Raw genomic sequence first — 72,089 nt, forward strand, 5'->3', positions numbered from 1 at the left:
ATTTTTGTTCTTAAGAACATCCTGTGTAAGTTATACGTAACAAAAAATAGATGAAAGAATAGAATTTCAGTTTTCTTTTTCATAGAAAGTATATACTATCTGAGCACACTGAACTGAGTGTGGTGTGCGTTTGCACGCCACACTCAGTACTCTGGAGCAGTGCCACTCAGTGTGTTCTCTATATCAGCAGCAAGGGCATCACCTGGGAGCTTGTCCGAAATGCAGAATCTCAGGCCCCACCCCAGACCCACCGCATCAGCAGGAGGAATTAGTTAGCTCTCCACATGATTTGGACATCCACTTCAAGACAGTGATTGGGAGGGGAGGGGAAGTGTGTGCATCAGAATCACCTGGGGACCTACTGAAAATACACCTGCCACAGCCCTGCTCCAGGTGGTCCAGGGGGCCTTAAAGGAGGGGGCAGAGGCATCTGCATTTTAAAGCTTCACAGTGACTTGGTGGCAACTTCCTGGTTAAGAATCCATCCCTTAAAGTTTTAACCAAAATCTTTAACACTTTTCCCATTATAGTCAATAAACCTTACCCTCATTAGTTATCCAATTTATTTCACAGTACAGGTGGGGGTCTCAGATTAGAAAAATATGTATTCTCACTTTTCCCACTAAATAATTTGACAGACTAATCTACAGAATTTCTTCTTTTTTCAAAAGAATACAAATGACTGTCCATTGCTATTTTTCAAATCAATTACCTTTTCGCTAGGTAAAAGTTTCCATAGAAGGTCCATTTCTTTTCCAACTTGCTGTCATTATGCCACCTCCCTTCCCACCATGCTGATAGTTAGTTCCTGCCTGTATTCTTAGCTTATATACCAAAACATTTAAATTTATATCCAAAAAATTGTTACTTCTTCCAATACTGGTTGGTAAATAACACATAAGTAGCTTCTAAAGTATACATATGATTTCTGTCTTATTTAAGTAAGCAGGCTGTATGCCATTTGGCCTTGTTTTTTCCTTAAAATATTTTAAATTTCCATGTATACTGTGTTAGGCATATTTAATAAGCAAACATCTTAGTAAAATTATTTTAATTCTACATTTTCCTGTCTTCAATAAGCATTAGGTGTAAAACAGGTCTGTAATTATTTTACTTGTAATGTTAAACTAAAATCAAGATTTCACAGAAAATATTTTTGTGGATGATTTTGTTTTGACAAAGGTAATGTGAAAAACATAAACCTTTCATCCTTAATTGAAAAAACCAAATTGTGACCTGACTGCTTTTTTTTACAAAACAGATTGATGATATAACATACCTCTAACTTTACTCATCTGTTAAATGGATTTAACCAACTGCATTCTCCCATACTCCAAATGGCAATGCTATTTCGAGCATTCTTAAAAACACTGAATTATATTCAAAATTATTGTGAATCAATCTCTACCTATAGGTAAAAGGAGACAGGAACATAAAAATGAAGCCTTTTTATCTCCCTACAGAATATCACATCTAACATATCAAGGACTGTGGAGGGAAATATCAAATAATGTGCACACTGATATGTAGCTATGAATAATTTTTTATAGTTAACATTCTAGAATGGGCATTTAAGTTTTGTTTGTCCCCCCAAAGCAAACTATGTTAGGCTCATATATAGCAATACTACTTCTCAAAATGTTTGGGATTGTTCTTTAGGAACTCTCCAATGTGTAAGCCACATAAGAAAACTGGTCTCACTAGCCAGTTATTACCCATTTTACTGGGATTAAAAATGACATTTACTGGTCTGAACACCTACTTTATTCATACCCAATTAGCCCTAAATTAATTTTGGTGGTTTCAAACAATTAAATCCATCTTCAATGGAAAGAGAGTTGTCACTACTAATGATAAAGGAATGTATCATATGAACATTCCAAAATTATCTCAAGTAATAAAGAGCATCACTACCGGAATAAGGGTATAGACTCATAGATGAGTCTAAATATGACTCATTTAGATGTGAAACATATGGCTAATCTGTTAGGTCACACGCTGTCAAAAATCATAATCTATGCATCAGGTACCCTATACCCCTTTCTTTAGAATATCTAGAAGAAAATGAAAATATATGTTTTTCATAATAAGCAAACCTAAATTTCTCGTTGGACAATAAAACAGCGAAATTGAAGCAAGTAAATTTAAGATATTTATTTTAAAAAGTTACACTGAGATTTTTATACACTGTTGAAAACAATGACTAGTTTATTTGTCTAAAGGCAGCAGTACTTCCTATTTCTCCCACGTTATAGTTAAGCCTCAGTTTAGTCCCAGAAAATACATAATAGGGTAGATTTTTCCTGATCTATCTACTAAAAAGGAATTTCAGAGCATGAAGGTAAAATGAAGCAGAAATAAAAGGACATTTTTAGATACTGACAATTTGTCCTTAGAATTTGGTTAAATTTGGCTTCTTCCCAAAATTCTGTACTCATATCCACAGAAGTAAATTTCTATTTTAGTAGCCCTAAAAGAACTGGGTAAGAGAAGATGATTAGCTATAATAGTAAATAGCAAATACTTTGGCAAGAGTGAACAGGAGCACAAGTGAAGACATTCACAAGTACATTTTTAATATCTCTGATGTGGTATGAGCTACAAATCAGAATGAAAGCATTATGGTCATCTGATTTCAGGGCGCAGGTGGGCATTAACAATGTAGTCAACAGGTCCATCCTGTACAGAAGTGGAGATTCATGGGAAAAAATAAGCAAAGTGGTAGGGGAGAATAAAACAGAAAATCCCATAAATTTAAGAACGTCCTCTCTTTTTGTCTGAAGAAAGGAGTCCCTGAAGCATGGAAAGTGTTTATCAGTGGTGTGCTTCTATTCCGTTGTTGGCAGAGTGTGTGACGCAGGCTCTGGCCAATCGTACACATCCGGCAACAGGGAATCGTATTCACTTCGCCATATTCTTTCTCGAATGTATCTGGCCTTGTCCTCAGGTTCCGGGTATCGGAAAGCCATTTTATTAGCATACAGATATTCTGTAACCTGAAAAATACAAAAGATTACTGTGTAGACTCTGAGTATTAACCCATTTAAGAGAAAAAGTATTATTAAAACAAAGTAATGAATTTGGAAGAATGGCATTTTTTTCATAATAAAAAATAACATTACTTTGACTCACTTCAAGACATTCACAAACTATTAAAAGATAAAAACATCTGCAGTCTCACCATAAGTTCAATATGTTTTAAAGTGACTTTAAAGTCCCCCCCCCGAACTATTATCGGCATTTCCTTAATACTTCAATAATTTTAAGCTCTACCGTGTGCTGGTCCAGCAGCCCTACTTGGTAGCCTGCCCCACCTGTGTCCCTCCCCACCACCCTGCTGAGACCATGTGTAGGAGACTCTACTTCCTAGTCATAGCTGACTGGACTAGGGTGAAAATCTAACCCAAAGTGAGCCAGATGTTTTTCCTCTAGAATTTGAATTAAAAGACATAGAAATTATTATAAATCAGGTGTTGGACACTAGAACTATAAGGTCAAGTAAAGTTAGGGCTAGAACCTATACATGGCAACTCACCACCACCATCACTGAGTGCCAGGCATGTTCTATGTGCTTTATGTGGGTATCTCATTTAATCCTCCCAAGAACCCTAGGAGACAAGTACTATTATTATTCTCATTTTATACATGAGAACACCAAAGTTTGAGGAGCTTAAGTAACTTGCCCAAGCTATTTAAAGTGAGAACTGTTGTTTCAAACCCGAAGCATTCTGATTCTAGAATCAGAATGATTCTAAACAGTTAAGACCCTGAACAGTGAAGCTAGGTTACTTCCCACCTAAACTGGCTTGAATGAATTTCTGGTCTTTGTGGCAAGCCACACACAATGACTGGTGGTGAAGATAAAGCCTCTGACTCTCTGTTTTGATTTAAGATGGGTTAGTATGAAGAGCTTCCTCACAGGGTAGCATGGTGCCTGTCACCTAGTTAAGTTCTCAAGTTATGGTTTAATTTTAACTTTAAAACAATGCAGTGATACATGGTAAACAACAACAACAAATCAAACAAGTATGTCTTTCTCCTCTAATTCCCATTCCAAAAGGTGACTACTATTAGAGTTCTTTTCAGTTTTCTAAGAGAAAAATTTAAAGAAAAATGATGGTTATTAATGGTAGTCCTTGGTCTTAGGAGTTCAACCTCACTATATTTTGAGACAATTCCCTTGAACAACACAGGTTTGAACTGTGCAGGTCTACTTATATGTGAATTTCTTTCATTAAATATGTACTATGTGATCCCCAGTTGGTTGAATCTGTGGATGCGGAACCTCGGAAAACTGAGGGCCAACAGTAAAGCTATATGTAGAGTTTCGACTGCGCAGAGGGTCGGCCATTAACTTCCACATTGTTCAAGGGTCAACTGTATTGTCCAGTCTATTGTAGGAAACATATTTGTACCCACAGGGAAGACTGGGGGCAAGGCCTGAGATCGGAGGGAGTCCTCCCTGATCACGTAGGCATGCAGCAGGTGACCGGTGACTGTATGGGGCTGCCCAGTGGCTGTGGGTAGTGCTGGGGGACAGGTACACAGCACTGTCTGCTCACCTGATCCCTTGGCTCCTAAAGAGGAAAGCCTTAGGACACCAGAGGAGGGGGAAGAGAGGTGATCCTGTGGGCTCTGCTCCTATACCAACCCCAGCACAGATCTCCTTCTATTTCCCCATGTACTACCTTTCATGCGGACACACCAGTAATCTAACCAACTGATACCTCCCCAAATCTGTCCCACCTGTAATATTCTGTAATTCTCAAGTTGAACTCTATTCATCCTAATTCTGGGCTCTAAATTCTTCAGTTGTTTTACAATAGTAAGGTATTCTGGTTCCTTAGTCTGGCATTTGTGTATCTGTACAAGCTGGTCTTAAAATAACTTCAAATCTTATCTAATGCCATTTTCCTATCTATACCTTAGATTCCACGATCAACTGAATTGGTTATTTCCTAAACATATCATCTTTTACCAATTCCCAATCTTTGCTTAGTTTATGAGTATTAATATAATGTAACAATAACAGTATTAGTCAAAGGGGTAAAATCTTATGATCATCAGTATACAAGTTGAAAGTGTGGTTGATAAATTCCACATCTAATCCTGATATTTAAGAAAATCTTAGTAAATAGTACAAATAGAAGCCTACTTCTTCAAAAATATTTAAAAAATACTTATTTCAATCCTTATTAAAATACAAGGATGCCCTTATCAACCCAACTGTTTAAAACTGATTTTAAGTAGCAACTAATTTAGTAAGATAGGGAAAAATGAACTATACATAAAAAAACCACAAAACTTATTTGCAGATGATTCACAACTCAACAATTCCAAAAGAATTAACTGAGAAACTATGAAAAGAATTAGGATTGTTCAACAAAGAAACCTGTTATCAAATGAATTCATAAATATTAATACCTTCCCTATATATTAGAAATGACCAGTGAGGACATATACATGGAAAGAAAAAACGTTATTTTAAAGGATAACAAAATTTCTGAATATCTAGGAGGATAACAGGAGACATGCCACATTTAGATGAAAACAACAAAATTATACTGAAAAACTTAAAAAAGAAGGAAAAAAACCTTAATAAGTGGAGAGATTGAATAAGGAAGAGTCAATACAGAAAGACTCAATTTCACCAACTTAATTTATAAATATGACATAGTTTCATACACAGTTTGCAGGGTTTTCTTTAAATTCAAAAAACTGATACAAAAATTCATCCAAAAGAATAAACAGTTCAGAACAGACAAGAAAATACTGAAAAACCGTAAGGATCGTTTTAGCATGTATAATGTGCAGTATCAAATAGTACACATTATTAAATTAAAACAGTGCCTAATAATAGGCAAATATGGTGAGGAACAGACTCTTAGCAAAGAAATCAAGGTTTTTATGTTAACAAAAGGAACATTCCCAATCAGTTGGTGCTGGGGCAACTGGTTAACTATTCAGGAAAAAATGTTTCTCTGTCTCACATCACACACTAAAATCTCAGAGGGATTAAAAGTTTTAAGTTATTAGAAAATGCAGGTAGATATTTATGATTTTGGAGTGGGAGAAAGCACTGACATTCATAGGAGGTGAGGAAACAATCCAAAAATAGATCATTCCATTAAAAAACCTTGTGAAAATGGCATGTCAAACAAGTTAAAATAAATGACAAATGGGAAAATACCTGCACCACACAAAACAGAAGGAACATTACCCTTAATATTTTAAGAGCACAGTGTTATAAAGTAGAAGACAAATATGGAAGTACTATTGTTCAATAAAAACAAAAAAAATTATTCAATTTAATAAAATAAGTTTTAAATAAAAATTATATGCAAAATTTAAAAAAATAATATTGGCAGAGGTATGGGAAAACAGATACACTCATATCTAACAGGGGCAATGTAAATCAATACTTTTTTCTCAAGAATCATTTGGCAATGTGTATCAGAGGCCTTAGCATGTTAATCCTTTTGTTCTTAGGATTAGAAATTTATCTTAAGAAAAAACGATCACAAATGCACATAAAGACTTATCTAAGGATGTTCACTACAATATTATTTCTAACAAAACGAAAGATGCTTAAACGTCCCCCAAAATAGAGAAATGGTTAAGCAAACTATGATACGACAAAGAGAATTCCATGAAACATTAGTGATCTTGAGAATTATTATTGATTTACCTGGGGAAAGGCTTATAATATATTAAGTGGAAAAAACTGCAGTGAGAAACCAATTTTAAAAAGGGGCACAGGTGACTGCATGTGTGTGCATTTTTATTATGTGTTTGGGAAGAAAAAACAATAGAAGGCAACAAATGCGAGTTATATTCTGTAGTAAGAATATGAGCAACCTAAAATTTCTTCTTTGTGCCCTCCAAATGTTTCTGATTTTTTTCTCTAATGAACTTGTGTTACTTGCATGAAGAAAACACCATTAAAATTTATGTGAAGAGGTATAAATTATTACTTACTTTAATAGCAATGTTAATAGAAACTTCCTGAATATTAGCGAGTGGCGGGTAAAGTCTCCCCTGAGCTAGCTCTTTATCCGTCAATTGACTTGTCAGAGCCTGAAGAGAAAAAAAACCAATTTCACTTTTGTTTGCTTAAATAACAGAATAATAAGGACTAATAAAATGCGGAAAGGGTTGGGGGAGCAGAGAGTAACACAGGTAACATGTTTTCCTTATTTCTAGCAGGAATACACTTAAACCACTGCAGAAATTAAAACCGTTTACCGCTAAACGGTAAATAAATAACCGGATTTAAAGACTTTTTAAAAAATCAGATTTAAAGACATTTTATCTATGCTGTCACAATTATGTTACTTTCAGATATGTATAATACAGGTACAGTATTTATGAAAATATTCATAGCTTACAATCCAACACTGGAAAAATGATAAATTAATTTTATGCAAAAGTAGAAGGTAAATCAAAAAAGCAACGGATGAGTAACTTCCTTTCCACTCATACGGCAGATTTAACCCATTCTCTCTCTGTTTTTAAGATCCATTCAGCTTTATAATTCATCTTTTATAAAATAACCAAACAATATTTAAAACATTTACCTTTGCAGCTTCTAGGAAAACATGGTCACTAATATGCCGGGTGTTACAGAGAATAACAGCTAAAGCCACACCTGGAATACATTTTAAATAGTTTACTTAGTAAGGTCACTTCCAATTATGAAAGTAGCCAAATAAATTCCTAGATTTAAAGCAAATTAATGCTAACCCACCCTTACCCCAAACAGCCCCTTCAAAAAATGAAGCAGTCAAGAGAAAACAGAAATCTGAGCACTAAAATTAAGTGATCTTTAACTGTTATAATTCTTACTTATTAGAAGAAATAATTTTAGAAATATCAAATGGCTTTTCTCAATTTAGTTTTCACATTTATCAAAATTACAAATGCATACAACTCATCAACAGTTGTTAACAAAATCATAAATTCCCAGGACTTCACTGGTGGTCCAGTGGTTAAGAATCCACCTTCCAATGCAGGGGAGGGGGGCTCGATCCCTGGTTGGGGAACTAAGATCCCACATTCTGCGGGGCAACTAGGCCCACGCACTGCAACTACTGAGCCCACACGCCACAACTAGAGAGAAAGCCATGCGCCACAAGAGCCCGTGTGCTGCACCTAAGACCCGACGCAACGAAGACCCAACGCAGCCAAAAATACATAAATATTTTTTTTAAATGTTGATACTGACTTAAAAAAATCAATTCCCAGTCCATCTCTAATCCTCCATTTCTTGCTCTACAGAAGTAACTACTTTTAATTCTCTTAGCTGATTATTTTAGTATTTCTCTCTCTCTCACAGCTTGCTTCTATTTCTTCTGATTGACTTTTAGTTTTGGAGATCACCGAATCCTTCCTGTTGGAAATAAGTGTTTAGCTTTCTTGCACATTTCCAGCCCTCTTACCAATATAGTTAGAGCATAATTTTGGTTGAATCAGTGTTCAGTGTTTATATTATAATGACTTCATAAGTGCTCTTCACAGCTGAGCCGTGTATTAACATTATATCCTAACTTTTTCTCTTCTGCCTTTTTGTTTTCCCTAAGGTTACTATCCTGCTTTTTCCTTTGATTTTTTGGTACTTAAAATTATTTCATGCTGAGACACTTATTCATTTAGTTGTCTAAATCATCTAGTAATTTCAGCTATTTCACATTTCTCTAATTTCATCCTCGAGGATAAATCTCTGCTGAAACTCCAATCTGGCTTGGTTGCTCTCCATTCCAGATATGAAGCTATCATCCTGGAAACTCTCTTCATCTTCATGCGGATTCCCTTTGCTTCTAAGTTGAGTCCATTTCCTAAATCTCACTTCTTCCTAGTATTTTTGTTACTCCCCTTTTTGGGTAGGTTATATCCTCCAGTAGTTTTCTGAAAAACAGTGCATAGGAGATACATTTCTGGAAATCTTGCATTTTTGAAGAGCCCCTGCCAGCACCCCAACACACACACACACACACCACGTTTTTACTACCTTCCACTTTATTTGATAGTTTGTCTGGGTTTAAAATTCTAGTTTGGAAATAATTTTCCTTCAGAATTGTAAGGCATTATTTCAATACCTCACAGCTTCCAGCATTGTTGGTGAGAAGTCTGGTGCCAATTTGACTCCAGATCCTTTTTCAACAATTATCTTTTTGTTGCATCTCTGGAAGTATGTAGGATCTTTTTTTGTACCTCATGTTCTGTAATTTCACAATGTGTGCCTTGAGGTGCATTACTTTCGCCCACCATATTTGGCACTTGGTAGGTGGGCCCTTCCTATCTGGAAATTTGGGGAAATGTTCATGAAGTCTTTGATAATTTCCTTCCCTCCACTTTTCTGTTCTCTCTCCCTGAAATTTCTACTTTCTGATATTGTACCTCCTGGACTAGCCCTCTAATTTTCTTTCTTTATTTTCCATCCTCTGATCTTTGCTCTATTTCCAGATGACTTCTTCAGCTTTTTCTTATAATCCTTCTACCAAACTTTTCATTGTCCAGAGCTCATTTTTGTTTTCTAGTTTTTTAAAAATAAAATTCTGTCTTGTGTCTGGAATATTTGTCTCCATGAGGATATTGAGAGTTTTTTTTTTAACATTCCATTTCCCCCACATAATCTGTTTTCTCCTAAACTGCTTTTTTCTGTTTGTCTATTTAGTTTCTTTTATGAAATAAACTGTTCATATAAGGGATTTTCCTTAAAATCCCTTTCTTTGAGTGTTTCTCATATTTAAGAGTTAGGAACTTAAAAAATTGATTGCTATGAGCATGAATATGGCAAACCCTATTCAGGGTTTCACACTATTCAAAGAGTATCCCAGCAGTCTTTGGCCAGAGTGGGTAAGTATGGTAACACAGTTACTCAGGGATAGGAAGAGGATCACAGTGGTTAATAGCTTCATTATTTTAATCCGGCCTCTAGATAATTTTTTTAAAATTGAGTATTCGTTCCATCTATGTTTAATTAAATGTAGTTAATTAAATGTTAGGGGCAAAATCTATTGTCTTCTTACATTTGTCTATTCCATATTCCCTTTCCTATTCTTTCTTGCCTTTTGGATTTAAAAAAAATCATTTCATTTCCTCCCCTAATATTCTCTTATAGTTTGGAAGTTCTTCTAGTCTTCTAGTGGTTATCTTAAAATTTATAACATGCATTCTGATCAAAGTTTCATATTAATTTTTAGTTTGCCCTCCTGCCAGACAATGGAAGTTTCTCCTAATGGTTTAACTCTATGTAACCGATAAAGTATTATTATTGCCTTTTAATTTTGTCTCTATATCTTTCAAAATCCCACGTCATTATTGTTTTGCCCTACACATAAAACGTTCCTTTTGTTTAACTCAAATATTCACAACTTTCTTTGCTCTTCATTCTTTCCTACTCTCTGAGTTTCTAGCTGGGATTACTTGTGTTTTGCCTAAGGAATACTCTTTAGAATTTACTTTCCTTTCTTACATGTCCACAGATGGTGAATCCTCTTTTTTTCCTCTTCTGAGAATATCTTCATTTTGTTCTAATCCTTGAAGGGCCTTTTCACTGTGTAATGAGCTCTAGCTTCGCAAGTATTTTGTAGAAGCCACTCACACAGGTCACTCCACTGTCTTTTGGCATCTTGTTGCTGTTGAGAAGTCAGCTGGCCTGACAATTATTCCTTTGAAGAAAATCTTTTTGCTCTGGCTGAATTCACAGTTTTCTCTTTGTTGTTGTTTTCTGAAGCCTCACAAGGATGTTACTGGATGTAGATTTCTTTTTACTTGTCCCACGTAGATTTCACTGAGCTTCCTGAATATTGTGTAGTGATGTCATCTGTCAGTTCTCAGCCATGAGGCCTGTAAACATTGCCTCTGCTTCACTTACTCTCATCTTCTTCTGGGACCTCAATTAAATGTATATCAATTAACGGTATATATCTGTTTTTCTATATTTTCCCCTTTTTTTGGTCTCTGGATCGTTTCTTCTGGCCTATCTTCCAGTTTATTAATTTCCTTTGGTCTAATCTGTTATAAGCCTCATTCACTGAGTTCTTAATTTATTGTATTTTTCAATTGTAGAATTTAGTGTTACTTGGCTGAATTTTTCAAGCTTGGCTTTTATCCCATAAACATAATAAGCGTATTTGTTTCATAGCACTTGTCCGATATTTAGAGTTCCAGGATGTTCTTTTTGTTGTATCTGCTACTTTTGGCTTGTGTTGGCTTGTCTCTTTATGTGCTTCATTATCTTTTTATTTCTTAACTACGGTTGTATTTGAAAATTTATTTGTAAAAGTAACTTGAGGAATAGGATAGTGTTATCTTGTACCAGAGAAGACTTCCGCTCGCTTCTGCCAGGTACTTGTGGACACTGGTAGGCCAAAACAAAGGCTTGAGGTTTTCTAGATCACCTCAAGTGCAAACTATACCCACACTCCAAGGTACATACAGTCCTTTAAGGTTTCAGCCCAAAGTGGGAGGTGGCTCACTAGCACCCCATCCTTTACAGGTGCCAGACTCCAACTCTTGACCTCTCTCCATGAAAAGCACAGCTTTACCTCTCAGTCACTTCTTCCTGATTAGGAAGGCTCTGGCCCTTTTAGGTTTTAATTGTGTTGTTCATCCAGGTATAATTGCTGGAGTAGGTAATTCAAACATTTCCAAAGCCTTGAGTTTTTAACTGCTTTTTGATCATTCTTTTGGCCAATCCTGTTTTTAAGCCCATTTTAACCTCTGCTACCAAGTCATTCTTTTGTCTATATTTATAGTCCTAATAACTGTTATTAATAAAGTTAGAACACTGAAATGTTATATAAAAGTAATCAACTGCCAAATTCTCTGTTAGTCAAATATGATATTAAAAATGGCTTTGTTAAAATCGCAGAGAAGTATTCTCTTCATGGTCTTTATGCCAGAGAAATATTGTTGGATGGAACAGACTGATTTTGAACATTATCAAGTTCTACAAGGGGATCATCAGTGATGGCAGAGTTTCTGTTACAGATGCTGGATCTCAAGAGACAAGCAGAGCGGAACTCTACACAACCACTCTGCTGGGGGGAAAACAAGGAATGTGCACTAGGAAAAGGAGGAAAGTGCACTAGGATATTCACAGGCCCAAAATCTTTATTTTAACAGCAGTTATAATAACGTGCTTCCTTGATGCCACCCTATGTGTGCTATAAATCTGTCCTAAAATCTTAGAGCCTGCTGTCAGTTATTCAGGGAGAGGCCCACAAGGAGAAAGACACAAGTACAAAGGAAATTCATGCCAAATCATTATTTTACTCAACATAATTATTTCATTAAAATGAATAAATTAAGGATTACCAGAAACTTCTGGAAAATAAACAGCACAAAGGAAGAAGTATTTAAAAGAATCTTAATAACTCTCAGGAGAGATCTGAAAGAATGCTGCAAGCTTAAAAAAAGTGGCTATTAAAAAGTTATTCTATGACAAGAAAAGGTATTGAGAGTAAAAAATAATATTTGAACCTACTGAGTTGATGATATGATATTAAGCAATTATTGTTTATTTCCTTTGGTGTGATACCACTATTATGGTTATGTTTAATTTTTTAAAAATTATTTTTTTAGTGACATATACTGAAGTATTTATTAATGAAATTATATGATGTCTCTGATTTGCTTTAAAATAACCCAGTGAAGGCAGAGTGGGTGGGAGTATAGATTAAATAACACTGGTTACAAATTGATAACTGCCCAAAAGTGGGAGAATGGAACATGGGATTTCATTCTTCCCTCTACTTTTGTATATGTTTGAAATTTTCCATAATAAAAAGAAAAAAGATTGTTGAAACAAAACATCCACTAGAAGTGCTAAAAAAAAGGAAAAAAGAAACCAAAACAGATACAGATAAATGAACAAACACCACAGAAATCCCCCATATTATAGAACAAAAAAGGTAAGAGGCAAAAATACGAATAAAAGTTACAAGTCAGGGCAACAGAGGGATCTGACCATGGTCTAACACAAGTTCCATAAGGGAAAAACAGAAATAATGAAAGGAAAGAAATGACGGGGGGAAAAAAACAGAACAAAAAATCCTTTGGAAAGGAAAATATAGTGAATTGGCCCACCTGCAGACATGCATGATAGTTGGAAATAAAGCCCAAACCTGGAGGCATCCCACAAATATTTCAGAAATCTAAAGATAAAGAAAACACTGAAACATTTTTAGGGAGACAAAGCTAGTAGGTATAAAGGAATGAGAATCTCACTGGCACCGGATTTCTCATCAGCAGCCCTGGCCACTGAAAGTGAATGGAGAAATGTTTCCAAAGGTCTGACAAAAATGACTTTGAATATACAAATCTCTACCCAACCAAACCATCAAGCGAGAGAACAAAATAAAGACATTTTCAGATACATAAAAACTCAGTTTTCATCCATGCTTCATAAAAAAAACTTATTCAAAGATGTATTCCAGAAAAATGAGACCAACACAAAGAGGAATAGTGTACATGGGCAAGAGAGAAGCACCAGAGAAATGATGTGCTGTGGAGCAGGAGCAGGATGAAATGAAAGCTGGCAAGAAATCAGAGGAGGATTCATTATACATGACACTTAGAAGACTTTGAGTGTCAAAATTTTTGTTGATATAGAATTGCAGGTTCTACTGTATGTATCAAACCACACTCTTGTTTAGACATGAATAACATATAATCATGTAATTTCAGAATCAATCCAGAGACAAAGCATTGAAAACAAAAGAACACAATGTAAGTTTCAAAAATTTCTCTGCAATGTAGAAATATCACCAACCATAGTTGAGAGATAAAATAAGAAGAGATAAGAAAGCTAAATACCAGATTTTTTTGTTTCATTTTTCACTGTGGCAAGCTAATAAAAACTGTCTTAAGTTGCTTACAAAAGCTCTTTAAGTTTATTATATAGAGATAAAGGTAACTACTAGGAAAGCTAAAAGCAGTAATAGAAATTGAGAGGTAGAGAGAGAAAGCAAGGTATTAGGAAGTATTAGGTATTACGTGTGGACTATTATTTAGATTTCACAGTTGGAAGTTCACACATACAGTCTAGAGTTGGAAGAATCAAGATAAGGGAGATAAGTGTGCCAGTCATGATGGTAACCATCAGAAAAACTCAAAGGAAGTCACAGTGGTTATAGCTGATAAGTATGATAAGGAGGTACCAAGGGGAGATAAAAAGGTTAAATAATTTTTTTTTTTTTTTTTTTTTTTTTTGTGGTACACGGGCCTCTCACTGCTGTGGCCTCTCCCGCTGCGGAGCACAGGTTCTGGACGCACAGGCTCAGCGGCCATGGCTCACGGGCCCAGCCGCTCCACGGCATGTGGGATCTTCCCGGACCGGGGCACGAACCCGTGTCCCCTGCATCGGCAGGCGGATTCTCAACCACTGCGCCACCAGGGAAGCCCGGTTAAATAATTTTTTAACATTCTGTTCCTTTTGCATTTTTATGAACCATGTACTACTTTATTTCTATAATAAAAACAAATTTAATGAATGGTATGAATAAAAAAATTTTCAGGGGAGATAGAGCAAGTTGGATTTGCTGAATTCCTTGAGTTTTCCTGTACATTCATAGCAAAATCCTGTAAATATCATTGTTTTTTAAATCTTAAATTCTAAAGAATTTCATAAGGAATTTTAATGTAATTATTAATGATTACTCTATAACATAAATAATGGTGGCATTTACCTGGAAAAATATATACATTGTTTCCTTGACCTGGTGTAAAGACTTGCCCATCACTGAGTTTCACTGGCTCAAATGGACTGCCACTGGCAAACAGACACCTTCCCTGTTGAGAAATGAAATAACCTCAATTTTGTTACTTTATGTGGACTAGAAAATTGAGGAGAATTAAAACAAAATTAAACCCTGCAATAGACCAATATACTACTTGCAAAACAGGCATAATTTACTATAACATAATCCTCTCATTCAAATCCTTATTAGAATAAGGTTTGTTTTATGCATAGCAAGCATTCAAAGTTGAAAAAGTCCATTAATAAATTCTTTAAAACCTGACACTTCCATTTCCATTAAAACTTAAAAAATGTAGACAGCAAAAAAATATCATCCCTAATAATAAAGACTGCTATAAACACCTGTGAATGAGGGGAAAACATCAAAAATTAAACTACTACCATTTACTGTACATCTGCTGTTTCTGGCTCTGTACCAGGTGCTTTACATGTGTTAACTCAGTTAATTTAGCCCACATAGAAGGCTTATGAGATTATCATCTCCATTTCACTAATATATATTTTTAAAAAAAATCTCAGAAAGCAAAGGCTTAAATATTTCCAAGTACTTTGTAAAAAGTCACACATCACAACTGTAGCAGTTAAATTTAAATCCAGAATTTTATAACTCTAAAACTCATGGTTTTCTATTATGGTACAATGCCCCCCAGATAGGCAGTTTATAAAACAGGCATATGGTATAACTACAGTCACCCCAGAAAAACATGGCATGTTGTCTTGTTAAAGAAAAGGAAGTCTTCAAATTTATTGTATCCATCAATTTTAGTACTGTGCTCTATAGTAGCATATAATACATTTTACTAGCACCTTCAGTATTTCTAAGAGAATTTGGTGCCCATGGAATTGAAAAGTACCTGAAGGTTAATTTATAAATCCTTTATATATAATTTTCCCCCACAAATTCCATCCGTCGCACCCCTACCTGACCAAAAAAAAAAAAAGGCAAGAAAACAATAGTTTTCAAACAGGGTAACTTATCTTGGAATACTTGAGTATAACTAAAGGAAGTCATGTTTAAACAGCTACTTAGATGAAGTTAAAAGGTGATTAACAGAAAGCTGAACTATCTCCACACAGTAGGATGCACAAAATGACATGACACCTAAATATCTGAGAGTTATTTTAAGTGTTTAGATAATGCTTTGTCTTTCCCCTACATCTACAGATGTGTATTATAGCAAGAGTGATTATTCTTTGAAATATAGTAGACCCTTGGCATTAGTGGATTTAGCACTCAAGAATTTGACCCTTTGGACAAACTGAAGATCTACCATGTGTAGTAATTATTACTTTTACAAGACATACTTTCAATTTCAAAATGATCTCAGGTTTATGTGTAGAAGCAAGTCAACTGTGCCAGTGGGGGGCCCAGATGAGTGTCTTGGACCTACAACTCCAGAAAGCTATAGAATTTTCCACATAGTTATTACCATTCTCTACCTGTTCTAAGCCTACCTTTGTTTGTGACAAAAATTTTCTTTGAAGATCACGGTTAATGCCATACGAGTTACCACAATGTATATAATAATATAGATTATTTTTGTGCCACCATTAATTTTAATAGATTTATAAAGTGGATTATACAATATAGCTCTTTATGGGGAAAATGTTATGTCCTCATGATATCAGTAAATTTGGATATTTAGAAAGATCTTGGGCACCTTCTCTAGAATGGCAAGATTCAACAGCAGTTCATCTTCTCCAGGCCATTTTTTTTAACATCTTTATTGGAGTATAATTGCTTTACAATGTTGTATTAGTTTCTGCTGTATAACAAAGTGAATCAGCTATATGTATGTATACATATATCCCCATATCCTCCCCCTCTTGTGTCTCCCTCCCTAATCCACCCCTCTAGGTGGTCACAACAGGCCATCTTTTTTTAAAAAAAGTTCTTCTTCTTTCATAATCAACCTATAGCTTAAATGTGGCAAGACCCTAACGATAACAGTATTCTCATTCTGAAGTCCAGGTTAGCCTATTCTTTGTTCTTTGAGCAACTGGCCATTAAAATATGAAAACACTTTTTTTAAACGTATTTTTCTCCCTAAGCAGCAGAGGGTGTTAGATTAGCACTGAGACATCCCTCCACCGAAAACAAAAGGACACTTAAAATTTAAGCAGTAACTACAAATACATACATTTATGCCATTATTTTATGTAACACTAAGAAAAAAATTATGTAAAATTAAACTATGACACAATGCTTTTTTACCATTTTTAAGAGATAATACAATTTCAAAGTTATAAAAATTGTGAGAAAATTTGCATCTTAGAACTGATACAGTATATCAAACTGGTTTCCTTGAGGAATTTTTATTCATTCAAACAGTGTACATCTATTACAATAACATTTATTCAAAAAATAAAATTCTTAAATGTTTGAACAGTCTTCTACTGATGTACTACTACTGCCCAAAACATTTAAATTTTTTATATTTTGGAAATGCCAAGACCCACAATACATGGAGTATATTTATCAACTAGTCTTTGTGTAAGACTAAGATTTAATTTGGAGGGCAATAACCATTAGTTTTAAGTAGTAAAGACAGGTGAAGAGGATGAGCAATCAAGCTAATAGTAATACCATTCTTTGGCATAGAAGTAAGACAGTATACTAAAGAGACTGATTTTTTTTTAAATATATCTGTAGGCTGACTTTGTGGATGAGTTCAAAATAAAAGATTTCAGTAATTATTAGAAGCTTCAGTAATTATTATAAATGTTGGAAGCCACTAGTCAAGCAAATTTATTTTGACTAACACAAAGTGGCAATATAGGATCAAAAGGAATTTTGAGAGAATATATGTGTCAAAATAAAATTTATTAACAATGAGAAAAAAACAATGCTAAATATATCAAGAGCATGAATATTAAGTTCAGAAAGTTCTGGGGGCTTCCCTGGTGGCGCAGTGGTTGAGAGTCCAGCTGCCGATGCAGGGGACACGGGTTCGTGCCCCGGTCCGGGAAGATCCCACATGCTGCGGAGCGGCTGGGCCCGTGAGCCATGGCCGCTGAGCCTGCGCGTCCAGAGCCTGTGCTCCGCAACACGGGAGAGGCCGCAGCAGTGAGAGGCCCGTGTACCGCAAAAAAACAAAACAAAACAAAAAACTCTTAGACGAAAACATAGGAGTAAATCTTCATGACCTTGGATTAGGCAGTGATTTCTTAGATATGACACTAGTAGCAGAAGTGACAAAAGAAAAAAACCCAGATAAATAGCACTTCATCAAAATTGAAAAAAAAAACCAAAACTTTGGGGCTTCCCTGGTGGCACAGTGGTTGAGAGTCCGCCTGCCGATGCAGGGGACACGGGTTCATGCCCCGGTCCGGGAAGATCCCATGTGCCGCGGAGCGGCTGGGTCCGTGAGCTATGGCCGCTGAGCCTGCGCGTCCGGAGCCTGTGCTCTGCAACGGAAGAGGCCACAACTGTGAGAGGCCCACATACTGAAAAAAAACAAAAAAACAAAAAAACTTTGGGGCTTCCCTGGTGGCGCAGTGGTTGACAGTCCTCCTGCCGATGCAGGGGACACGGGTTCGTGCCCCGGTCCGGGAAGATCCCACATGCCGCGGAGCGGCTGGGCCCGTGAGCTATGGCCGCTGAGCCTGTGCGTCCGGAGCCTGTGCTCCGCAACGGGAGAGGCCACAACTATGAGAGGCCCACGTACTGCAAAAAAAAAAAAAAAAAAAAAGTTCTGAGAGTTCTACTTTGGCTATAGTCTTCTAGGTTGTTTCACACCAATTCTCCCCCCTCTGGTAACAATGAGAAAAACTGGATAAAATTTATTAAACATATGTTTTAAGGAAGTGGGAGTGCTACCAAGATAGGGGGAGCTTAGAGGTGGAGACAGTCAAGATCCAGAAAAAGAGGAAAGCAAGGTATTCGGGCCCAGCACTTGAAGCTTTCCTCCAGGTGAGTGATTTCAAAAGGAAAATCTGTGGCTGAGTGCCTGAGCACTGAAGTTATCAGGAGTCTCATGATGACAGAGAGAGAAAAAGTATACTTCAGAGACCACTAGGGGTGAGGGGTGCTGATAAATGCCCCAGGGTTTTTGATTTTTACCCAAGAGAAAACGTAAACTGTGGAAACAGAGGAGGCCTCCCATGGACTATATCCTGCTGAATTATATGGAGCTGCCCCAGACTAACAGCCTCCAAAAGGAAAGGCAAAGCTCCTATGGAGGAAGGTAACTTCATTCTGAGCCTCAAATTATTGCTACGATTCTTCATCCACACTACCTAGCACTCAATAAGGAAGCGGAAGACAGAAGTAAAACTAGGTTTACAAGAAGACAGGAACTGGATAACCAAGAAGAAAGACAGATAATAGAAATGGACTCACAGAGAGTGAGATATTTGTTACTATCAGACATTAACCTTAATTATGATTCATATATTCAAGAAATTAAATGACAAGACAAAATTTTAGCAGAGAACTGAAAGCTATACAAAAGAATCAAATAAGTATTTAAAAAGTATTGTTAAAATTGTGAGGTGTGATAATACTGTGATTATATTTTCAAAAGAATTCTTAACTTTTGAGAGATATACTATAATATTTATAATAAAATGATATGTCTGAGACTGGCTTCAAAATCTAAGGTGAGTAGGATGTAGAAAAAACAAGATTGGCAATAAGTTGATCACTTTTGAAGCAGGGTATTGGTACATGGGAGTTAATTATACTGTTCTTTCTACTTTTGTATATGCTTGAAATTTTCCATAATAAAATACTTTTAATAGAGACAAAAACATTTATAAGATTTATTAATTTTTCTCAAGGGTATGACCTAACAATTACTACTCCTATATATCATTGTAAACAAGGCTTTAAAAATCACTTCCTAAACAACAAAGATTTACTGTATAGCACAGGGAACTATATTTAACATCTTGTAATAACCTATAATAGAAACAAATACAAAAAAATGAAAAAGTATATAACCGAATCACTTTGCTATATACCTGAAACCAACACAACATTGTAATCAACTTAAAAGAAAAAAATCACTTCCTAGAGTCACTTAAAGATCACTTGCAAGGACAATACAGAAAGTGATTACATTGTGGAGATTACAAATATATCTCTACAGAACAGTAGGGGAAAAATAACTGTCCTAATGGTATATAAGCATATACTTTTAACTGGGATATAACCCAGTGGCAGTGTCAAAGAATTCAAAAGAGCTAAATTTTAAACAAGTTAGATGAAAGTAAAAATTTGTTCCAGAGAGCTGTCAAATGACTCAAAAGAATGGCCCTATGATGGTGAAGATACATGTGAAGAGGGTAAAAACAATTATTTCATGACATGCAAGGGTAAGAAAGTAGTATTTATAAATTGATTATTTCTATAATACGTGATTTTAAGTCTGTGATGCTAAATTAATGAATTATGGAAAGAATGAAATAAAATTCCACAAGTGAAAAATACAATAAAATTAAGAACCTAACAACAGATTTAGCACAGCTGAAAAGAGAATATGCAAACTGGAAGATAAGTCCAAAGAAAATCACAGGATTGAAACACAGAGAACAAACAGGATGGTATACATAGAAAATAGTGTAAGAGACATATTAGATATGGTGAAAAAGTCTTGACATTCACATAACTGGAGTCCTACAAGAGAAGAGACAGAATGTGTCCAAAAAGACATTAAGCCACAGATTCAGGAGCTCTACAGTCCTCAGGTGGAATAAATACAAAGAAAACCACACCTAAGTCCACAGTAGAAAAACTACTTAAAATGGAAGATAAAATGGTCTATCAAAAAGAAAAGAGAAGTCAGAAAACAAAAGAATGATACATTCAAAGTTCTGAAATAAAGTATCTACCAACTCTGACTTCTATGCAGAGTGAAACTATATGCTTCAAAATGAAGGCAAAATAAATTATCAAGAGAATTCATCAGACCCACACTTAAAGTAAGTTCTTCTGGTAGAAGAAATAATCCTAGATAGAAGCACAGGTGTGCATGAAGGACACAATGGCAATAGAAAATATTAAAATGTAGGTAAAGCTAAATGAATAATTTTTGTTTAAAACAAAATGAATGTCTTTGGAGATATAAAATATAGAGAGAATTAAAATGCACAACAATAGCACAAAAGGCCTGAGGGTGTTAAAATGGATATATAAAGTAAATGCTTTCCAGAATTGATACATGCAATAATTTACATCAGAATTTGATGATCCATGGATACATGCTGTAATCTCTAGAGCAACCATAAAAAGAATTATTCAAGAATGTATAACTAACGAGCTAATAGAGGGAAAATAATAGACATAACCAATTCATACTATTATTAATACCTCTGTAAGTGTATACGCTTCTTCAGCTGTGCACTCAGCTTGTGCTGTAGGATTACTTAATGCAAATATTATAGGCCTTTCATTGATATCAGCCATGGCTTTGATTACACCAGGAGTGAAAAGTCGGCCAGCTCCAGCAACTCCTGTAATAAAATAAGGGGGGGGAAAAAAAGGAACTTCATTACAGGTAAAACATAGCCTTCTCATCAATAGCATTTCTATAATAGGTTTAACACAACAAAAGCACAGGTAAAGATAAGACCTGTGCTTATCCCATTACAAAGATAAGATTTTGCATTGCTGAGATAATTCCAATCTTAAATCTGAAAAGAGAAACAATAAAATGTTAAAAATTTTCACTTAAATATTTATTGTCTACCCCAGATATAGTAAATTGTGGGCAATAAAAAAAGAGTATAAGACTACCTCCATCATGTAGTTGTTGTCTAACACAGAGGTCCCCAACCCCGGGGCCACGGACTGGTACCAGTCTGTGGCCTGTTAGGAACCGGGCCGCACATCAGGAGGTGAGCGGAGCGAAGCTTCATCTGCATTTACAGCTGTTCCCCACTGCTCGCATTACCGCCTGAGCTTTGCCTCCTGTCAGCATCATGGTGAGCTGTATAATTATTTCATTATATATTACAATGTAATATAATAGAAATAAAGTGCACAAGAAATGTAATACGGTTGAATCATCCCCAAACCATCCCCCCTCCCTGGTCTGTAGAAAAATTATCTTCCATGAAACCGGTTCCTAGTGCTAAAAAGGTTGGGGACCACTGTTCTAACAGGCATAGAGCTTCAGCTTTTTTTATTCCCTTTAACTTTTTATTTTATATTGGAGTATAGCTGATTAACAATGTTGTGATAGTTTCAGGTGCACAGAGCTTCAGTTTTACAAGGTAAAAAGAGTTCTGGAGATTGGCTGCACAGCAATGTGAATGCACTTAACACTACCTCACTGTACACTTACAAATGGTTATGGCAAATTTTATGTTATGTGTATTTTACCACAATTAAAAAATTGTTTTAATTAAAAACTTGCAGGGCTTCCCTGGTGGCGCAGTGGTTGAGAATCCGCCTGCCGATGCAGGAGACACGGGTTCGTGCCCCGGTCCGGGAAGATCCCACGTGCCGCGGAGCGGCTGAGCACGTGAGCCATGGCCGCTGAGCCTGCGCGTCCGGAGCCTGTGCTCCGCAACGGGAGAGGCCACAACAGTGAGAGGCCCGCATACCGCAAAAAAAAAAAAAAAAAAAAAAAAAAAACTTGCACCTCAAATGTTAACCTGTTAAACTCTGTGCTGTTCATTATAAAATAACAGGAGTTCAGAAGTGATCAAAGATCTTCTTGACTAAAGCAATCCACTTTCTTGATAGAGTTCAGTCTAATGACCTGTTAGTAAGCCCCTACAATGTCTCAGACACTGTATTAGGCCATTAGGATATAAAAATGAGCATAATGCAGGCAGCTTACAGTTGAGAGAAAAAACAACAGAGTAAACAGACAATCAGAAAACCTGTAACAGGTGCTAAGCCTGCAGTGCATAGGAGCACAGCATGAAGCAAGAATACTTAGCCCATGGTGGGAATCTGGGGATGACCAAGCAATGCCTCGGCTGAGTGCTTACACAGTTCATCCAATAAGACTTACATTCAATAGCCAAAGAAATTTTAAATTCCATTTTATAAACCGATATGTATTAGAGAAAAATACTGATCTGGAGACCAAAGTTTTAGTGCTTGCTTGGTCACTACTGGCTATATGAAATATTCACAAATCTTGGGCAAGTTGCTTAACATCTCTGTGCTTGTTTTTTTCATGTAAAAAAGGAACTTCTACTCAGTGCTTCCCCATGTGGAGGTATGTGGACATAGTCTTAGGAATCCATGAGTTCTAAAAGAATTAAACATTTTTTTCTTTTTGTTTCCTTGACCCTCCAGGGACTGAGTCAATGGACAGATTCTTAGGTTTCCATACTGAGTTTTGAGAGAGATACACTTGCAATCTTTAAGATAACTTCTCACTTTAAAAAATTATGAGTTCTAATCAGTAAAGAAGCTAATACAGACATCCTTTTCCTAACCATAAAGACTGTTTGAGACTTAAAACAGTAAGTTCACTATTTAACATTCCACAGGGCTCCTCCAAGAAATTGGCAAAATTACAAGAAAAATGATAGATTCAAATCTTATGGCTATATAGGAAATGAAATAGTCCCTCTTTTAAAGACTTTTACATTTTCTGCTCTGAACTTAATGCCATGTTGCATAGTCTGATGTCAGCTATGCAACGCCTGACTCTTAAAACATACCAAAGGCTCACAGCTTTGTTGCCAATGAAAATCTTTGACTCTGCATACGATTTTCTTGGTCTGTCAAATAACCTTGGTCTTTTTCAGGTTTTGAGCCCACCAGTCATACCAACTCTAAAAGCAAAGCATGATCAATCACACAGCTTCTAGAAGTTAAAAGTACAAGCAACATCCATTAACAAAACTTGACACACTGTACCTAAAGGCTACCACATACAACACAGGGAACTTAGCCAATATTTTATAATAACCATAAATAGAGTATAACCTTTAAAAATTGTGAATCACTACATTTACACCTGTCATTTATATGACATTGCACATCAGATATACTTCAATTTTAAAAAAGCTATCACGGAAAACATTATATATGCTGAAAGCTAGGTAAAATCTGTCATTTCATTTTGAGTAAACCTGCATGGAAGTTATGACTGGCATTACACAGGTAAGTAACAGAATGACTTGACAACAACTTTACTTACCAATTATAGCTGAAGGCTTAAGTATATTTACTGCATCTTCAAAAGTATCAGGTACGCTCTCTGGGGCGAAGTGAGCAAATGGTTCCTGATGACTGTCTATTGTAGCTTTCCGCCCCTGAATTTTTAGATAAAATACATAAAATACAGTTTTTTAGTAATGGCTTATTAAGGATTAATTGAAAAGACATCATTATAAGTCACATAGTGTTTCTACAATAAGAATATCTTTTCATTTTCATGTACCTTTCTTTTTAACCCATATCTTCCAATTCTATCTTCATATTGCTCATAAACCCAAATATAAAACACAAATCAAATTCCATTATAACCAGAAACTTACTAATCCCTCTCAGAAACTCATTTACTCTGTGAAGCCCTCCTAAATCCAGTAGGGCACAAAGGCCCACAATCCCTTATCTGGGCTAGCTGTGTTTTAAAATTCAGAATTTCATATTATAGAACTGTCTTATGATAATATATCACAAATACCCTTGCAATGGGCACTCCACAACTGAACAGAACTTATGAACAGTCACACCAAGTACAACAGGTGAAGATTAGAAATACCCTCTTTGGTCTTGCTACCAAAGTTAGTAGGTAAATTCAGGTCTGTCAGATTTATTACCAAATGAATTTCAAGAAAAACTCAGGGATTTCAGAGTTTTTAGGATTTCAGAATTTCAGATAGACATCATGGACTTACACTACCAAAAGTTCAGAAACAAGAGGAAAGGGGAATTTTGGTTCAAGATAGCTGAATGAAAGAACATGTTTCCTCACCAAATCCCAGGGCAAAAACTATAAAAATTAACTCCTTAGTAATGTCACAAGGGCAGGAGATATACCACTGACACACTAGAACAATGAAGAATTTCTCAACAATGTAAAGCAGACAAAAACATGTGGAATGCAAAAACCAACCAGGCTGAGAAATCCTTATTTTGTTAAAAGAGAAGACCTCCCATGCAAAGGTGACTTTTTCCATCAGAACTCCAGAATAACCCCAGGTAAAGACCAGCAGGGGCTGGGAAAAGTAGCACACCGTCATTACTTGGTTGGGAAGTAATTAAATGAGTGAAATACAGCCTCAACAGATCCAAGTTCTCAGAACAGTGGTTTCACATGCCTGCTCCCAGGAAGACCACAGCTCTTCCATGAGGGCTTCAACAGGAAATTCTCAAAGTCTCAAAAAGGAGGGCAGTGTTTTGGGTCCTCAGGAGAGATACGAAGACTAAAACTCATCTTAAAAGAAAAATATACCCTGAACTTGCAGATGCACAGGGTTTCTCACTTGTATTCATTCTAAACTTGACTCACAACAAATATGACAAAGAATCACAAAACATTTATGAAAATGAACATCACAAAAAGAAACACCAACATAATTGTGTACTAGTAAAAACAGATACACCCCCCAATAGCCTTCCAAGTGCTATGTCTTGTAATCCTTGCATCTTACATACAAGCAAATATGGAAGTTACAGCTTTGGGAGGTGGCACAGTTGAATGATTAAGAGCATAAGATTCACAGTCAGGTTACCTGGGTGTGAATCCTACCTCCATCACTTATAAGGTGATGATCTTGGAAAAGTGAGCTGACCTTTTTAAACCTCTTTCCCTCATTTTGTAAAATTTCACTGAATTTTTGTGATAAGATCAAATGAGTTTTTTTTTAAAAAGAGTAAATGAGATAATACCTGTAAAGTCTTATCACAATGTCTGGTACATTTTAAAATACTTAAAAATTATTTATAATTTAAGCATTCAAGATTTTTCATTCACATACTTTAATTTTTCATTTCATTTTTTGTACTAATAGAATACTGGTACTAATTAGGAAAAGATTTCAGAACTGGAGCAAAGTACACTGACATAGCTTGCCCAAAGGTGTAGATGACAAGTAACCTCTATATCAATATATATGGCAAAAATACAAAAGCAGTGTGTACTGGATAAGTTCAACTATGAGTTTACCTACATTTCAATGTGTTACACAGTATAAGATATAAGGCATTTCTTAAGCTACTAAAAATGGCAATCAATGATAGGAAGGCAGGTAGGTCCAAAGGATACCAAGTTGATCTGGGATAAAACTCTTTATTATCCATCATTTGACCTTAGGAATATGTGCCTTTTTCTGGGGAAAAGGTCCTTAGATTTCCATGAGATTGCTATAGGAGATTATGATCTCCAAAGGGTTAAAGAATTTCTGCTCAAATATCAGATGTCCTGCTAATGATTTAATTAGAAACTTCTGAGTTCCTATGAAAAACCACTAGGTTTTAGATGGGTCGAGAGTCAGAGAATAAAGCAAGAAAGAATAAGTCTGGTGCCGACACAGAGATTATGATTTGAATATGAAAAAAAAACCTAAACATATCACTATAACAACATTCTTTTGCTTCTTCAAATTTTAAATACCTTACCTTAAATAATAAACCAAATTTGTCAACCATCCAAATTTTCTTTTGTGCCTCTTCTTCTGAGAGGCCATTTTCCACCATAGCCATAACTATAAGATTTGCAATTCCAAGAGCAGCCTGTGCAACAAAACATAAATTTTAAAAAACAAGGACTAGAGTATGATGCAATACTAAATTACTTTATTTATGAGAATTATGTTATGAGGAATACTGGGTCTATTTTTCCCTTACAAAGCACACAAAGCTTGATTCTTTGTGATATTCTTTCCAAACATTTTGAATTACCTATTCACAACACTGATCTTGAGTTTATACCCTCTATCTCAACAAAATTACAAGTTCATTATACCCCATTTTCCAATTCTAAAGGAGAGTGTTGGTTTTCAATCCTAAAAGCTTACAGGAACTTTACCTCTCCTGCTCCAAGAAATAAGATTCTGTGTTCTGAGATCGGTTTACCAATGACTTTTTGGGCTGCAAGCAGACCGGCTAGAGCAACTGCAGCCGTCCCTGTAAGACAAGTAAAACATTGTAAAGTAAAAAGTAGGCATATTAAACAAAATTTTAAGTAGGAATCAAAAACCTAAGGTTTTCTTTTGCTTTACCTTGAATATCATCATTGAAGGTACAGTATTTTTCTCGATATTTTCTCAAGAACCTGAATGCATTATGATTTCCAAAGTCTTCAAACTGAATAAGTGTGTTCTGTCCATATCTAAAAACAGCAAAGCCCATAATAGTTATGTTGAAGATACCACTTTTAAACAGCTGTCCTGTCTAATAGTCCTTATGATCACATTTTAAAATAATGTACAAAGTTAGTTCGTTTAAGGCCATCTGGCAATTTTCAGAGTCTGTGAAAGACTAGAACTCAAAATGTAGAAAAATCTGTTACTCATTCAGAAACATGTATGGGGTTCTTAAAATGAATGTAGCACTATGATGGACCTATGGGAAATTAATCTGCATAAACTATTTCCAAGTGCCTAGGAGGGTGTCCAGCACATGTAAGCACAAGTAAATTCCTAAAAAGAAAGAGATTTTGTCTCTGAGTCTCAAAAAGTATATATTTGATATGTGAATTTTCATTACATTCACAATTAAACAGCAACACAGGAAAGTATATATTAAATAAGAGGTTAAAGAATAATTGCTGTATGAGTTGACTGGCATTCAGAAAAAGATATCAATCATCTTGGTGGGGTGGAGTAAGGGAAGGCTTGAAAAGGAGGTGGGACTTTATTTGGGTTCTGAAAGAACAACAAAAAGTAAAGCGGTAGAAAGAAAAACAAGGTGTATTTTGCTAATCCTGAATTTTCAACAGTCTGGCTATATATTTCAGGGTTTATATGAAAGTATAAGGGACAAGTTGGTTAAGGTAGGTTGGAGCCAGATAACGGAGAACGTTGAATGCAAAATTAGGGAATGGGGACTTTATTCCGTATCTGATCTAGAATCACTGAAGGCTAGAGAAGGGAAGAATTCATGTGAGACTCCCTTTAGGAAGGATAAACCTGCCAGTGATACACAGCATGTATCAACCTGGGGAGAGATGAGCAAGAAGGAAAAATGGCTAGGCAGCTATTATGAGAGGAGGACAAGAAGATCTGAAGCAGAAGCCACAGGAAGTGAAAGGGACAATTATGAGACATCAGAATGAACAAAAAGAAGCTGACGATGAGGACCACCTGGGAAGTGAGAGAAAAGCTGTTAAAATGCCAAGGCAGCCTGGATGACTAAGAGATACTATCTGATTGTCCAAGGTAGGGAAGTGAGGGGAAGGGGAGGAGACAGCAATTTGGGGGAAGATAAAAAGTTTAGTTTTAGATATGTCAACTTTAATTCGGAAAGGGAGTTAATTTTTTACTATCTTCCATGTACCAGTAATCTACAAGGTAGGGCAGGGCTAGATCATAAAGACTTTGGACTTTACCCTATGGCAACAGGAAACCACTGATAGATTTCAAACAAAAGAATGATATAACTGAAGTGCATGTTTTTAAAAGACTAATCTGGTGGTAAGGTGGAGAGGAAATGGAGAGAAGTTGGAGGAAGGTTTTAAAGAAGCCAAAAGAGATGAGGATCTGCAGAAAGGCTGTGGCAATGGAAAAGAGGAGATATATTTCTGAGGCATTTAAGGGATAGTACCAACTGGATGTGAGGATTGAGTGAGACTATACGGGGTTGATGGAGGAGGAGAAAGAGTCAAAGATTAGACCAAGATCAAAGGTCTGGCAACAGGGTGCATGTTAATGTCTAGATGGAGGATTGTAACTGTTGGAAATGCAAGCCTCAGAGGGAGGTGGGACTATGAGATGGGTATTCATGGACTTGGGAGTCACGTGCATAAAGGTCATAGCTTACAAGACTATGAGAAGAGAAGAGAACTATGTATTCACCCACATTTAATAAGAGAGGAAGAAAAACCAGTGGAGATGACAAATGAAAGAAAAAAGGTGGGAGAAAGACCAAGTTAGGAAAGTCTTCTAGTGGTCAAGAGAAAACAATTTCAAGGATGTAGGAGTGGAAAACCTGGTCAGATGCTGCCAAGAGGAGGAGAGAGAAGAAGACCAAATGGTCAGCGAATTTAAAACACAAAAGCTGCACAAGAGTTTCACTGGAATGGTGGAGTTAGCCTGAATGCCAAGGGCTGAAAGAACTATACAGTGAGGGTATGTTAGGAGCAGTGAGTGCAGACTTCAAGATTTCAGTGTGCTCAAGATGTCAGATAACTCAGGAAGGCAACGCAGAGGGTATGACCACACATCAGCACATCAAATCAGGCAGGAAAGGACCTAAGTTCTCCAAAATATAATCTCCTTCTACCTATCTTCACAAAAGATAAAGGAAAACAAAACTGTGGCTCCTTTTTTTTTTTTTTTAAGAGATGCTTTCATATACTCAAACTTTTAAAAAGTACCTGTCAGTAATGGCCTTCATAAACTCATCAATCAGATCATCATAACGTTGTGATCGATCTCTTTTCTGATATAAACCCATGTAAAATGGATCTTTTAAGAGTGCCTATAAAACAGAACAAACGTAAAAATAAAAGCATTCTGTTATATAACCAGTTTAAACATATTCTATAAAACAAAAATTATAAAATAAAGAAGTTAATAATTTTTAAAACTTTATTGCCCTTCTTCAAAAAACTTAATAGTATTAATTTACTATTATTTGCATAAATATTAAAAGGTGTTTAAGACAAAGGCTAATATCTAATCACAGAATTTTCTCTTCTTATATTTCTTCAAAAGAGGAATGTAGCACTTCCCTTGTGGTGCAGTGGTTAAGAATCCGCCTGCCAATGCAGGAGACACGGGTTCAAGCCCTGGGCCGGGAAGATCCCACATGCCACGGAGCAACTAAGCCCGTGTGCCACAACTACTGAGCCTGTGCTCTAGAGCCTGCGAGACACAACTACTGAGCCCGCGTGCCACAACTACTGAAGCCCACGTGCCTAGAGCCCGTGCTCCACAACAAGAGAAGCCACCGCAATGAGAAGCCCGTGCACCACAACGAAGAGTAGCCCCTGCTTGCCGCAACTAGAGAAAGCCTGCGCGCAGCAACGAAGACCCAAGGCAGTCATAAATAAATAAATTTTTTTTTAAAAAAGAGGAATGTAATAAAGCAGTTTTTTTTTTTTTAATATGGGAGAAGGGTCAAAGGGGGAAAATGAGTTTACTCACTGGATTATCAGTTCCTACATCAATACACACAGGCAGGCATCTATCAGGCCGTATTCCAGCACAAGCTGTATACAAACAAAGTTTTCCTACTGGAATTGCCATTCCATAGACACCCAGATCTCCAAGACCCAGAATTCTCTCTCCATCAGTCACCACAACAGCCTTAATTACAAATAAAAGAAAGTAAAATAAATTATAAGTTGTCCAAAATGGAGCACTTAAGAAATACATTCATAAAAAGATTCTCTTCATCACAAAATAGCACGTATTAGATTACTCCATTCACATGAACATGTAAATCTACAGAGAGAGAAGTGCATCAGTGGTTGTCTAGGGCTGAGGGGGGAGTAACACTAATGGGTACAGGGCTGTTCCGGCAGGGTGGGGATGAGGGGGCTGTGATGAAAATGTTCTCAATGACGATGGCTGCACAACTCCGTGAATATACTACAAATTACTGAATTTACATTTTAAGCCAGTGAATTGCATTGCATGTAAATTTTATCTCAGAAAAGCTACTTTTAAAACAAAAAACCTCAAAAAAAGATTCTCTTCACATATTTTCACTCTCACTTTTAAAAATAAAATTGTTTCTTAACTAACTTTCAAAGTTAACCAGCCAAGAATACTTAAAATTCTAGGGTTTCTAGAATCTAGATGTAAAGAGGAGAATTTACTAGATTTGATTTCCCTGTGTCTTTGGTTTAGGAGTAGAATGCTTCTGACTAGAGGATCAACTTGAATATGTTCACAATGACTAAAAAGGGGAGAGGGGAACTTCTGATAAAGATTAACCCTAAGAGAAAAAAAGAGTTTAGAAATAACATGTAACTCCAAATAATAACTGAAGCCAAACAAGAAAAACCTTAGCAATGGAGAAAAAAATCTAGAATAAAAAATACACCTACAACTTTTTAAGAGGATACTATGAATTTAATTATCTGACCAAATTATTTTTAGGTTATTAGAACAAATGATAATTCGTCAAAGACTATTTTGGTGAGGAAGACGCACAATAAAGGCAAGTAAGATTACTGCCTGTAATAAACACTAACGCCTACCAAAAGATCTTAGTCATTAGTTTTTGTTTTATGAAAGACAGCCAGATTGACAGCTGTTTATATTTGCTAAATTTGAAATGCTAAGAGTTTTTTATATTTGCTTAAGGATCTAAATCTATCTTAGATTTAGAAGAAAAAAGACATAATGAATCCTCCCCATTGTCCACCAGAATAAAACTTTTTATGGCATTTTAATGTATTTTCTTTACCTAGAATAATATTAACTGAAAAAGTAAAGGAATATAGAGAAGGCAGGAGATACCAGTGGTACTGAAGTGAACAGGCTCTCCTTACTAGGTCCAGCTGCTTTCCCAGGGCAAACTCTATACCAGTAACCCATTTTATAATTACTATCATGATTTCCTCAGAGCACTAAATCTACATGTATGCAAGTACAAAATAAATCAGAGCAACAATGAAAAAAAAAACTGTTCTTGAAAATTTTACCTTGTAAGAGGTAACTTACATAGAAAGAAAAAACATTGTGAAAGGAAGGTTGTGCTATTAGTACCTTAACATGATTTTCTGGCCAGTTATCCACAATTGATCTAACATGACCTCTGTCTGAGATTGAAATAAATAATCCCCTGCAACAGAACAAAAACACTTTTGCATTTCACAACAGTTTTTGTTTTTTTCTAAGTTTTTGTTCATAATTGGAATATTTAGATATTTTAATAAAACATCAAGACACTGTCATTTCCAAGCGGATTTACCTAAGTCACACAGGTTTATTTTCAAATATTTTCAACCACTTCAAACTGTAATTGCATTGTTCACATAGTAGCTGCAACAAAGATTATTATTAAATGATGTGATCATTTTTACCCAAGAAGGAATGTATCCACATCTCCAATTCAAATAAACTCAATATACCTCCAGTAAAAAGCAATATGAAGACAACCCACCAATGCAGGAAAGCACGATAAGGCTAAGTAAACTATTGTTAAAAGTCACTGAAACTGAAAATTTGAAATCTGAAGGAGCAGGAAGGGAGAGAAGAAAACTATAGTAATTTCATGTAAAAAATACATCCTTGAAGCATTAGGAAAGAGTGAAAAGTTATTTTAAACACTGTATATTGTTATCAAATTGAGATAATCCAGATTTCAAAAAAGGAAGAGAGGAAGGCAGGAAGAGAGACAGAAAAAAGAAATATAGGTTCTAGAAAACAGGCCAAGTAAAGGCAAGGGCCAATGGGCTCCCAGTACCTTCAAACTGATTCTTAACGTTCTCACTGATATCTTTTTAAAAAAATTTATTTTATTGAAGTATAGTTGATTTACAATGTTGTGTTAATTTCTACTGTACAGCACAGTGATTCAGTTATACACACACATGTACATTCTCTTTCACATTCTTTCCTTTATGATTTATCACAGGCTATTGAATATAGTGCCCTGTGCTATACAGTAGGACCTTGTTGCTTATCCATTCTTCTCATCGACATCTTAACTTTGGCATTACTATCCCAGCTTAAATCAGTTTAAACAGTTTCTCAACCAGAGCTTCATAGTAGAATCATCTGATGAGCTTTTTAAAATGCCAGGGTTCTACCCCCAGAGATTCTGATTTAACTAGCCTGGACTTAAACAACCAAGACCTACTGACCATCTTCTATGTAAAAAACAAAACAAACAAAAAACCACTGCCACTGCACAAATGATACACAGTATCTGCCCTCACCCAAAAGCTCTTTATGTTTCATGTGAGTTCTCAACTCTGGGTGCACATCAAAATCACACCAGGAGATCTTATGAAACAGCAACACCTGGGCCCAACTCTAGCCTAACTGAATCAGAATCTCTGTGGTTGGGGCCCAAGCATCAATACCTTTTTGTTTTCCTTTGTCCTTTAATCTGGATTGGGAAATACTATTATAAGTGAAAATGAAACTATAAAAGAGCTGAACAGCTGGGTTATACCACAGAAGTGCTTAGACACATTAATTGATGGCAGCACATAAGACAGAACAGACAGTGTTCTCAAAGTGTCTTCCGGGGAATACCTGCAACACCATCACCGACGGTGTTCATTACAATCCGGACCTCCAGACCTTTCTCTTTTTCATCAGAATCTTGGGAATAGGAAGGAGAGGAAAGTTGGCAAGGATCAACATTTTAAGTAAGCCTCACAGATGTTTCATACGCACATTAAAGTTTGAAAGCCACTTGACTAGATGAGAGGAGACTGAAGATAAATGCTATCACACAGTGTTTGAATTTCTACATTTGTATCAATATGTAAGCAGGACATGAGAAATACATAAGGATTGTGGAAAATGATTACAGGTTAGAGGAACAGACAAGAAAACTCAAATTAAGTAAAAATAGCATTGATACAATGCTTATAAGTTTACAAAAAACTGTCACATCAGTTTCCTCATCTGACCTTCTCAGCAGCTCTTTGAAAGATACTGGTATTCCTACCTTATGATAAACAGATTTGGAGGAATAAAGTAACTTATGCAAAGACTTGAGCCAATGCTCATTCCAGTACCCTTTCCACTTAAAATATTTGGAGGTGCTTGAACTATCTGAAAGTAAAATTTGTGTAAATTCATAAAAAAGGACAAACAATAGAAATAAAGCTGATAAAAAAATGAGAATCTATCTCTTAATTGGCCAGATTGTCAAAAACTTTTATGATTATTCTGCAGAATATGCCACCAAAATTAAGAATACTGTGGGTTTTTTTTTTTTTTTTGGTACAAAAATGCACATTTCCTCTAACAGTCATAAATACTTAAAGAAGGTTAGGAATAAATGATGGTATTTCCACAAAATAAAAGAAATGACATGTTATATTTTTATTAATCCCTTTTGGTCCAAATTAAGCTTTTGTGAGGTGGGAAATGTGGTTGGATAAGACTGCAACACATAAAATAGAAATGTAATAGGGGCTATGAAGTGATGTTTTTTTCTACGCAATAGTCATTTGCAAATATATTTTTAAAAATAAGCCTTACCTAGGTCTTCTAAAGATGTGTCCATACTGGGAGCAGGCGAGACCGACTGTTGGTGTATATACAATTGGCATTAGACTTTCGATATCATCTTGCAGTATTCTGTAAAACAACTTCTCATTTCTTTCTTGTATTCCCATTATATAGATGTATCTGAAATTAAGCACAGCATATAATGTCTACATCAGCCAGCATTAGACTAAAGACTTTGGCATTTGAAGTCAAATCTAAACATCTAAAATTGAGGACTCCCTCCCCCTGGAAAACAAAACCTTACATTATCATTACATAATACCCAGGACTAAAAATCAACAAAAATAAAAATGTGCTTAAATGGTAGATGGTGATGATGAAAAGAATAACAACAGAAGCAACAGGTAACATTTATTGAGCTCTTACCATGACTCAGGCTCTGTATCAGGCACTGGAAATGAGAAAATTACCATGAGGCCCCACCCTGAAGGACTTACTCTTCAAGGTGACTGACACGTAAATAAGGAAATAAAATAAAGTGGCATTCATTCAAATATTTACAAAATACTATGTGCCAGGTACTATTCTGAACTCCAGGGATGTAAGAAGTGCCCCTGTCCTCATGGAGTGAGTTTGTTTGTTTGTTTATTTATTTACCCATCCATCCATCCATCCATCCATCTATCCACAGCACATAGCATGCAGGATCTTAGTTCCCTGACCAGGGATCAAACCCATGCCCCCGTGCAGTGGAAGTGAGGAATCCTAACCACTGGACCACCAGGGAATTTCCCTCATGGAGTTTAGAATCCAGGAGGCTTATAGGCATTTTAAGTTCTATACAGGGCACAAAGGTAGCACAAAAGGAGGCAATGGTCAATTCAATAAATATACAAATAACAGCTTTTAAAGAATAAAGTTTAGAAAACAGGGAGATGTTGGCCTGAAAAACCAGTAATCACACTGAATTAAATATGTCTAAAACAGACTCATTGTCTTTCCCCCACATTTGTTTCTCCTCTGTTATCATCTGATCTAATGGGAATCCATCCAGAGTCCATTCTTGATTTCTTCCTTTCCCACCCTCCCCCACCCCAACCTAATAAATCAATATGTCCCACAGAGACTATCTGTGAAATATCTTTCAAATATTTATTTCCTCCCTCCATCCCCACCCAGCCCAAGCCACCGTCACTTCTCACCTGGGCTACCTCAAGAACCTTTTTTTTTTCAAACCTTATTAACACTACAGGCATCAAAGCAACAGCCTTTATTTTATTTTATTTTTTTATTTTAGGATTAAAGCTTCTATGTTTATTTGTTTAGTAAACAAACCATTAAGCTAAAAACTAGAGAATATCCAAAGATTAAAAGAGCACAGAGGTGTTGTTGAAAAAAATTAAAAATAAAGATAGTAAAGTTCGTTTTTTTTTAAATTGGAGTACAGATGTTTTACAATGTTGTAGTCTCCATTCTCACTAATTTGTTCCCCTGCTCCAATCCTATTCTTCTCTTAAAAACATACCTCTGATCATTTCTATTCTCCCTGAATGGCTTCCAAATGCCAGTTTAATAGGCTTAAGCTCCTAAATTAGTTAATAGACCTCAATGACTACTTTCCAGCCTCATCTTCATACTGAATTACTTCACTTCCTAAATGCACAACCCTGACCCTGGAGTTGCAGCATACGATGACACACCCTTTGCCTGGAACACCCTCTGCCCAGGCACGGTCCTCTACTCAGGCTCTCCAAATGCAGCCCAGCTGGCACACTCTCTGGGGTCCTTTTCTGTCATTCCCTGCCCCCCACCACACATATATACACTTTAGATTTTCCTGTCTTCAGGTCCCATTAACACTCTCCTCCCTCTTCTGTAACTCTCACGCCACTACTTGACTTTGTCTTCCCTCCATGGTAACATGAGTTCGAGACTATATATCTATGCCCCATAATGTAAAGAAACCACTCTCACTAGTCATCAATATTCAATAATCCCCTATATTTCATAAACCCAATAAATATTTTTAGTTCTACAGTCAGACTGATCCCTCTACCAGAATACCCTGCCCTCCTTTCTCATTTTGCCTGCTCCTTGTAACATACTGTTTCAAATTCAGCTCAGGCAACCACTTCCTCCAGGAAGTGATTCCCCAAGCCCCAGCGGTGCTCCTCTTCATGTTTTCAGAATGTACTCTACAGGTCCCTTTTTCTCACTGTGCTATACAATGACAGTCATAGTATAGCTATCTATTGATGAGCTCACAGAAGGCAGGCTGTGAGTTACTGTGGTAGTCATACATTCTAATTTGCCCGGGACAGTTTCAGTTACTTCTTTTTTACTCCCCAAAGTGTCTGAGATTGGATGATATATTACATGGCCACCCTATCTATCACCCATTTTATATCCTCAGTGGCTAGCAATGGCACACACAAAGTAGGTGATCAATAAAAGTTATTGAATAGAATGGGTGCAAATTAGGTGATAGCCTCTGCTTCTAACATTCCATTCAAACCTGAAATGCTCTGTGATTTTAACCATAAAATACTGATTTCTGCTAAATTTTACAATAGTGAAAATAAGTGAAGGAAACAATCATTATAAACCAACTGACTAAAACAAAAGTTTCATTATGAGACTGTATATTTCTCATGCCATAATAATCAAAATACTCCCAATTTTTCTGATCAGAACACCAATAAAAAAACTAAACATCTAATCAACTCTTACTTTTCCAAAGGGCCATTCAACTTTTTCACATTTCTGTGGAACCGTAAGGCTTGAATATCTTGTGTCTCTATTTTGGGAGGTAGAAGTCCTTGAAGACCAAGCATTTGTCGTTCCTGTAATGTAAATGCCATCCCCTAAAAAGGAAAAAATAAAAGGATTAAAAATGATTACTTACAGGGGTAGCAATGGTGCGTCCTACCAAACATAATTTAAACATAAACTTAACAAGATCAACAAGATATCATTTTTGCCCAGACTTTCATAAATTTATAAGATTGATCATATCTAGTACGGGGGAGGGTATGGTAAAAGAATTACTCTCACGTACCATTGCTGGAATATAAACTGGTTTAGGCTTTTTGAAAGCCAATTTCAAAGTACTGTTAGATTTTCTTTTTAATGCACACACTTTATTATTTTTTTAACTGAAGTATAGTTGACTTACAATATTAGTTTCAGGTGTACAACATAGTGTTTCAATGTTTTTATAGATTAAACTCCATTTAAAATTATTATAAAATAATGACTATATTTCCCTGTGCCGTACAATATATCCTTGTAGCTTATTTATTTTATACAAAGTAGTTTGTACCTCTTAATCCTCTACCCCTATCTTGCCCCTCTCCCTTTGCCTCTCCTCTCCTCCTAACCACTAGTTTGTTCTCTATATCTGTGAATCTGTTTCTGTTTTGTTATATCCATTCACTTGTTTTGTTTTTAAGATTCCACATATAAGTGACATCACACAGTATTGTCTTTGTCTGACTTATTTCACTAAGCATAGTACTCCAGGTCCATCCATATTGTTGCAAATGGCAGAATTTCATTCTTCTTTATGGCTGAATGATATTCCATTGTGTGTACATATAACTTCTTTATCCATTCATCTTTTGATGGACACTTAGGTCGCTTTCATATCTTGAATGCACATAAAGCAATTCTACTTCTAATTAGTTATCCTAGAGGTATATTCATAAATAAAGACGCATATATGAAGAAATTAGTTGTAGCATTGATTCCAGTTCTCTTGCCTATTACAAACTAACTAAAAGTCCATCAATTATGGAAGAGTTATCAACCTACGGTATTTCCATACAAACACTTAAACATGTATCTCTAAGTGTGTAGTAGAAAGATCTCCCAGATACACAGTTAGGAAAAAAAGTCAAGTTGAAAATCAAAACAAATTCACTGTTAACTATTATGTTTAGAAAACCCCCATAAAGTACATATTATATACAGATGTATGCATGCATTAAAAATGAAATCAACAAAAAAAAAAAAAAAAAAAAAAAAAAAAAATGAAATCAACAGAATACAGTTTGAAAGAACACAAGCCAAATTAAGAGGCTACCGTGACTAGAAAGGAGTGAGGCTGAACAGAGGGAGGGGGAAGAAAGAATGATACTTAAGAAAAATTAACCTATGTAATAAATTATTTTTCAGTTTCTGGTATTCAGCTATGGGTTAAATTTTTTTTTTTTTTTTCGGTACACGGGCCTCTCACTGTTGTGGCCTCTCCCGTTGCAGAGCACAGGCTCCGGACATGCAGGCTCAGCGGCCATGGCTCACAGGCCTAGCCGCTCCGCGGCATGTGGGATCTTCCTGGACCGGGGCACGAACCTGTGTCCCCTGCATCGGCAGGCGGACTCTTAACCACTGCGCCACCAGGGAAGCCTGGGTTAAATTTTTTTTTAATCAAAGTGATGTCAGTAAAAATGCCAGAGAAAGGACTTCTAAAAATCTTTTCCTCCATAAAAGCAACAAGAACCCTGGCCAAATGATCAGAATTCTGGAAATTAACCAAAGCTTTCAGCAATTGGAGAGCATTTATTCAAGAAAAACTGCTGAATTTCAGTAAGAACCGCAAGCTTCATGGCATTTTAACTTGCCTTGTTCCTATTCTCCCCTCCCCAGCTCCACAGTAACCTTGAAAACACAATCACTGTGAAACAATCACTGTGAAAATCAGAGCCTGGCAGTCACTGGAGAAGGCAGGAGGGTTTGGAGATTCTTCTAAAGCCCCATATCCAGGAAACTGTTATTATTTGACCTGGAAGACCCTATCTGCAAGGCTGAGTTGATTTGACGTGACTTGGAGCTCGGGCAGTGTGAACAGCCCTTCCCGCCAGAGGAGTCTGTTGAAAACAATCAGAGGCAATTATTTAACATAGCAGCTCCCCAAGGCAGTAGATAACAGCTGGGGCAAGCAACAGCTAACCAAAAAGCTGAAAAGGAGAAGCTGAGAAAGGAGATGTCCATGGCGATCTTTGAAATGCTGAGACATAGTCCTGAGAAGCTAGAAGGTCATGTGCACAGCTGTACGCATGTCCAGGAAAGACTTGAGAAAGCCCTAAGCTCCCACCTCTGGCTAAACTTGAGGCTCTGTGTAAGCAGGAAGTGAAGGCTGATGCTAGCTGTAAACTGCCTAGCTGAGTCCTGAAGGCACACCCCAGCAGGTACACAAAGCCCCCTGGCAAAGAATGGGAGATTTAATGGTTCTAGGTATTTAAGTTTCTGTTTCATTGGCTGATCACTAAGTTAACAAAGCAGAGACTTCAGTAGGCATATATAACAAGAAGAAAGAATTAGTTCAGAAACGACTGGCAGGAATGAATATCTGGTTTCCAGGGCAGCCACATTATTTTAAAAGCCCAGTTTTCAACCAAAAATCATAAGGAAAGCAAAAAACAAACAAACAAACAACAACAGCAACAAAACACATAAAATCTGACTCATATACAGGAAAAAAGGGCAGTTAATTGAAATTGCCCCTGGGGAAGCCCGAACACTGTACTTACTAGACAAAGACTTTAAATTAGTTATTATAGGGGATGGATAAATTGGGAATTTGGGATTAACACACTACTATATATAAAATAGATAAACAACAAGGACCTACTGTACAGCACAGGGAACTATATTCAATATCTTGTAATAATCTATAATGGAAAAGAATCTGAAAAAGAATATACTTTTCTGTATACCTGAAACATTGTAAATCAACTATGCTTCAATTAAAAAAAAAAGAAGAAAATTAGTTATTTTAAATATATCAAAAAAACTAAAAAAACACCATTGTCTAATGAACTAAAAGAGAAGTATGAGAATGACATCCTACTAAATAGAGAATATCGATAAACAGATGCTAAAAAAGGAACTAAACAGAAATTCTGGAATTGAAACTACAACAACTGAAATAAAAAATTCACTAAAGGGGCTCAACAAGCAGACTTGAGCAGTGGAAGAAAAAAACCATCAGATTTAAAGATGGGTCAACTGAGATAATCCAGTCTGAGAAATAGAAAGGAAAAATAAGGAATAAAAGTGAACAGACCTGACAGATCAGCAAGAGTACCAACACATACATAACAGGAGGCCCAGAGGTGAGGAGAGAAAAGGCTAAAGAATATTTGAAAAAAATAATGGCTAAAAACCTCCCAAATTTGATGAGAAGCATTAATCCACACATCTAAGAAGCTCAATAGCTCCAATCAAGAAAAACTCAAAGAACTCTACCCCTAAACACATCATATTCAAGCTGACAAAAGCCAAAGACAAGAGAAATCTGAAAGCAAAGAGAAGTGACTCATCATGTGTAGGGGATCCTCAAAAAGAGTAACAGCTGATTTCTTATCAGAAACCATGGAGGCCATAGACAATGCTGAAAGAAAAATAACCCGTCAACCAAGAATTTCTAAATCCTACAAATCCATCCTTGAAAAATGGAGAAATCAAGACATTCCAGATAAACAAAAACAGAGAATTCATTGCTAACAGACCCATCTCACAAGAAATACTAAAGGGAGTCCTTCAGGCCTAAATTAAAGACATTAGACAATAACTCAAATCCACACAAAGATATAAAGAACATGGATAAAATGACTACATAATATAAGACAGTATAAATGTACTTTTTGTTTGTAGGTCTTTCTTTCTTCTACCCAATTTAAAAAACAATTATATAAAGCAGTAATTATAAATCTGTGTTGACGGTTATGCCATGTATAAAACGTAATTTGTACTTTGTAATTTGTATGATGAAGCAGCACAAAAGGAGATGGACCTCTACAGGAGCAAAATTTTGGTGTACTGTTTAAATTAAATTGGTATCAAACTGAACTAGACTGTTTTAAAGATGGTAATTGCAATCCCCAGGGCAAACCACTAAGAAAATAACTCAGAAATAGGCAGGAAAAGAAAAGACAAGGGAATTTAAATGGCATCATAGAAAATTTAATACAAATGAAGGGAACAATGGAGGAAAGAGGAACAAAAAGCACATAAGACATTTTAAAACAAATAGCAAAATAGCAGACATAAATCATACCTTATTAGTTATTACACTAATGTAGATGGATTAAACTCTATAATTAAAAGGACTGGTAGAATGGATAAAAAAACATGATCCAATCATATGTTGACTACAACAGACACACTTTGATTCAAAGATACAAATAGGTGGAAAGTTTCAAAGATACAAATAGGTGGAAAGTTTCAAAGATACAAATAGGTGGAAAGTAAAAGAATGGAAAAAGATACACCATGTCAACAGTAACCAAAAGAGAGCTGGAGTAGCTATGTTAGTAACAGACAAAATAGACTTTGAAACAAACATGTTACTAGAGGAGGGCATTTTGCTGAAAGCATCAATCCATTAAGAAGATACAACAATTATAAACATATTTTGTTAGAAAATACATGAAGCAAAAACTGACAGAATTAGGGAGTAAGACAATTCAACAAGCTGAAAATGTCAATATCTCATTTTCAATAATGGAGAAAACAACTAGACAGAAAATCAACACGGAAAAAGAAGACTTGAACAACACCATAAAGCAACTAGACCTAGCAGACACTCCCCTCAAAAGAAGCATGATACACATTCTTTTCAAGTACACAAGCAATATTCCCTGGGACAGACCATTCATCAGGCCATAAAACAAGTCTCAATAAATTTAAAAGGATTTAAGTCACCCAAAGTATGATCTTCAACCACAATGCAATGAGATTAGAAATTAATAATGGGGGACTTCCGTGGTGGCACAGTGGTTAAGAATCCAACGCAGAGGACACTGGTTCAAGCCCTGGTCCAGCAAGATCCCACATGCCACGGAGCAACTAAGCCCGTGTGCCACAACTACTGAGCCCACATGCCAAAACTACTGAAGCCCATGCACCTAGAGCCCGTGCTCCACAACAAGAGAAGCCACCGCCATGAGAAGCCTGCACACCATGACAAAGAGTAGCCCTCACTTGCCGCAACTAGAGAAAGCCCGTGCATGGCGACGAAGACCCAATGCAGCCATAAAAATGTAAATTAATTAAATAAATTTTTAAAAAATTAAAAATAAAAGAAATTAATAATGGACATTTGGGGAATTCACACATACTTTGATCTTAAACAACACATTTCTAAAAACCAATTGGTCACAGAAGAAAGCACGGGGAAATTAGAAGATACTTCCAGATGAATTAAAACACACATACTGGGCCTCCCTGCTGGCGCAGTGGTTGAGAGTCCGCCTGCCGATGCAGGGAACACGGGTTCATGCCCCGGTCCGGGAAGATCCCACATGCCGTGGAGCGGCTGGGCCCGTGAGCCATGGCCGCTGAGCCTGCACGTCCGGAGCCTGTGCTCCGCAACGGGAGAGGCCACAACAGTGAGAGGCCCCGCGTACCACAAAACAAAAACAAAAAACAAAAACAACAACAAAAAAACACAGGGCTTCCCTGGTGGCGCAGTGGTTGAGAATCCGCCTGCCGATGCAGGGGACACGGGTTCGTGCCCTGGTCCGGGAAGATCCCACATGCTGCGGAGCAACTAAGCCCGTGAGCCATGGCCGCTAGGCCTGCGCGTCCGGAGCCTGTGCTCCGCAACGGGAGAGGCCACAGCAGTGAGAGGCCCGCATACCGCAAAAAAAAAAAAAAAAAAAAAAAAAAAAAAAAAAAAAAAAAAAAAACACATACCAAAACTTACAGGATACAGTGGAAATAATGCTAAGGGTAATTTGTAGCTGTAAATGTAGCTTAAAAAAGCAGAACGATCTCAAATCAATTGCCTAACCTTCCATCTTAAGAAACTAGGGGGAAAAAGGAACAAACTAAACCTGAAGCAAGAAGGAAGGAAATAATAAAGATTACAGTGAAAATAAATAAATAAAATAGAAAAAAACAATTGGAAAAATTAAAAGATTAAACCAAAAGTTGGTTCTTTGTAAAGACTTACAAAATTGATGAACTTTTACAATGAAAAAAGGGGGAGAAGACTCAAATCACTAAATCCTTTGTGCCTCATGTTGCTCCTTATAAGATTTTAACTAAGGCTGGAAAACATAAAGGGGTTAAAACCCCTGTATTTTTATATAGTTTTAAATGAACTGTGCAGTTCATTTAAAAGTGCTTTACCTATCCTATTGCCAAAGATAAATGAGTAGCTACCCATGGTTTCACTGCGTATCTCCTATTTAGATTTAAGAGACACTCAAAAGTGTTTTATTTATAATGTACAGTAGAAATTAAAATTACTATTAAAGAAATAATTTTATGTATTAAGTATTTATGTTAATAGTTGATAAAATTCTTAAATTTGTTGGCCTGGTGTAAGTGAAGACAACATAGTTTAAAATAGATGTCTTTATATACACTACCAAATGTAAATTAGATAGCTAGTGGGAAGCTGCCGCATAGCACAAGGAGATCACCTCTGTGTTTTGTGACCACCTAGAGGGGTGGGATGGAAGGTGACGCAAGAGGGAAGAGATATGGGAACATATGTATATGTATAACTGATTCACTTTGTTGTAAAGGAAAAACTAACACACTATTGTAAAACAGTTATACTCCAATAAAGATGTTTAAAATGAAAAAAAAATAAAAATAAAATAGATGTCTTGATTAGCTCTTTAACAGTCAGCATAAACAACCTTCCTCTCACCTGCCCTTCTCCTACTCTTTTGTCTTCCAATGCCACTTGTTCCACCAAACCTCTTTTGCTCATCTAAGCAACCGCAATGCCCTCCTAATTTACATAGAAGGGTACCTGCCTCTGAAACAGAGCAGGACCCTATGGTCCTTGCCCACCCCCATGTCCTCAGCCTACCTTTTGTCTGTGGAAAGACTTCAGCCAGAGAATAAGTTTAATCAGAGAAGTGAGGAAATGCAGAAACAATGGAAAACAGTCAAAGGAGACCAAATAATAATAGTTTAGTCATTAAGCATAGTCAAGGCCCTTTAGCCCCTCCTTAAGGGCTACAGATAACATTCTGAGCTGTATCCTGGGAGCTGTCTTATAGACACTGAAACCCTCACCAGGTGGAAGAAGTTAACTATGTGATGACCAGGCTGTAGCCATGATATAAGCTGCCACAATTGCAAGAACTGGCCTCAAAGAAATGAGAACAAACCAACCCTGGAACTGAAGATTAACTGTACCTAAAACAATCAAGGTGACACTGGTCGGACCATCAGTGACCAATGTCAAGATGACTGTCAGAGCTGGCTGGCTGTGCTGCTTCTGCATGTAGGCGCCTCCCTCAACCTATGAAAGCTCTTGCCCACTGGTTGTCGGGGGCGTGTATGCCTTTGGACGGGCATCTGCCCTCCCTCCTTGTTGCTGGCATCCAAAATAAAGCAAACTTAACTTTCCACCAATCTTGCCTCTTTAATGGCTTTTGAGCAGTGAGCAGCTGGACCCTACTTTTGGTTACACTTCGGCTGATCTTGAGCTATTTTCCTTTAGACACATGCCATTTCTACACATAAGTCAATACTGATAAAAATCCCTTAACTAGACTCTTCAGTGTGCAGGTAAGCATACTACAGGGGGAAATAAAAGGCCCCTTCTATTTCTTTCCCTCCAGGCGCAGTTAGAATAATCCACCAGGGATTAGGAAATTACCAAACATTTATAAAAATGACAATATGACTAAACAGGATAAATCTAAATATACTGCCTCTGGCCAACAGTTCTGGCCAATATGCTATTCTTGGGTTTTTGTATTGTTCTGTTTTTGAGCTAGAACTAGGAAATAAACTCAATCCTTCTTGGGTGGTAGAGGCTGTGACAGTGAAATTTGGGAGGTATAAAGCAGCCATAATTGTTGCAATGTGGAGAAAAGAGAAAAGTTCATGCATTTCTGAATAGTTTTAGTATAAAGCTACAGAATACAAAAATTTCATACTTTATCAGTCTAAAATATATCAAACCTTTACCAGGAAGAGAGAAAATGTGTGTTAGTATTAATGTTACTAACCTTGTTTGTTCTTGGGTTCAACATAAGTGGCTTGCCTTTCTCTTTTATGTGCAAATGACGACATGCCAGACTACAAGGAGTGGCAACTATTTTAAACCTGGACAACATCGTTTCTCTCACCTGGGAAAAAGAAAGCAAATAAAGATGATGAGAAACATATTATAGAACTGAATGTATAACAGGGATCAGTTTTCAAAAGCAGATTTGGAAAGCTTCACTTCCCACAAGTGAAAAAATTTTTTCAAAATACATTTATGTTGGCAGAACCTTCAAGATGGCAGAGGAGTAAGACGTGGAAATCACCTTCCTCCCCACAAATACATCAGAAATACATCTACATGTGGAACAACTCCTACAGAACACCTACTGAACGCTGGCCGAAGACCTCAGACTTCCCCGAAGGCAAGAAACTCCCCACGTACCTGGGTAGGGCAAAAGAAAAAATGAAACACAGAGACAAAAGAATAGGGACGGGACCTGCATCTCCAGGAGGGAGCTGCGGAGGAGGAAAAGTTTCTACACACTAGGAAGCCCCTTCACTGGCAGAGATGGGCAGTGGGTGGGTGGGAAGCTTGGGAGCCACGGAGGAGAGCGCAGCAACAGGGGTACAGAGGGCAAAGTGGAGAGATTCTTGCATGGAGGAGTGGTGCCACCCAGCACTCCCCAGCCCGAGAGGCTTGTCTGCTCACCCGCTGGGGCGGGCGGGGGCTGGGAGCTGAGGCTGAGGCTTCAGTCGGATCCCAGGGAGAGGACTGGGGTTGGCGGCCTGATCGCAGCCTGAAGGGGGCTAGTGAGCCACAGCTAGCTGGGAGGGGAGTCCAGGAAAAAGTCTGGAACTGCCTAAGAGGCAAGGGACCATTGTTTCGGGATGCATGAGGAGAGGGGATTCAGAGCACTGCCTAAACGAGCTCCAGAGACGGGCACGAGCCGCAGCTATCAGCACAGACATCAGAGACAGGCATAAAATGCTAAGGCTGCTACTGCAGCCACCAAGAAGCCTGTGTGCAAGCACAGGTCACTACCCACACCTCCCCTCCTGGGAGCCTGTGCAGCCCGCCACAGCCAGGGTCCTGTGGTCCAGGGACATCTTCCCTGGGAGAACACACAGCATGCCTCAGGCTGTTGCAATGTCACTCTGGCCTCTGCTGTTGCAGGCTCGCCCCTCATTCCGCATTCCGTACCCCTCCCTCCGCCCAGCCTGAGTGAGCCAGAGCCCCCTAATCAGCTGCACCCTTAACCGCGCCCAGTCTGGGCGGGGAACAGATGCCCTCAGGCGACCTACATGCAGAGGCGGGTCCAAACCCAAAGCTGAACACCGGGAGATGTGAGAACAAAGAAGAGAAAGGGAAATTTCTCCCAGCAGCCTCAGGAGCAGCGGATTAAATCTCCACCATCTGATGTACCCTGCATCTGTGGAAGATCTGAATAGACAACAAACCATCCCAAAATTGAGGCGGTGGACTTTGGGAGCAACTGTAGACTTGGGGTTTGCTTTCTGCATCTAATTTGTTTCTGGTTTTATGTTTATCTTAGTTTAGTATTTAGAGCTTATTATCATTGGTAGATTTGTTTATGGATTTGATTGCTCTCTTCCTTTTTTTTAAAAAAAATAATATTTTCCTTTTTCTTGTTTTGTGAGTGTGTATGTGTATGCTTCTTTGTGTGATTTTGTCTGTATAGCTTTGCTTTTACCATCTGTCCTAGGGTTCTGTCTGTCCTTTTTTTTTGTATATTTTTCAGCGCTTGTTACCACTGGTGGATTTGTTTTTCGGTTTGGTTGTTCTTTCTTTCTTTTTCTTATTACTTTTTAATTTTTTTATTTTTAATAATATTCTTTTATTTTAATAACGTTATTTTATTTTATTCTTTCTTTCTTTTTTTTTCTCCCTTTTCTTCTGAGCCTAGTGGCTAACAGGGTCTTGGTGCTCCAGCAGGGTGTCAGGCCTGAGCCTCTGACATGGGAGAGCCGAGTTCAGGACACTGTACCACCAGAGACTTCCCCGCTCCACGTAATATCAAACGGCAAAAGCTATCCCAGAGATCTCCATCTCAACGCTAAGACCCAGCTTCACTCAACAACCAGCAAGCTACAGTGCTGGACATCCTATGCCAAACAGCTAGCAAGACAGGAACACAACCCCACCCATTCATTAGCAGAGAGGCTGCCTAAAATCATAAAAAGTTCACAGACACCCCAAAACACACCGCCAGACGCGGTCCTGCCCACCAGAAAGACAAAATCCAGTCTCATTCACCAGAACACAGGCATTAGTCCCCTCCACCAGGAAGCCTACATAACCCACTGAACCAACCTTACCCATTGGGGGCAGACACCAAAAACAATGGGAACTACAAACCTGCAGCCTGAGAAAAGGAGACCCCAAACACAGTAAGTTAAACAAAATGAGAAGACAGAGAAAGACACAGCAGATGAAGGAACAAGGTAAAAACCCACCAGACCAAACAAATGAAGAGGAAATAGGCAGCCTACCTGAAAAAGTACTCAGAGTAATCATAGTAACGATGATCCAAAATCTTAGAAATAGAAGAGAGAAAATACAAGACAGGTTTAGAAGAACCTAGAAGAACTAAAGAGCAAACAAACAATGATGAACAACATAATAAATGAAATTAAAAAGTCCCTAGAAGGAATCAATAGCAGAATAACTGAGGCAGAAGAACGGATAAGTGACCTGGAAGATAAAATAGTGGAAATAACTACTGCAGAGCAGAATAAAAAAAGAAAGAATGAAAATAATTGAGGACAGTCTCAGAGACCCCTGGGACAACATTAAACGCACCAACATTTGAATTATAGGAGTCTCAGAAGAAGAAGAGAAAAAGAAAGGGACTGAGAAAATATTTGAAGAGATTATAGTTGCAAACTTCCCTAATATGGGAAAGGAAATAGTCAATCAAGTCCAGGAAGCGCAGAGAGCCCCATACAGGACAAATCCAAGGAGAAACATGCCAAGACACATATTAATCATACTATCAAAAATTAAATACAAAGGAAAAATATTAAAAGCAGCAAAGGAAAAGCAACAAATAACATACAAGGGAATGCCCATAAGGTTAACAGCTGATCCTTCAGCAGAAACTCTGCAAGCCAGAGGGGAGTGGCAGGACAATATTTAAAGCGATGAAAGGGAAAAACCTACAACCAAGATTACTCTACCCAGCAAGGATCTCATTCAGATTCGATGGAGAAATTAAAACCTTTACAGACAAGCGAAAGCTAAGAGAATTAAGCACCACCAAACCAGCTTTACAACAAATGCTAAAGGAACTTCTCTAGGCAGGAAACACAAGAGAAGGAAAAGACCTACAATAACAAACCCAAAACAATTAAGAAAATGGTAACAGTAATATACATATTGATAACTACTTTAAATGTAAATGGATTAAATGCTCCAACCGAAAGACACAGACTGGCTGAATGGATACAAAAACAAGACCTGTATATACGCTGCCAACAAGAGACCCATGTCAGACCTAAGGACACATACAGACTGAAAGAGAGGGGATGAAAAAAGAGGCTAAACAATACACTACTAAATAACCAAGAGATCACTGAAGAAATCAAAAAATACCTAGAAACAAATGACAGTCAAAACACTATGACCCAAAACCTATGGGATGCAGCAAAAGCAGTTCTAAGAGGGAAGTTTATAGCATTACAATACTACCTCAAGACACAAGAAACATCTCAAATAAACAACCTAACCTTACACCTAAAGCAATTAGAGAAAGAAGAACCAAAAAACCCTAAAGTTAGCAGAAGGAAAGAAATCATAAAGATCAGGTCAGAAATAAATGAAAAAGAAACGAAGGAAATCAATAGCAAAGATCAATAAAGCTAAAATCTGGTTCTTTAAGAAGATAAACAAAATTGTCAAACCATTAGCCAGTTGCATCAAGAAAAAAAGGGAGAAGACTCAAATCAATAGAATTAGAAATGAAAAAGGAGAAGTAAAAACTGACACTGCAGAAATACAAAGGATCATGAGAGATTACTACAAGCAAATCTGTGACAATAAAATGGACAACCTGGAAGAAGTGGATAAATTCTTAGAAAGGCACAACCTTCCGAGACTGAACTAGGAAGAAACAGAAAATATAAACAGACCAATCACAAGCACTGAAATTGAAACTGTGATTAAAAATCTTCCAACAAACAAAAGCTCAGGAGCAGATGGCTTCACAGGCAAATTCTATTAAACATTTAGAGAAGAGCTAACACCTATGCTTCTCAGACTCTTTCAGAATATAGCAGAGGGAGGAACACTCCAAAATTCATTCTATGAGGCCACCATCACCCTGATACCAAAACCAGATAAAGATGTCACAAAAAAAGAAAACTACAGGACAACATCACTGATGAACATAGATGAAAAAATCCTCAACAAAATACTAGCAAACAGAATCCAACAGAACATTAAAGGGATCATACACTGTGATCAAGTCAGGTTTATCCCAGGAATGCAAGGATTCTTCAATATACACAAATCAATCAATGTGATACACCATATTAACAAACTGAAGGATAAAACCCATATGATCATCTCAACAGATGCAGAAAAAGCTATTGACAAAATTCAACACCCATTTATGATAAAAACCCTCCAGAAAGTAGGCATAGAGGGAACTTACCTCAACATAATAAAGGCCATATATGACAAACCCACAGCCAGCATTGTTCTCAACGGTGAAAAACTGAAAACATTCCCACTAAGATCAGGAACAAGACAAGGTTGCCCACTCTCACCACTATTATTCAACATAGTTTTGGAATTTTTAGCCACAGCAATCAGAGAAGAAAAAGAAATAAAAGGGACCCAAATTGTAAAAGAAGTAAAACTGTCACTGTTTGCAGATGACCTGATACTATACACAGAGAATCCTAAAGATGCTACCAGAAAACTACTAGAGCTAATCAATGAATTTGATTTGGTAAAGTAGCAGGATACAAAATTAATGCACAGAAATCTCTTGCATTCCTACACACTAATGATGAAAAATCTGAAAGAGGAATTAAGGAAACACTCTCATTTACCATTGCAACAAAAAGAATAAAATACCTAGGAATAAACCTACCTAAGGAGACAAAAGACCTATATGCAGAAAACTATAAGACACTGATGAAAGAAATTAAAGACGATACAAACAGATGGAGAGATATACCATGTTCTTGCATTGGAAGAATCAATACTGTGAAATGACTATACTACCCAAAGCAATCTACAGATTCAATGTAATCCCTATCAAACTACCAATGGCATTTTTCACAGAACTAGAACAAAAAATTTCACAATTTGTGTGGAAGACAAAAGACCCCGAATAGCCAAAGCAATCTTGAGAAAGAAAAACGGAGCTGGAGGAATCAGGTTCTCTGACTTCAGACTACACTACAAAACTACAATACTGGCAGAAAAATGGAAATATAGATCAATGGAACAGGACATAAAGCCCAGAAATAAACCCACGCACATATGGTCAACTTATCTTTGATAAATGAGGCAAGAATATACAATGGAGAAAAGACAGCCTCTTCAATAAGTGGTGCTGGGAAAACTGGACAGCTACATGTAAAAGAATGAAATTAGAACAATTTCTAACACCATACACAAAAATAAACTCAAAATGGATTAAAGACCTAAATGTAAGGCCAGACACTATAAAACTCTTAGAGGAAAACATAGGCAGAACACTCTATGGCATAAATCACAGCATGATCCTTTTTGACCCACCTCCTAGAGAAATGGAAATAAAAACAAAAATAAGCAAATGGGACCTAATGAAACTTAAAAGCTTTTGCACAGCAAAGGACACTATAAACAAGATGAAAAGACAACCCTTAGAATGAGAGAAAATATTTGCAAACAGAGTAACTGACAAAGGATTAATCTCCAAAATATACAAGCAGTTCATGCAGCTCAATATCAAAAAAACAAACAACCCAATCCAAAAATGGGCAGAAGACCTAAACAGACCTTTCTCCAAAGAAGATATACAGATGGCCAACAAACACATGAAAGGATGGTCAACGTCACTAGTCATTAGAGACATGCAAATCAAAACTACAGTGAGGTATCACCTCACACCAGTCAGAATGGCCATCATCAAAAAATCTACAATAAGTGCTGCAGAGGGTGTGGTGAAAAGGGAACCCTCCTACACTGTTGGTGGGAATGTAAATTGATATAGCCACTATGGAGAACAGTATGGAGGTTCCTTAAAAAACTAAAAATAGAACTACCATATGACCCAGCAATCTAACTACAGGGCATATACCCTGAGAAAACCATAACTCAAAGAGAGTCATGCACTACAATGTTCACTGCAGCACTATTTACAATAGCCAGGACATGGAAGCAACCTAAGTGTCCACTGACAGATCAATGGATAAAGATGTGGTGCATATATAATGGAATATTACTCAGCCACAAAAAGAAACGAAATTGAGTTATTTGTAGTAAGGTGGATGGACCTAGAATCTGTCATACAGAGTGCAGTAAGTCAGAAAGAGAAAAACAAATACCGTATGCTAACACATATATATGGAATTAAAAAAAAAAAGAAAAGGTTCTGAAGAACCTAGGGGCAGGACAGGAATAAAGACGCAGATGTAGAGAATGGACTTGAGGACACGGGGAGGGCAAAGGGTAAGTTGGGACAAAGTGAAAGAGTGGCATGGACATATGTACACTACCAAATGTAAAATAGATAGCTAGTGGGAAGCAGCCGCATAGCACAGGGAGATCAGCTCGGTGCTTTGTGACCACCTAGAGGGGTGGGACAGGGAGGGTGGGAGGGAGACGCATGAGGTGGGGGATATGGGGATATATGTATACATATAGCTGATTCACTTTGTTATACAGCAGCAGCTAACACAACAATGTAAAGCAATTATACTCTAATAAAGATGCTTGAAAAAATACATTTATGTTTCTACAGGTTGTAAGGGATTATAAAAGAGTAAGAATACATAAGGTGAAGGCAATTATTCACTTTTCCTGACAACAGTCTAAGTCCTTGGATAATAATCATTGCTACTCTTTATGTATTACCTACTACAGTGTGCCAAATATTTACCTTTCTTCCAATCCACACAAGTGTGGCAAGGTATGAAACACCTAGTAAACAGCAAGTGTTTTCATGGAAGTGATTTCAATGTAAACAGGTGTGGGAAAATTTAGGTTGAAGGTGGAAATGTAAATAATAGAAAAGCCTGGAGCACACACTTTCAGAGGAAGTGAAGCCACCCAGATTCTTAATCTAGACGTCAAATTTTAAGGTATTAGTAATATTCAATATTTAAATTCAGTGTACCAGAATTTTTTTGTTTTCAGAAAACCTGTTATGTAATATTTAAAAATCATGCAAATTGTCTTGAAAACATGTTTTTGTCCTTTCACATCCATCACAAACATTATGAGAATTTTTCAAAATGGAAAACTACATAATACATTAAACCTTAAATATTTACTGATGGGACTATAATAGATTCTTCTGCATATCAATTCTACTAAATATCAATTTGCAATGCTCATTAATCATCATAAACCATTATAATTATCATGCAATAGTTTTTAACTGGAATTTCTATTTGTTGAGAAATCCATGGGCTGTATATGGGGCTGCAGCAAAATCATCAACATTAGGATTTTAAGTTAACTTTTATGGAGCTGAAATTCACATAACAAAATTAGCTGTTTTAAAATAAACAATTCAGAGGCATTTTGAAAATCCATAATGTTGTACAACCACCTCTATCTAGTTCCGAAACATTTTCATCATCCCAGAAGGAAATACCATACCCATTAAGCAGTTTTCCCCACTCCCCCGGTGGCTGCAACCACCAATCTGCTTTCTGTGTTTTTGTATTTACCTATTCTGGATATTTCATATAAATGTGGTACCTAAATATGGGCACAAAACAAGAAATCTAAATGATCATAAACACATCAAGAATCATGAGAGACGGGAATTGGGAAAGGGATAGGACAGATGTTGTTTAAAGGTACAAACTTTCAACAAGAGGCCTAAGAGATAAGTCCTAGAGATCTAACGCATAGTGAACACAGACAACAATATTGTATTATAATCATCTAACTTGCAAAGAGACTAGAACTTAATTATTCCAACCACTAAAAAGAAATTATAATTACATAATGTGCAGAGGTGCTAATTATCAGTACAATGGCAATATTACAGTGTATCAAATTAACCTGTTGTACACCTTAAATTTACACAATGTTTCATGTCAAATGTACTTCAATAATGATAATAAAAAAGAATCACGAGAGACACCATAAGATAACTGATTGGTTTTCTTCAAAAATGTAAATGCCATAAAAAACACTAAAGAACCATTGCAATTTAAAGAAGACTGAACAGATAGGACAACTAAACACAAAACCTGATCCCCCAAAATGCCATCAAGGATATTACTGGGATAACTGGCAAAATTGGGAGATATACTGTAACTTACATAAAAGTCCTGTATAATTTTTTTTTTTTTTTTTTTTTTTTTGTGGTACGCGGGCCTCTCACTGTTGGGGCCTCTCCCGTTGCGGAGCACAGGCTCCGGACGCACAGGCTCAGCGGCCACGTCTCACGGGCCCAGCCGCTCCGCGGCACGCGGGATCCTCCCGGACCGGGGCACGAACCCGCGTCCCCCGCATTGGCAGGCGGACTCTCAACCACTGCGCCACCAGGGAAGGCCCCAGTCTTGTATAATTTTAAATTTTCTGAGTTCGATAACCATATGTAAGAGGTTTCCTTTTCTGAAAATACACAGTGAAGTATTAAGGGGCCAAGAAGTATGATATATACATACAACCACGTCTTTCAAATTATTTCAAAATAAATTTTGAAAAGACAGAAATTGAAAGTGTAACCCCGATCATGTTTGTGTGGTTCTTCCAGGAGGGAAAGCATTATTTATCACAATTAAAACTTTGGTACCAAAAGGCTGGATTAGTATTGCAGCGTATTGGTGAGGTAGGAAAATCTAAAACAGTATGGAATACCTTTCATTTTATTTAAAATCAAAGACTATCTGAGAAAAATACACTTTGCAATTAGTACGTGTGGTGTAATAAGAAATATATTTGGTCTTGGTCCCCAGTTCTTGTACAGTTCCTAAAAACTGCTGGAATTTCTTGAGTGACAGGAGTATCTTTTGTTATTCATAAGCAGCCCCTTTGATCAGACCTCAGTTTATGCTAATGAGATGACTTCCTCAGTCACCAGAAAGACCAAGTGATTATTAGAGAGTGGGAACTTTCAGTACCACTCCAGTTCCCCTGGGAAAGGGGGTGGCAACGATAGCGATTAAGATCCATAAAAACTTTTGAACAAGGAGATTGATGAGCTTTCAGGTTGGTGAACACATCTAGGTGCTGGGGGGTGGCAAGCGCAGAGGGCAAGGAAGAACCGTGCCCTCCCCGACCCCACCCCCAATCCCTAGTCCTATGTGTCTTTTCCATCTGTTCCTGAGTTGTATCCTTTTATAAGACACTGGTAAATATAAGTAAAGTGTCTCCCTGAGTTCTGTGAGCCATTACAGCAAATGATCTAACCCGAGGAAGGGGCTGTGGGAAGCCCTGATTTACAGCTGGTTGGTAAAACCTGGGGCTCGAGACTGGCATCTGAAGTGTGGGCAGTCTTTCTGGGCTGCGTCCCTAACTTGTGGGATCCGAAGTTACCTCCAGGTAGACAGGGTTAGAATTAAATTGTAGCCCACCCCGTCAGTGTCTGCCTAGAGCTGGAGAACTCCTGGGTGTGGGGAAAAAACACATTTGGTGGTCGGAAGAGTTGAGTCTGTGAGTAGGAAGAAACAATTTTTCCATTCAGTAGTTAACTTAAGATCAGCATTCTGACATATAAAATCTTCTGTTTTCAGCTCCTGGCTAAAATTTTGCTTCTATCAAATACTGAATTTAGTCTGTAAAATAAAGATTACCTGTTAAATCTACCTTATAGGTAACTGTAATGATCAAATGAGAGAACAGATGCAGAAAAGTATTAAAGACTTAAAGAGTAAAGTGTTACAGCACTCAAATTATTACTTTATGACTAAGTGACAGAGTAAAATAAAATATAAAAGTAATTTTAATAGTGTCTTTAAAACAAGTAGGCATAAGTTAAAAAACAACTTAAGCAGAAAAACCAATCTCTGCCAAAAATAGAACCAAGGACTAGGGAGAGTGACAGACATAGACAGACAGCAGGCTTAACAGCAACTGGAGGCAACAGGACAAAATGGGGAAAATCCACACCTAACTCCTCATGTTATACAGACAGGATGGAAGAACTGTAAAAATGAGTGAAGTAAAAACAGGAAACAAGATAAGGTGGGGCTTCCCATTTTGAACAAATATGAAAACTCAAGCTGCTTACTTGAGTTTCCTGGATATTGAGGTATGCCTGTGGTTTCTCCCTCTTGTGTGTCATTCATCCTGCCTTGCCCTGGGGGTTAGTGAATTTACTCTCTGGGTGGTGTTTATAAACTGGACTGGGACTGAAACTGCTAGGCCACTGACTGCTGTAGAATACTCTCCCTGGCCCCCTAGCTGGGGGTAGAAAGCAGAAGTTCAATGTAATAGAGACCAAAATTAGAGAGAGGTCATGACTAGGTACAGTGAGCACAAGCTCTGCAGTCAGTCTGAATCTGGACACAGCTAATTACCAGTTTGGAATCAGTTATGTTACTCAAACATTCCCAAATGGTCTCTGAATTGGTGTCTGTCTGAGACAGGTTTTTCACTAGTCTATAACCAAATGAGAAAAACTAGGACAACGTAGTATTGAAATAGGAGGGAAGCGGGCAGGGCACAACCTTTGAAAGAATGATGTAGCCCGAGGACATGACATAAACGGAATAGAACCAAATGGGTCCAAGATGGTGGACAAGCTGACTTCCACTAGACCTTGAGCCTCAGTAGAAGCTCACTGTGATACATCAGCAAGCTAAATGACACACCCACAGGTGCCACCATAGTTCCAAGGCTGACCATAAGGATCAAAAAGTGGGCGGTGGCCCAATTCCTAGAAATCCCCGCCCCTTCCCGAAACAGCTGGAATACTCCTCCCACTCATTAGCCTATGAAATTACCCACCACTATAAAAACTGACAACCCCATACCCTGGTGCCTTTCTCACCTTCTGAGATGGCCCACACTCTCTCTATGGCCCACACTCTCTCTACGGCCCACACTCTCTCTGCGGAGTGTGTCTCTCTCTAAATAAATCCACTTCTTACCTATCACTTTGTCTCTCACTGAATTCTTTCTGTGATGAGACATCAAGAACCTGAGCTTCATTAAGTCCTGAAACCAGGTGTGTGATCTCAGTTGGAAGACTGTGGGTTTTCCCTGGGTTCGACTCCTGGCCTCGTGGGTTCAAGTCCTGATCTGGGTTTTGGCCAGGTTTGAGACCCGGCCACTTGGGTTCAAGTTCCAATCTGAGGTGCACGGTTTCAGTATAGTTTTTCACAATACTAAATTTATTGTCTTTGTTTTCATGTTGTAATTATCTTCCTCCCTTTTTGGTGGTAAAAATTTTTTTGTTTGTTTTGAAAGGATGGGGATGGTAGATTGTAGTAGTTTTTAAAAGGTCCATAACCTTGACAGAATTAAAAGTTGGCGATCTTACATCTGGTCCCAATTGCCCCCCTACACACACACTTTTCTTTTTTTAACTTACCCATGAAGTCCAACAGTCTGGGAACCCCTAACTTAAGTCTCACTTTTCTTATCAATAAAGTAGCGAAGGGGAAGGGAAACTCTATTTTGCCGTTGTGTGCAGTAATGATAATACTTAAACAAAGCATCAACCCCTTAGAGCTTTTTTATCATCATCATAAAGAGCTCGACCACTTCACTTGGTTTATTCAATAAAATCCATATCCAGACAATCTGGCAGAGTGGTCAAAGGCAAGCTCTGGAATCATACCACTGGACTTAAATCCTAGCTTTGCCCCTGCTACACTGCTAGCTCCATGATCTTGAGTAAGTCAGAGTTAAGGCTCAATCTCCTTGGACAGTAGTTATCTCACATCACTTGAATGGGGATGATAAACAACAGGACCTACTAAATAGGCCATTTTAAGATTAAAATTAGATAAACCATGTAAGATGATTATCACAGTGCCCTCTAAGTGCTCTATAAATGTTATTTATCTACGCATTATTGTTATTAGTAGTAATAAACTGAAGAGGTCAGAAGATGCTTTCTAAATGCCTGTTTCTGCATCAACATCCTCCAATGTAAAATCCATATTAAGAAGCTATGAGGGGGCTTCCCTGGTGGTGCAGTGGTTAAGAATCTGCCTGCCAATGCAGGGGACACGGGTTTGAGCCCTTGTCTGGGAAGATCCCACATGCCGCAGAGCAACTAAGCCCGCGGGCCGCAACTGCTGAGCCTGCGCTCTAGAGCCCGCGAGCCACAAGTACTGAGCCCGCGAGCCACAAGTACTGAGCCTGCGTGCTACAACTACTGAAGCCCACGCGCCTAGACCGTGCTCCGCAACGAGAAGCCACCGCAATGAGAAGCCCGCGCACCGCAACAAAAAGCAGCCTCCACTCGCCGCAACTAGAGAAAGCCCGCACACAGCAATGAAGACCCAACACAGCCAAAAAAAACTTAAAAAAAAAAGAGGCTATGAGGTTTGTATATTAACTATACTTCAATAAAAATTTTTTTGTTTAAAAAGAGGCTATGAGGAAAGTCGTGATTAACATTTATTTAAACTATTTCAAATTAAATCTCTAGGTCAAGAATGAGAATCTGGATGACATACAGATCCAGGCAAACATCAAATATCATTCTAAACAATATCTACATAATCAATATATGTTTCATAACTTTTGAAATTTGTACATATTGATCAAGGCAGGTACAATATGCAGCCGTATAATCAAAACGGTGACTTTCAAATAAAATAATTAACTTTTAATAAAATGGTTACTGTTTTATTAAATCAAATGTGGAGTAATTTTGATATTTAGTATGCATTTTGTTCTCTAATATTGATCCTCAGTAAACAACTATACATTTTAGTGTTATTTATGTTTTTTAACTGTTTTTTAAATTTTTATTTTATTAATTTTTTTATATAGCAGGCTCTTATTAGTCATCAATTTTATACACATCAGTGTATACATGTCAATCCCAATCGCCCAATTCATCACACCACCATCCCCACCCCCCTACGGCTTCCCCCACTTGGTGTCCATAGTTATTTATGTTTCAAAATATGGTTAAGTTGGTCTGAAATTCACCAATATAAATTATAATTAATTTTAGTTTAACTTAATATAAAATGTAGTTTAGAATAGCTCAACTTTTTTATATGAAATTAAATACAATTTATGCACAAACAGCATTATGGTAAGAGTTAATTCACAAAAGAAATTCTCAAATGGTAAATGGGTTTTTTCTTTATGAATTTTTAATGCATTTTCATAACAAATTTATTAAAAGACAAAAACATTATACATAAACACCTTCTAAGAGTGAAACCTGTAAGCGGTTCTTTCTCAGGAGTAACTATTGAGCAAGAGTAAGTTTTAATTCTCAAGAGAATGCAAAACTTCTACAAAAGCATAGCCCAACATTTCCTTTTAACATATGGTAAAGGTATATCAGCATTTCTAGCCTCTACGCCTAACTTTTAATTAAGTCTTTATAGCTACCATAAAAGAATCAGATAACAGATTATAAATCATTGCTCACAGTTGATTATTTAAAGGTCCACTATTAGAAGGTAACGCTAAACATTTTTCCTTTATTTCTGCAAACCGTGTAACATAACAACTCAACTAGTTATAGTAGTTACACAATATATATTTACCTATAATTTGCGTAACTACTATAGTGTGTGTATATATATGTGTATACACACGCGCACACACACAGCTGTGTATGGAGGGGGGTTGTAAGGAAATGACTGTTTCTTCTCTAATATCCAGAATGCTTGGCAACTAAAGATCAAAACTTAGGAGCCCAACACTACACTTCGCTTTACAGCATGAACAATGCTTAAGGAGCATACAAGCTTACGAGGAGGCTGGAGCTATTAAGTTAGATTGCCTGAATTCGAATCCAGGCTTTGCCACGTAAAACCTGTGATCTTGGGTAAGTTACTTAGCCTTTCTAATTTTCATTTGTAACCTGGAGATAATAAAGAGTACCAACCTCAGTGCATTATTTTGAGATAATTCTTGCAGAAAACAGCGCTGGGCTCCTGATTAACAATTAATACGTGCTTCCATGTTATCAGTTCCAACACTAAAAGAAATAACAGTGTTATCAACTGTTTTGTTTTGAAGTGACTGCCACAAACATTAAGAAGGTAAATCAAACAGATATGCGATAACACGTTTTGTAAGGCAGCACTTCTGTTGAGATCTGTTATTTTGATTAAGCTTCTTCTCACCAAACGGAAACGGAAATTTTCTAGAATTATCTTCGGAACCAAGAAAGTCAAATCCGAGACCTCAATGTAACACCACACAAGCAGAAATGGCTATCACCAGCGTCAAAGAAACACCTGCCAATCCTAGTCCACAGATGTCATTTCACATGAATGGACAGAACCGTTCCAATCTTAGAACTTTCTCGCCTGCAACAAACTTCCTTTAAAGCAAGGAACAATCACAACACACAAAATTCCTAACTCCTGCCATTAATTCATCCCTGCAGAAAAAGAGAACTATTCGATAAAGGAATTTGGAGCGACAAAATCGGTCTTTAAGGAGCGCGGGAATAAAGGGTATAAGAGATGCTCCTGTTAAGGAAGCCGCAGGGCCTTACTCCAGGTCGGGAAGGGGGGGCACCCTGGGACGAGCGAGTCTCTACCGGGAAGTCGCGTCCCCAAACCGTGCGCCAAGGAAGAGCCGCCCACGGTCAAACAGGGTGTGCCGAGACCTCACCGTTCCCCACAGTCTCAGCAGGGACTCGACGAACCCCTTCCCTTCACCCCGCCCTCCCATCCGCCAAGCTGGGACCTGAGGGCCGCACGCGCGGAGGCCTGCGGCGGGTCCGCGCTCGGCTCCCCGGGCCGGGGTGAGGAGGCCGGAGCCCGCTCCCATCCCGGAACTCCCGCCCGGGCCCCGCCGCGGCAGGCCGCCCGCGGCTGCGAGCCGTACGGAGCCTCACCCGACGTCTAGCCAGGCGACAGGTGGTGCTGCCGGCGGAGAGGCCGCGGCCCCGCAGCCCACCCGGATGATGCTCAGCTCCGGCCGAGTTCGGCCCTCCCCTTCTCGAGGCTTTCCGGAGCCGGCTCCAGGTCAGGATCGGACTGGCTGGTTCGGCTGGATACTAGCCGAGGCAGCCAGTAAATCCGCGTACTGAGAAGAGGGAACAGGCAGTACAGCCGGCGCGGCCCCATGGGGGGAGACTGACGGGCGCGCAGACCAATACGGAGGCAGGAAGCCAGGCTTGAGGGGCGGGGCTCCGCTTTGAGGTTTCGCGACCGGCGCACCCGCGTTCCAGCTTCGCAGGACCTTCCTCTGTCTGGTGGCTAGAGGTTACCATTTGGGGCCAGGTGCATGCCCTTAAGGGCCCGACCCCAAGGAGTGAGAAGAGGGGTCGTGCAGGGTGGGAGGAGTCCGGATATAAAGACGATAACCGCCGCCCCACGAAAAGACCTGGGGCTGGCTACCGCAGGCTTCGCATTCCCACGGCTGGCGGTATGGCTGGGGGTGATGGCTGCGCGTTCGCGCTAGAAGATGCTCTGCGCAGGCGCGGGCGAGGCCGGGAATGGGGTGGAGTGGGGCGTGTCGAAGGGTACCAGTCTCCGAACCCGAGAAGAGAGGAAGGCTGGGAGTTTGGGTCGGTTCTGGACAGCCAGTGGAGGCAGGGAGAGGATAGCAGAGATTTAAGAGCGGGATACACGCCAGGAGAATGAAGAAGCAGAAGAGGGAGGACCCAGGAAATGCGAAGCCTCCGCACTTGAGGAACGCTTTACGTTTCTGAGCAATTTTTGTTTGTCTAAGAGTTACTCTTCTGCCGAATTCTTTGGTACTCTCCACGGTTGCTGACACACTTTTTGGCCTGCAGGGAATTTACTAATGATCCCTACAGTCACAGTCACCATAAATAGATATTCAATGTTCCCTCTCAAGAAAAGCACTGGAACCTTAAATTGTCATCTTGAAAGCTGCAGGACCATACCTTAATGCATCTGTTATCCACCCACCGTTATGATATTGGAGGATATTTCTTCATTCTTATTTCAGAAAATGTTATCACCCAAAATTCTTTACTATAATCGAGTTCGTGTGCTTTTAAAGTATAGTAATAATTGGGTTTTTTTGTGTGTGTGTGGTACGCGGGCCTTTCACTGTCGTGGCCTCTCCCGTTGCGGAGCACAGGCTCCGGACACGCAGGCTCAGCGGCCATGGCTCACGGGCCTAGCCGCTCCGCCGCACGTGGGATCTTCCCGGACCGGGGCACGAACCTGTGACCCCTGCATCGGCAGGCGGATTCTCAACCACTGCGCCACCAGGGAAGCCCACTAATAATAGTTTTTAACTAAAGATGTAAAGGATAAAAAAAGAGGCAAGGCAGATTGAACAAGAAAATTAAAAGCAATGGAGATGTAGGATAGAGAAAATTGAGCAGAAGTAGAAAAAAGTGAATTTCCTCCCCTCCTAAACTCATTGACAGTTATGTAAAATTTGGAGCAGCCATGTCACTCTAAGCATGGAAGGGTGGGGCATATTGGGGAAACAGTAGTTGGAGCATAAATGATAGGTATGTGGATATGCTATAGTAACCACCGCTGGGAGAGACTATAAACAAGCATGACCTAAAATAACCCTGCTTGCCAGAAATTGTCAAGATGCCGCAAGCTGAATGACAGAAAATTTAAAAATTACAAGTGTCATTATAAATGGCTTCATTAGTAGAGGTAAAATTATTTTGTGTTTGAAAGATAGTTTGTCCTACAGTAGAATGATCCCAGGTTGAAGGGTTGTAGACAGCTATCATGGATGGGACTTTTTTTGGTTAAATCGAGGTCAGTTCATTCCTTATTAAGTGAAATATATGTTAATGTCAAAGAGGCACACAGCGCTGTTTCGCTGGTCCACCCCAATTCACTTCTCCTTAGTCGCTTAGGTGATTGGTCTGAGGCTTCCTATCCAGTACAGTGATATGTGGCTATGGAGCACTTGAAATATGGCTAGTCTAAATTAAGATACACACTGAGTTCCAGAACAGTGCAAAAAAAAAAAAAAAGAGGAAATATCTCTATTTTTAAAATATTGATCACCTGTTGAAATAATAGTTTGGATATTTGGGGTTAAATGAAATATATTATTAAAATTAATTTCACCTCTATTTTTTTAACACGACTACTATAAAACTTAAAATTACCTATGTAGCTCTCATTTGTGGCTTGCTTTATATTTCAGTTGGGCAAGGACCCTGTTGGAGTCACATACATGGAAGCTGTTGGGTGGAACTTTTGAAAAGGCTTTTTTTAAAAAGGAAAGGCTTTTTACAAAAGACTCAACTGGCATGTACCTTTTGATTCATGCCACTTCTCCTCACTAGAAATGTTTGGAAGCCTGGCACCCATCATCGGACCATAAGGTGACAAGCAAGAGATTGAAGGCCTACACTCTAAGTGTGTTGGCAGGATGGAAAAACCAGGGTCCCCGATAGTATTACTGAGCCACGTTCAGCCTTGATTCCTATGCCTGTATTTCCTGTTTTGTGAAATAAGCCTCTGTTTGTATAAATCACCTCAAATAGGGTTTTCTGTTATTTGGGCTAACAATACTAAAAGTTACTGTTAAAATGCACAAAAATCTTGGTTCCTGTCATATTATCTTAATTTATACTTCTTTCTTTAGAATAGCTCATAATTCCCATTAGGTCAAATCGAGGATGTCAGATCTAAAGTTACTATTTTACTACTGCATTAATAATGATAATAGGCTTCCCTGGTGGCGCAGTGGTTGGGAGTCTGCCTGCTAATGCAGGGGACAGGGGTTTGAGCCCTGCCTGGTCTGGGAAGATCCCACGTGCCGTGGAGCAACTGGGCCCGTGAGCCACAACTACTGAGCCTGTGCGTCTGGAGCCTGTGCTCCGCAACAAGAGAGGCCGCGATAGTGAGAGGCCCACACACCGCGATGAAGAGTGGCCCCCACTTGCCACAACTAGAGAAAGCCCTCGCACAGAAACGAAGACCCAACACAGCAAAAAAACAAAAAAAGATAATAATACTGCTTTGATTTTGTGTGCCCCTAACCTACTACATTAGATTAGATACTGGACCTTTAAATTCATTTAAAAATAATTCTATACTTGAAAATTGTCTATACACATATTACTTCTAGAGACCTAGGGATGTAGTATGTGATTGCACTTGGCTTTTTAAATTTAAACTAATGAGACATCTTAGTGTCTCACTTTATTACTGAATCAAAATAGCACCACTTACAGATGAAATAGCTCAATTCAAGCAAAAATGTTGGACCTATAGAGGCTAAAAAGGTAAATTCAGAAGAGCACAGTATTTTTCAAAGCTTAGGAGGATTATTGTGTTTAAAGTGTTGGAATGACTTTCCATACATTTGTTTTCAATCATACAGAAAATTCACCACTGGTTGCAGAGTATCAACAACTTTAACCCAGGAGTTGTATCTTTTGGTGTGGTCCTTGCTTATAGAAACCAGCAGAGAAACTGTGGAAGGTTTTAGATTTTATGTCTCTTAATGATTATTCATGTAATCAATTACATTGGTCTTTTTCCTATGTTTTCATTATTTAGACCCAGAATATATGTAATATATCACCAAGTACCTGTGACATGAAAGGAACATGTTAGTTGCTATATTAACTTCCAGTATGCATGTGTGTGTGTTGGAGAAGAGGATTTTTTTGTTGAAACTCATTTTATGTTTTCCACTTTCTGAATTTCCTTGTGAGAATGAAAGAAACTCTCCAAAATGCAGGGTTCTCTTCAGTAAATGGAGTTAGAAGCTGACAATCCTGACTAGAAATACAGCTGAACAAGAAATACAACTCCAAGTGGAATATAGATTATCAACAGATTAGACATCCCATTTATGGATAATTTGGGAATGATAGAAGAAGATCGTCAACATCTCTATGAACAGGTATGTGTGTAGGGAGGTGTGTTTGCAAATTATCTGAACAAATCCCTCAGTTCTTCAACCATTTTTTCCTTTTTTTTTTTTTTTTAACTTACTTTGGGAGTTTTGAATACTCAATTCTAGTACTATCTCTCACACTGTCTTGAAAAAAATCACTCAACATCTTTCTCCCATCAAGTGGACAAAGTTAAACTTCCCCTTCCTGTATCAAAGGGCATTGAAAGGAGGAAATGTGACAAAAAATAAGCAAGGGCTTTGTAAAGTTAAAAGGATACAAATGCAAATGAAGCATTCTTATTCAGGTTCCCTGCCAGGCATGTAGGTGATGTTCAATAAATAATAATTATCATTCACTGAGCACTTATTATCTGCTAAGCATTGCTGTAAGGCTCCTTATGTATATATAAAATGACTTAACATTTTAAGTGTTAAATATCTTAATACTATGATGTAGGTATTATTATTATCCCCATTTTACAAACTGAGGACTTACAGGTTGTACTCGTCCAATAATACTCGTACCAATAATAAGAGGAAGAGAGATACAAATTATGCTGTACTCGCTCTGAATATTTTTGAGTATTTTTATGTGCAATTCAATGTCTTGGAAAGACCAGAAAGAGCATCTGGAACCTGATGGCACCCCCCCCACCCCAACCTGGAGAGTGGGAAGGCTCTCCCCACTTAAACTGCCTATTAAAATCCCCTTCATAACTCAAAGACAAATTCTAATCTCTTCAGTGACTCCTGGTGTAATAGTATGTAAATACACATTGGAATTACCTTGGTGCTTAAAAAAAAATATTGCCTTCACTATACCAGTTAAATAGAGAATCTTTTGATATGAGACTCCAGCACCTGTGTTTCTTGTTCTCATGTTTCTATTTCTTTTTTAAGTACTTTTCATGTAGTATAAGCTCCGTGAAAGTAGGGATTTATAAAAATTGTTTCTCCCTGTATTCCTCTTAAGTCCTCACATGAGATTAATGTTTCAATAATTCGTGGGCAGGTTTTGAATGTTGATGTCTTCCTTGTTCCAATGAAAGAGTTCTCAGAGTGTGGTTCTGGATCGTCATCCTCATCATCATCATCACCTGGGAACTTGTTAGACATGTAAATACTCAGGCCCCACCCCACACCCACTGAATCAGAAACTCTGTGGTTGGGACCCAGCAGTCTGTGTTTTGACAAGCCCTCCAGGTGATTTAGATACACGCTCAAGTTTGAGAACTACTGTCTGAGGCCATGTATCGATTAAGCAATCCTCAGAGTGTGGTTTACTTTTTGTATAAAAGTTTCACTGAGGGGCTTCCCTGGTGGCGCGGTGGTTGAGAGTCCGCCTGCCGATGCAGGGGACGCGGGTTCGTGCCCCGGTCCGGGAGGATCCCACGTGCCGCCGAGCGGCTGGGCCCGTGAGCCGTGGCCGCTGAGCCTGCGCGTCCGGAGCCTGTGCTTCGCAGCGGGAGAGGCCATAGCAGTGAGAGGCCCGCATATCACAAAAAAAAAAAAAAAAAAAAAAGTTTCACTGAGAGGAGCTAACTGGGAAACAGGGATGAAAAAGACAAAATGCTTACCCTCAAGGAGTCTACCTTATAATATGGAGACAAAGCTTTTTTTCACATAGGTATAATTTTAAAAGAAGTTTGTTTTTAAGTATGTATTTACAGATGAAATGACAGGTAATTCCCTAGAGCAGCTTGATTTCATCCAAACACCACAATGAGTTTTCTTAAGGGAAAACCATATTATTGAGGTTTCAGAGAATTATGGAAGGTCATTCTCTTTGTAATGAGAACATACGTGAGCAGGATCATTGGTTTTAGGTTGGCACATCATCTATTGCCAAAGCAGACTGTGCTAATCATATGGTTTTTTTAAAATTAATTAATTAATTTTTGGCTGCATCGGGTCTTGGTTGCTGTGCGCGGGCTTTAGTTGCAGTGAGCGGGGGCTACTCTTCGTTGCGGTGCATGAGCTTCTCATTGCAGTGGCTTCTCATTGCGGAGCACAGGCTCTAGGTAAACGGGCTTCAGTAATTGTGGCTCTCAAGCTCTAGAGAGCAGGCTCAGTAGTTGTGGCGCACGGGCTTAGTTGCTCCGCAGCACGTGGGATCTTCCCAGACCAGGGCTCGAACCCCTGTCCCCTGCATTGGCAGGCTAATTCTTAGCCACTGCACCACCAGGGAAGTCATAATCACATGTTTAGATTTACACAACTCCATCTGCCTTAGAATAGGAAATATGAATAATGAATGCTGACTGCGCTGCTGGGAATTATCCCTCAGTAAATTAGGGTTATTAAAAATGCAAACTCTTTAAAAATACAAAAGAAAGTAAACAGTATATCTAAAGGCATTTGTGCTAGACACTGCAAAAACAAACTTGTCAGCCTAGTCTGGGGGTGAGACATAAAAACATTCGGTGAAGGTAAGTACCATCATTAAGAAACAACAATGTTTTCATTATTCCCAAAATACAATGATGTGCTAATGATGACAATTACCTCCAAAAAAGTGCTAACAATTCTTTATATAATTAAAATAAATATAGGGGCTTCCCTGGTGGCACAGTGGTTGAGAGTCCGCCTGCCGATGCAGGGGACGCGGGTTCGTGCCCCGGTCCAGGAAGATCCCACATGCCGCGGAGCGGCTGGGCCCGTGAGCCATGGCCGCTGAGCCTGTGCGTCCGGAGCCTGTGCTCCGCAACGGGAGAGGCCACAACAGTGAGAGGCCTGCGTACCACAAAAAATATATATATAACTTTGCAGGCTGTCTGAAAGAGTAAACTGATAGCATAATAAACAGTGTTTTCATTACCAAAATATTTTAAGGAAAGTTCTGGAAATTTTTGTGAAGAACAAAGGTTAATATCATAGGCTTGTTAATAATCGAAGAACCTTTACCCCTCAAGGAAAAATAGCATTTTGATGTTTATGGATAATATTGTATCACACTTGATTTTTCTCTAAGACTTTCAAGTATACTGGAGAGAGTAAGGCAAAAATTTATTACGTCATGTCATTGTGGAAATAACCTCTTTCTTTTAGTGATCCAAAGTGATTTGGTCTTGCTAAGGCTGCCCCTATGATCTTCCTGAGTCAGAGGCTGCTTGGTGTTACTTATTCTAAATCCTAGTCGGGGGCTCCATCATTATCTACAAGCTCTTAAGGGAAGACTCCAGGATCAGCAACATTGGTATCACCTGTGAACTTGTTAGAAAAATGAAATCAGGATCCCCACTCCAGACCTACAGCATCAGAATCCAACAGGTTTAGGCGGTTCCACACAAATTAGCACTTGAGAAGCACCGAGGACTCCTGAAGTCCTAGATTCTGTGAATTCATGTAGCTGTGAATGGATTTTTATTTCTAGATACAGAATAAGAGGAAGCCCATGATACTTTCTATACCTTCAATACATTCTTATGCCAGGGCAAACAGTTATTCTTTCCTTCTCACACTGAGAGTATGTAATGCTTAAATCTTGAGCAGTACAATTTTATTGTTAATTCACCAGATGTGTAATTATGAACTAGGCACCAGGTGGAATGTTTGCACCGAACAGGATGTGTGTAAAGTCTGAATAATGTCTAGGAACAAAATCTCAGAATGTTTGCCTTGACCATTCAAGTAGTGTTCCTGATATCTTGAGCATAATTTTTTTTTAATTTTTTATTTATTTATTTTTTTTTTATTTTTTTTTTTTTTTGAGCATAATTTTATATACAGGTCCTTAATAGACCCACCAGGCTTCATGGCTCCCTGACTATGTGGGATGAAAAGCTACCTGAGATTCTATCTCTTGGGGGCAGTACAGGGACATTTTTCTATAAAGTGTTCAAGATTTCTCTGGCCAAGAGAGTAGCTACAGAAGAACCTGAATTGATAACTTGAGTTTGATTATCCAATATCTTTTCCTACTGAGCAATAAATGGTGGGTTCTTGGTGCATGGAATATCAGAACCCTAGAACAGCTCTGACACTGAGTTGAATATTTCATATTTTTTACATCAACAAGATGTGGTCTAACCACAAAGGAAACCTGGTGTGCCTCTCCTCCCAGTGCTCTTTGACCTTAGACTTACTAGCACTCTGAAATGCTTCCCAAAATGAATCACCTCCTACACCAAGCTGCATTCCTGGGCTGGGAATTCTAGATGTTATTTCCATGGCCATTGGTTATCTTAGGAATGTCTGGGGGACCCCAGGACCTCCCTGGAGGTTTGATTCAATTCTGGTGGTTCATGTTGGGGTCTGCACCAGCTCCAGCAATTAATAGGGAGCATTCTGTTTTAACAGGCATCCAAAGGGAAGTAGAATATCTTTCCTTTCTTACTCCTGAACCAAAATTAAATTGCACAGAACAACATGGAATAAATGATTAGTCCTAAACAATGCAACCCTGAAAAAATTATATCTGGATTCTAACTTACTAAGGGCACCAAATGGTGCAAACAGAATCTGTTGTTCATATCTTTGTGCCTGCAATTAGAAATGATGAACCATAAGCTTTATTCATAAAATACCAGATCAGGGTACTTAATCTTTTGTGTGCAATGGACACCATTGACAGTCTGTTGAAGCCTACAGACTCCTCAGAATGTTTTTTTTTTTTTTTTTTTTTTCTGTACGTGGGCCTCTCACTGCTGTGGCCTCTCCCGTTGCTGAGCACAGGCTCCGGACGCGCAGGCTCAGCGGCCATGGCTCACGGGCCCAGCCGCTCCGCGGCATGTGGGATCTTCTCGGACACACGAACCCGCATCCCCTGCATCGGCAGGCGGACTCTCAACCACTGCGCCACCAGGGAAGCCCCAGAATGTTTTTTTAAATGCATAAAATAAAATATATAGAATAACTGAAGAATCCAATTATAATGAAATAAAATTATCAAAATATTTTAAACCTCAAATTTTGGGTATAATAATACATATGCTACTTTATATTGCATTAAATAAAAATCTAACGATGGGTCTAATAACTAGTAAAGATGAGTATAAATGATATTACACAGTACCTGCAACAACTGGAAGGTGATACGGTTTCTATAATTGTAGCAGTTTGTTACCTACATCCATAATTGAAGAAAATGCTAAATTCCAGGTAGAGATTAGTCAGAATAAATATATTTTTCTTAGTCCAAGTTCAGATACTACCTATGGTTAAGAACCCTCCTCCCCCCCGTACTAGGCTGTTTTGGTCCAAGTTCAGCTAAGAACCTCATTCTACCTGTTGGCAATTTACGAGTTCAACTTTCAATACTGGAAAATAGTTTCCTGTAGCAATTTCTGTTGTCAGAGCTCCAATTTCAAGGTTATGTGGAGACATTCTCTGTCAAAAGGTCTTTTGTGACTTTCAGTAAATTTTACTCCATTTTAATTTGTTGAGCATTGCTTGGGACAATGTTACCTGGGCTTTCCTGTAGTCTGGTGACTCAGAATTATGACACGAATGCAGATTTACCTGGCTAGCATTGCAGAGAGAGGTTGCTTTCAAGTTGAAAGCTGGCCAAATTTCCCAGTCTCCAAGGTCTGTAATTTAGGACACTTCTGTTAGTAATCATCTGTTCTTTGTTAAGAGGAATTTGTTCATGTCTCTCCCTGTGCCAGAGGCACGTATTGTTAGACATATTAAGAAAGTAATTTATTCCTGACATTCTTACTCTTGGAGTAATTGCTCTGGAATACATTTTCGAAAACTTCCATGAAGATTTTTTTTAAAAGCATTTTCAATTTTTTTTTCTTGGTAGAAAACTGAATTTTAGCGCCTTTTGTGAAGAAAAATGATTTTTAGAGTTCATTCACAATTTCTGAATAGACATGAAAAGCAGCAGTAGTCCTTATGTAAGTTTGGGGAAGGAATAGGACATTATTCCATGCCAACTGTGAAAATAACATTCAATAAGCATTATTGCCAACAGTGAGAAAACGGAAATTGAACTCTCTGTCATGAATTCAGCCCATTCTGTACTTCTTAGGGGAGAAAGGAGAAGTTAGAAGAAAATGTGACAAGGAACATCCTGGAGCTCATTTTACTCTGTCCAAATAGGGGAGCTGGACTCGCCTCCATGCTGCCAAGCCCTTGCAACAAACAGCCTACGTCTCCGCTCTCTCCTGTGAAGACGTTCCCTTCTTCATTTCATACAATCTGGCTTCCATCTCCACAATGTTTTTTAAAACTGTGCAAAACTTCCTCTTTTTTAGTAGAATTCAACCATAGTTTTTTAGTCCTCAACTTCCTTATTTGTCCTTCCTTTTTTTTTTTTTTTTTTTTTTTTTGCGGTACGCGGGCCTCTCACTGTCGTGGCCTCTCCTGTTGCGGAGCACAGGCTACGGACACGCAGGCTCAGCGGCCATGGCTCACGGGCCCAGCCGCTCCGCGGCATGTGGGATCTTCCCGGACCGGGGCACGAACCCGTGTCCCCTGCCTCGGTAGGCGGACTCTCAACCACTGTGCCACCAGGGAAGCCCTGTCCTTCCTTCTTGAAACTCTTTTTGTTGTCCCTAGCACAATACTCCTCTGGATCTCTGGCCTCACCTTTGCCATCTCCTCTTCCTCCTGCTCCATAATGAAGGGTGACCCCCAAGGTTCAATCCTAAGTGTAACCTATAGAGATGACCCACACATCTGGGTCTTATGCTGAGTTTTCACCTTTGATCCTGTTCTTTCCCCCCCCAAAGGCTCCATTCATTGAGTAACCATTTTTGAGTGCCTACTTGGTTTCAAACAAACATTTGGTTGTCCCCACCCCCAAGGAGGGTTCAGGTGATGGAAGTGGCAGGGCAGGTGAAGGACTGCAGAGTGAAGAGAGGTGGGAAGCAGACAAATCTGCAGGTAATTATGTCAGTACAGTAATAGAAAGAGCATTACAATGTATAATGGGGACACAGAGAAGACACACCTAACCCATCTGGGATAGGGGTGAGGAAACTCATTAATTTAGTTGTATCATATTTTTTTCTTCCAGTTTTATTGAGATATAATTGACATACAGTACTGTACAAGTTTAAGGTATTCAGCATGATGTCTGGACTTACATATATCATGAAATGATTATCACAATAATTTTAATGAACATCCATCGTCTCATATAGAGACAAAAGTAAAGCTCATTAATTTTAATTCAAACATTAATTAACATTCATTCAACAAACTGTAGCAAGGACCTACTATCTGTCAGTTATCAAGCCAGGCGCTGAGGCTGCAAGATAAGCCTAGTTCTTGCCTTCATGGAGCTTACCATCTACTAAGTGGGAGAAACAGACATTAAAGGAGTCATACAATTTTATAATTGAGATAAGTTCTCCAAAGAGATAAGCACAAAGTGCCAGAGAGTGTTTAATAGGGGGAGGTAATCTGGCTTAGGAGTCAGTGAAGGCTTTCCTGGGGAAATGACATTAAAGCTGAGGCCTGAAGCTGAGCAGAAAATGGGCAAAGTGAAGAAAGAGTATTCAGGGTGTATGATGACTCCAAAGAAGGAGGCTTTGACAGAGGACTGTTTGATTGATACCAAGATGATGAAGTGAGAGGGACAGGCACAAGATGCTTTGCAGGACCTTGAAGTTAAATAATTTAGCCTTTAAATTATTTAACAAAAACAAATTATTATTTAAAAAACAAAGACCAGGTCTTCCCTGGTGGTGCAGTGGTTAAGAATCCACCTGCCAATGCAGGGGACACGGGTTCGAGCCCTGGTCCGGGAAGATCCCACATGCTGAAGAGCAACTAAGCCCATGCGCCACAACTACTGAGCCTGTGCTCTAGAGCCCATACAACTACTGAGCCCGTGAGCCGCAACTACTGAAGCCCGCGCGCCTAGAGCCTGTGCTCTGCAACAAGAGAGCCACCGCAATGAGAACCCCACGCACCGCAATGAAGGGTAGCCCCCGCTCGCACAACTGGAGAAAAGCCCACGCACAGCAACAAAGACCCAATGCAGCCAAAAATAAATTAAAAAAAAATAGCGTCGTTGGTTAAAAAAAA

At 38.2% G+C, this 72,089-nt stretch overlaps 1 protein-coding gene across 3 annotated transcripts; it reads right to left on the reverse strand.

Moving 5' to 3' along the window:
• Positions 1–2,139: 2,139 nt before the first annotated feature.
• On the reverse strand, positions 2,140–60,720 carry ME2 (malic enzyme 2). Of its 3 annotated transcripts, XM_067016122.1 has the most exons (17): positions 60,142–60,708; positions 59,179–59,271; positions 44,974–45,093; positions 36,719–36,852; positions 34,019–34,168; positions 31,562–31,637; positions 29,990–30,151; positions 29,218–29,321; positions 26,903–27,012; positions 26,710–26,807; positions 26,301–26,414; positions 23,875–23,989; positions 21,078–21,220; positions 14,694–14,796; positions 7,578–7,648; positions 6,979–7,077; positions 2,140–2,996 (listed from the first exon to the last, which is right to left on the reverse strand). In XM_067016122.1, exons 3-17 carry the CDS (start codon positions 45,079–45,081, stop codon positions 2,829–2,831), a joined length of 1,755 nt encoding a protein of 584 aa, XP_066872223.1. In that variant the 5' UTR covers positions 45,082–45,093; positions 59,179–59,271; positions 60,142–60,708; the 3' UTR covers positions 2,140–2,828. The 3 variants fall into 3 exon arrangements, with proteins under 3 accessions (XP_066872223.1, XP_058895781.1, XP_066872224.1); XM_059039798.2 differs by lacking the exon at positions 59,179–59,271 and having other exon boundaries at positions 60,142–60,720; XM_067016123.1 differs by lacking the exon at positions 44,974–45,093 and having other exon boundaries at positions 60,142–60,332.
• Positions 60,721–72,089: the final 11,369 nt, after the last annotated feature.

Source organism: Kogia breviceps, chromosome 15, assembly GCF_026419965.1.
Source record: "Kogia breviceps isolate mKogBre1 chromosome 15, mKogBre1 haplotype 1, whole genome shotgun sequence".
In the NCBI taxonomy this organism is placed as follows: domain Eukaryota; kingdom Metazoa; phylum Chordata; class Mammalia; order Artiodactyla; family Physeteridae; genus Kogia; species Kogia breviceps.

Excerpts from the sequence above, each read along its gene's own strand:
- ME2 (XM_059039798.2), bottom strand. The coding sequence starts at position 45,081 with ATGTTGTCCAGGTTTAAAATAGTTGCCACTCCTTGTAGTCTGGCATGT. Across the intron at positions 29,322-29,989 it reads ATGTAGGAACTGATAATCCA|GCACTCTTAAAAGATCCATT; the intron begins GTGAGTAAACTC and ends TCTGTTTTATAG. Across the intron at positions 21,221-23,874 it reads TAAGCCTTCAGCTATAATTG|GAGTTGCTGGAGCTGGCCGA; the intron begins GTAAGTAAAGTT and ends ATTTTATTACAG.